This window comes from Ambystoma mexicanum, chromosome 3p (assembly GCF_040938575.1).
Source record: "Ambystoma mexicanum isolate Mex_15411 chromosome 3p, UKY_AmexF1_1, whole genome shotgun sequence".
NCBI lineage: Eukaryota > Metazoa > Chordata > Amphibia > Caudata > Ambystomatidae > Ambystoma > Ambystoma mexicanum.
Genome location: NC_090925.1, coordinates 58,740,694 through 58,812,782, shown reverse-complemented (window position 1 = coordinate 58,812,782; position 72,089 = coordinate 58,740,694). Strand labels below are relative to the sequence as shown.

The 72,089-nt window shown below is 45.5% G+C and overlaps 1 long non-coding RNA gene across 1 annotated transcript; it reads left to right on the top strand.

Moving 5' to 3' along the window:
* The first annotated feature begins 32,116 nt into the window (after positions 1 to 32,116).
* LOC138580120 (uncharacterized) lies at positions 32,117 to 63,598 on the top strand. The gene is made up of 2 exons (XR_011304178.1): positions 32,117 to 32,223; positions 61,325 to 63,598. It is a non-coding gene; the product is annotated as an uncharacterized lncRNA (long non-coding RNA).
* The last annotated feature ends 8,491 nt before the right edge of the window (positions 63,599 to 72,089 follow it).

Below are 72,089 nucleotides of genomic sequence, written 5' to 3'. Positions count from 1 at the left end.
AATAAGATTGGATAACCACTATTGACGCGGTAAGAATTTATAAGCAGTTCTCTCAGCTTGTCGTTCTTGAGAAACCATTAAATATGCCACAAGATCAGTTAAATAAAATCCCCAGTGTTTTTGGCGTGCTCAATTCTCGAACCAATTTCCATGCAATACGGGTATGTTTTACTTTTGTTTGATAAAACCCTTTAAATTTATTCTGGTGTCATCTGTTGTGTGTTCTCTTGACCATTGGACACTTGACCGTTGTAAAGAGGAGTCGCACAAGTAACTAGAATGCAAAACAGTGCCACTTGGGCCCAACTGTGGGTGCACATTTTGAATGGCTGAAATCAATGCGGAAGAGACCTCAAACTGAATGTAAACTTGGTATTATTATCATGGAATCTGGCGGGATTGGGACAGTATGGTTGAAGATAATTATTGCCATGAGTTTATTGCACAGGAACACATAATATATTTTGAAGAAATGTGGTCTCTGCAAATGCCATATGTACTGGTAACAGGAAAGAAGGTTATATTGAGATGGCACACATAAAGTAGAGTTCAAATAAGGTATTAAGCAGAAAACATTACATCTCTACCTATACCCACCGCTCGTTGCTTGTGCCCTTAAATCAACTAAATAGTATTGAGCTTTATCTTAACAACCTATGGTCATAACACAAGAAAAGCAATAGGTGGAGATGTTTTTTGGCAAATTACAGAAGGTTTGCGCTCTGCTGTGCTAAGCTATGCTGGGTTGTCATCAATGTCGCTCCAACAGTGAAGCTCATGCACAGAAATGTTCAATGCTAGGTGCAGAACAAACCCTCTGTAACAAAGCCTTGGCTTATTTTACTAATTACCCATTAACGAGTACTTATGAGTTCTGTCGTCCTAAGCCTAGTTTCTTTCTTTCTGCCACACTCTGCATTACCAGAGGATCCTGGGCACCATCTGAAGGTCCACCCTGGAAAATGAAGCTACCTGGGCTGGCAAAACCCAGGAACCTGCCTCCTGGCTGCAAGTCTGGAAACCACTCCCTGTTTCTGCTTATTAGGGCTGGGATGGGCCTATGGCTAGAGCTCCTGCTTATGCCAGGACTTTGCCTGACTGCTACTTCCATACGCAAGAATCTTTCGACACAGAGAGTCTCCATTTCAAGTGGAGCCGCTGTTACCTTAAAAAACAAAGGAACATTATGCACCCTTTGTTTACTATCTTCACCTGCCTAGTTCTTCTACCACCATCATGCGTTTTGTCTTTGTTCGAGTCCGGCTCCATAACTTGGTCCAACTTCTACCTCACTGTCCTCTCTCCCCATTTCCATCCTCTCCCCTGCACCTCACCCCTCACACTCAATGCATCCATTCCCCCAGGATATTTCTCTTCATCTACCCCCCACTCACTTTAAAACACCTGCTCCTCTCCCCCACCTCCTATCATTCTTTAACTTGGCCTCTAAAATGCACTCTACCCCAGGAACAAGTCATCCTATACCACTGACTACTTCAAAATGCTATCACCCTCCTTTATCTCCCCTCATGTCTCTGCTACCTTCTCCCTCTCTCCCCAACCTGATGGAAGAATGATGGAGATTAATAAAAGCCCCACTATTGCCCCCCAGCCTCCTTTTAACATCACATCTTCCTCTTTTGAAAATGCAACAATTCAACTTCCCCCTCATGCCCCTCTCACTGAATTGGGTCTCTATTGACTACCTGGACCTCTCCACTCTTTCTTGCCTGACCTCAACCTTCTCCTTGAGTTACTTCCCATCCCCATTCCCCTTGTCCTGTTGGGGGGCGTTAACCTTCCCAACCCCACTGAAACCACCGGCCTTGATCTTAACTCCCTCCCATCGGAGCACTCCCTCTTCTCTGGTGAGAACTCTCCTGACTTGGTCTTTTTCTCTACCTTTCCCCCTCCTCTGACCTCTCTATCGACACTTCACACTCTGATCACTCCATTGTTCACTTTAAAATCTCAGTCCCTCAGCCGTCTTCCTCTCCCGTCTTCAATGAACAGGAGGAAAAATAAATCAGCACTCTTACCCCTTCCCCTGATGATGTGAAATCCTCTCTCCTGACCCTCTCCCCTATTCATGCCTCTTCCATTCTCCATGCTTTCTCTGACTGTCACTAGGCCTCTCTGAAATGTGTGTCCCTCAGAACCCTCCTCTCCCTCCCCACTCGCCTTCTGTCCCCCAACTCTCCCGTACCCCTACCACTCTCACCCATTTCTCCCCATCCTCTCCTCCGATTTAGCTCCCATCCTTTGCAGAGCAAATCCATTGAGTGATCTCATTGATCCGCTTGCTCCTCAAACTACCAAAGCCTTCATCTCAATAATCTCCCTTTATCTTTTACCCTCGCTCTCCCATGAAGTCTTCCCTGTCTCCTTCAAATCTGCAATCCCCCTCAAACTACCTAAGCCTTCATCTCAATAATCTCCCTTTATCTTTTACCCTCGCTCTCCCATGAAGTCCTCCCTGTCTCCTTCAAATCTGCAATCCCCCTCAAACTACCTAAGCCTTCATCTCAATAATCTCCCTTTATCTTTTACCCTCGCTCTCCCATGAAGTCTTCCCTGTCTCCTTCAAATCTGCAATCCCCCTCAAACTACCTAAGCCTTCATCTCAATAATCTCCCTTTATCTTTTACCCTCGCTCTCCAATGAAGTCCTCCCTGTCTCCTTCAAATCTGCAATCCCCCTCAAACTACCTAAGCCTTCATCTCAATAATCTCCCTTTATCTTTTACCCTCGCTCTCCCATGAAGTCTTCCCTGACTCCTTCAAATCTGCAATCCCCCTCAAACTACCTAAGCCTTCATCTCAATAATCTCCCTTTATCTTTTACCCTCGCTCTCCCATGAAGTCTTCCCTGTCTCCTTCAAATCTGCAATCCCCCTCAAACTACCTAAGCCTTCATCTCAATAATCTCCCTTTATCTTTTACCCTCGCTCTCCCATGAAGTCCTCCCTGTCTCCTTCAAATCTGCAATCCCCCTCAAACTACCTAAGCCTTCATCTCAATAATCTCCATTTATCTTTACCCTCTCTCTCCCATGAAGTCTTCCCTGTCTCTTTCAAATCTGCAGTCCCTGTGCATTTGTTTTCTCCCTGGTCGGTGGTGCACTTTCTTTGCACCCTCAAACATTGCTTCTCCTCTTGTTCCTATCTCTGTGCCACTGTACAGGCACCCTTCCGGGGAATGCCGCTGCCACCTGGAAATATGTTACTGTCATTAATGTCTGTTCAAAATTATCATTCCTAGTCTTCAAATACATACAAATGCAAATAAAAGCAAGCATAAGCACATACAAGTACTCTGCAAAAAGTGTCAATTTTAAGCATTAAAAGAAACACTGTCTGTACCTGGCATATCTAACACCAATTTAGCTACTGCTCTCTGTGCCTTTCCCTTTCTCTCTCTTTCTCTCTTTTTCTCTCTCTCTCTGATTCTATCTCTCTTTCACTCTCTCTCTATGTCTCTCTCTCACTTTCTCTCTCTGTTTCTCTCTCTGTTTCTCTCTCTGTTCCTCTCCTTCTCTCTCTCTCTTTCTCTCTCTCTGTCTCTCTTTCTCTCACTCTCTCTCTCTCTCTGTTTTACTTTATGCCTCTCTGTCGGTGAGAGTTGAATTGTCAGACGCACGTGTGCTGGAGCCACCGCAGCCATTACTAGGATCAGCGAGACCAGTGAAACAGCACAGGCACCTTGACATGGAAGCTGTGCTTCCAGAGCATCCTCTGAGCTGGGGACAGCCCTGGTATCTCTGGACAGACATTCCCATCACGTGTGACTTACAGGAATCTGGTCATGATGCTGAGGGTGCATTTTACATATTGGGGAACCAGAGGGGGGCAGGTATAGGATCTGCAGTGGGTGCTGGTGTTACAAAATTATACTAACATTGTAAACTTGTTTTTAAATGTTACAATGTTTATTTCTAATGATCACTTCCAGTATGCATTGCCATAAACAAGATTTTTAAACTTGTTTTACTGAGAAATGTACATTATCAAAACCCAGACTAGCCATGTCCTCTGTTTTCTAACAAAGGCTATCATTCCAAGATGGGCAATGGTACCGTCCTATTGCACGCCTTAGAAATACCCATGTGAGAAAGGGGACAGGAACAAATAGCACACATTAAGGATCCAGGCTTTTTTGAATAATGTGGATTAAGCAGGTTTCAGGCGTTTTTTTTAAATGTTGCATTTGGGGGGGGGGTATTCAGGAGCCATTGATTGCATAAACAGATACCAACACTTGGAACCTGTTCCCTCCTTCCATTGTTACTTCCCTTGGGCAAAATGTTGATGGCTTTGTTTGTTTTGCTACTTCGGCAAAGATCATGATTTCAGATGTTTCTTGTTTATGGTCCTTTACATTCATTGCATCAGATTATAAATAGTTTATATATCGATTTCACATCAAAGTCTTCATTACAAGTTGCGTCTAATACTCTTTCACTCTTCATGCTCTGTCACAGAAGCTGCTGTGAAGGATAGACAAACACTAATCCTGGACAAGATGGTTCCTTCACAACTGCAACTTCCAGAATTGCTATGGGTTTTCCCATAGGCTCAATATAATAGGTTAAACTGGGTTTTGCATTGTGATTATAAAAAGGCAAGAAAGAAGAAACTCAGGCAGTTGGTGGTTGGGGTTTGAAGAGGCATATCAGGTAAGGGAAGCATAGGTAGGCTAGTGTAGGTTAGGGTACAATGAAATTGATAATAGGGGCTAGGACGTGTTAGGGAATTAGATTTAAATTATTTCTTGGATGGGATTTGGGGGGGACATGATTTATTGGTGGGTGTCAGATGGAATTGTGGGTTCAGGGGAATCCCAGCCCATGTATCTTTTGAAGGGGTTGGGCAAGGTCAAAGCACTGAGAAGCCGATGTGCATTTAGTAGGTTGTGGAGAAGGGCAAATCATTGAGAACCCCGTGCTCTTTTAGTATTTGTAGGAAGAGATAAAAGCAACGAGAACCACACATGCATTTAATAGGTTGGGGAGAATTCCAAAGTGCAGAGAAACCCCACATGCATTTAGTAGAATGACAAAGCACTGGAAAGCCTGCATGCATTTAGTACCGAGAAGGCAAAAACCATTGAGGACCCACATGCATTTATTAGATTGCGGCATAGGCGTTGCTAGGGTTGCCCGAGGGATCTATAGCCCTGGGTCTTTGGTTGTAGCCTCGGAGAGAAGCTCAGGGGCTAACAACAAAAGGCTACGTAGTCCGAGTCCCGACAGTCCCGATATTAGCATAGCCCAGGACCTATTGCAGACCTAGCAACACCCCTGGGTGGTGGAGAAAGACAAAGCACTCAGAACTAGACATGCATTTAATAGATGGAGTGAAGGCCAAAGCAGTTAGAACCACAAGTGCATTTAGTAGTCAGAGGAGAAGGCTAAAGCAGTAAGAACCCAGATGCATTTAAAGGCAGAGGAGAATGGCAAAGCACTGACTATACCACATATATATAGTAGAAGAAGGCTAAAGTAAATATAATCCCTCATGTATTTGGTGGACAGAGAAGAAAGCCAAAGCACAGAGAACCTCATGTGTGTTTAGCAGACATGGGAGGAGACAGGCAGAGGAGAAGATGGAAAGACTGAGACACCTGCATGCATTTAGTACAAAGAGTAGAAGACAGTGAGAACCCCATATGCATTTAGAAAGTAGAGATTGTTTTGTATTTGAGATCCGCGAAGCAAGTGGATACGACCTTGGAATCTGAGTTATCTTCTTTAAACGATTTACGTCTTCTTCTTCTTAAAGGGCGAGATTTCGGCAATTCATCAAGGACAGCATATTTTGTTTTGATGGGCAACCCGGATTCCCAATTTGAACTGCAGTCCACTCTGCCAGATATATAATGTAATGTAAAGAAGGGGATGCCCTAATCCCACTCACCAGTGATCCAATGCACAAGGTTTGGCTACAGTCTTAAAGAACATGACAGAGTAGAGAGTGATACACCGATATAATCAACTACTATCTTCTACCTCTACTGCGAGATGTGACACTACCAGGTTGGTTAGCGCGGTTCGATGTAGTCACGCAAATTGAAAGCGACCATGGCCCCTTGGTAAGTAATCAATTGTCTCCTGGTAGACAATCATGGCCCTTAAGATAGAGAGCAGCGTATTATTGCAAGCAATGTACTAACCCTTTAATAGGTGCGTAGCAGGCTGGCTTAGCGTTTATAACCAGGCAACTATCTGTCTGTTAAACCGGGACATATTACCGCTGTTGTCAACTACAGATATAGAGCTTCCCACTGATTTCATCTATGATAGACTATTACAGCTGGTGGGCCCACATGTCTCTAGGCCTAGTAAGGTGGTCAGACAATACATGAAAGGAGAGGAAGAGTGATTTACTGGAAGCCATTAGAGATCCTGGCACCATGCTCGGTTTCACTTGGAGTAACCTGAGAAAAAAGTATGAAGAATACGTTAAAAGACTGATTATAAGTTGTACTATCAATTGCATGTGTTTTCTATGACCATATTTGGAAACAAGTGTACACTAAATTGCAGGGAATGTCTCAAGCCTTCTTAATGTCCACTGTTATAGCACTTGACAATTTCAAGGTTTCTACAATGCCTGCACCTTCTTGTTCTGTGGATCAGGGGATGGAGTATAATCCTTGTCAAGGACTTTATTGACCTCTGTTTCGATGACATCAGAGGATGGGAATTTTCAGCAGTCACCTCTTGCACCTGGCACATGGAGTGCTCAATTACTACTGTGGCGATGTCATTTCTTCTCCCCTTTGTGCCTCAGAGGGTAGATACTCAACTTCTTCCTTCGTTTCATCCCGAACAACATCCACTAATGCCTGAAGCAAGTGCAAAGGCTTTTCATGCACAATTACATTTCCTCCCAATGCACCAGACTCACATGATGCCAAATGCACCTGATATTTGCAGAGGAACAGATTTGTGGCTATAAATTGATGTACCAATGCAGATACCCACGTACCCTCTGGACATCTCCTACAGAAACGGGAACTGCTGTGGCAGGTGGAAAACACTCAACAGCTACATTCTGTCTCTGGCTCTTACCCTATCCCAACCAAATGTGGTTCCTCTACCAGATTAAGAGATGACAATTTCATTCACCTGTTTCCTTTAATAAGCAGTGCCTAACAGTGCTTTGTCTTTCGACTAAGTTTAGAAAATCCACATGACATTCTCACTGCTTTGGCTTTCTCCTACCCCCCTAATAAATGTATGTTGTATTCTCATTGCGTTGGCCGTCGTGTGGCTCTTAGTGATTTGGCTTTCTCATATACCTAACCATTCTATGCATGTCTGCAGTGCTTTGAACTACTTTTCTCCCTTCTAGGTGAACATGGGATGGTCACTTCATTGGCCTTTTCCTCCTCCTACCAAATGCATGTGGTGCTTTCAGTGCTTTGTAATATGATATGATATGATAAATCATTTATAACGCACCTGTACACAAGTGTTTCTAGGTGCGACAAGACAAGGAAGGGGTGACAGAGGGAGGAGAAAGCAAAGATCTTACCCGGCCTTGTGTCATTCAGATCATGCAAGTGCCGGGGGAGGGAAGAGGAGAAGTGCCAAGGGTGAAGGTGGGGGCAGAGTGCAGTGGCAGGACGCGGTAAGTGCTGCCAGGGTGGTGGCTCAAGTAAGTGCAGAGAGGCAGGGGCCTGTAAGGTTGCAGATACAGTCTTTAAGTGGGTAGGAGACCCGTAGGCAGTGCAAGGGGCTACTGGTCCTGAAGGAGCTTGTTGTCTGTGAGGTTCAGTGGGTGGCCAGGTAACCAGTATGCGCAGCAGACAGGAGCATCATGCGGAGAGAGAGAGAAAGCAGAAGTGAAAAAAGGAAGGTCTTGAGTTGCTTCTGGAACATTAGATGGTCCTGCTCAAGTTTGAGAGAGGCAGGGAGGCTGTTCCAGAGGGAGGCCCCAGCTGAGGACAAGGATCTACCCCGCACTCTCTGCCCAGAGAAGCATCTGACTATCAGAGAGTTGGAGGGGGATGATCAGAGGGCTCGAGGAGGAAGATGCTTAGGAAGAGAGAGTTGGATGTAGTGTGCTCCCCGGCCCCAGAAAGCCTTGTGGACGATGCAAAGGGTCTTGAATTTGATCCTTGAAGCCACTGGGAGCCAGTGGAGATATTTCAGGGCTGGAGAGATACGATCCCTGGGCTTCAGGTCAAGGACAAGCCTCGTAGTCCTGTTTTGGATTAGTTGCAAAGGGCGAAGAGTAGAGGCAGGCAGATTTAGAAAGGGAGAACCAGGGCTCTGGAGACAATGAGCTTCAGGGGGAAAGTGAGACAAGGAAGAATACCTTTGAGGAGGTGCAGCTGGTAGTGTGACTTCTTAGAGATGTCAGAGATGTGAGGAGAGAAGCAGAGGGTGGAGTCGAAGATGACTCCAAGGTTCTTTGCCTCACAGGAAGGTGAGAGTGGAGGGCCCAGGGTGGGCGGCCAGAGAGCAAAAGGGAAAGAAGGAGCATGGGTCCCAATGAGAAGGAACTCACTTTTACTTGCATTAAGGCAGAGATCGTTGGAGGCACACCATTCCTGAATCACGGATGGACAGTCAGGAATGAGGGAGAGATCAGAGGAGGCTGAAGGGAGCCTGAAGGAGAGCTGAGTGTCGTCTGCATAACATTGAAAGTTAGACCAGAAAGTAGAGATGAGGTGGGCCAGAGGAGCCAAGTAATGGTTGAAGAGCCAGGGGGAGAGGTTAGAACCCTGGGGAATACCACATGTAGAGAGAAAGGTGGGAGAGAAAAATGACCCAAGTTGGACCTCGGAGGGTTGATCAGATAGAAAGGAGGTCAACCATCCGAGGGCTTGACCCATGATACCCGGGTTGTCAAGGAGACGATTGATCAGGATGGCGTGGTTGACCGTATTGAAAGTAGAAGATAGATCAAGAAGAATGAAGACAGAAGGAAGGTTAGAGAGCAGGTCTTCATGGGTGTTCAGGAGAGCAGTTTCTGTGCTAAAGCCAGACTGGTGGTCATGGAGACAGCCAATAGATTCAGTATGGGGAGTAGGCTGGGAGATGGCCAGCTTTTGCGGGTGTTTGTCCAGAAAAGGAGTGATAGAGATTGTGTGGTAGTTTGCCAGAGAGGAGGGATTGGCAGAGGGCCTCTTGAGGAGGGGGTGCACAAGGGAGTGCTTTGGGGGGCAGGGGGAAGGTTCCAGTGGCGAAAGAGCGATTGCAGAAACTGGCCAAGGCTGGAGCGAGGGTGTCAATGTGGTCATTGATGGTTCTGGAGGCGCATGGCAGCCCCTGCTTTGATGAGACTTTCATAGATCGGACTTATCTAGAAACATCATCAGGAATGGTCATGGGGAAGGAGGAGAACGATGGAGGAGAGACGGCTGGAGAGGGGCCGGGAGTGGTAGAGGCACGGGAGAGAGTGGACAGGATGATCTGAGTTTTAGTGATGAAGTGAGAAGCCAGTGTCGTGCAAAGAGCCTGGGAGGGAACAGGAGAGGAGGAGACTGCAGTAGGATTGGCCAGCTCCTTGCAGATTTTGAAGAGTTTGTCTGATTTGTTAGAGGCCGCAGAGACACAGGATTGAATTTAGGCTCTCTTCTTGGACAGGACACAGAGTCTATATTGCCTTTGGAGCAGGTGGCAGGCCAGATTGTCGGAGGATGAACTTGATGCCCTCCACTTCCTCTCAGCCACCCTACACTTTTGTTTAAGGGTGACTAGGTTGGAATTATACCAAGAATTGCACTTGTATCTGGGCTTCAGACAGATCCTCATGAGAGGAGCAAGGACATCAAGAGAATAAGAGATTGAGAGATGAAGGTTGGAAAAGGCTTTGTCAGAGTGTGAGTCAGCCGCAGGTGAAGGAGGAGGAGTAGCGGCAAAGGCCTCCACTGACACATGCTTCATGGGCCAGATAATCGAGAAGGTGGGTGGCAGTGCTGGGGTCGGCTTTGCCTGGGGGACAGAGAGCGACAAGTGAGAGGAGAGAAGAAAGTTGTTAGTCCAAGAGAGAGGAGTGTTAGAGTTGGAGAGGGGGATGTCTGGCGAGATAAGAACATCCACGGTGTGCCCGGCAGAGTGTGTTGTGCCAGAGGGCAGAATAGAGAGAGAGAGAGAGAGAGTTGCAGAGATTGTGAAAGAGCCTAGAGGATGGTCTAGAGGCATCCAAGTGGATGTTGAGGTCTCCGAGGAGAAGTTGAGAGGCAGAGGCAAGAAGGGAGAAGGAGAGGTTGGCCCACTCAGAGAGGAAGAGGGCGACCTGGCCAGGAGGCCTGTAGATGGTGGCCACAGCAAGATAGAGGCCAGGCGAGATAGAGAGCTTGCAGACCAGGCATTCAAAGGAGGAGTAGGCCTGCCTGGGAATGACAGAAGCAGGGATCCACTCTGGGAAGATCGGGGCTACTCCACCTCCTGGACGGTTGGTTCTGGGTTCCGAGAGGATTCTGTAGCTATCAGGGCGGAGAGTGTTGAAATGTGTGACAGAGCTGGCTGTGAACATTGTCTTGGTGAGACCAAGGGCATGCACATCAAGTTCTTCGAGCAGTCGGCAGATGTCAGTGGAGTATTTAACAGCAGAGTGAGAGTTGATTGTTGCGATGTGGAGCAGATTGCCACATTTGAAAGACTTCTGTGGAGGGGTACAGGCATGAGGTGCCTTTGAATCCGGGGTGCATTTAGTAGTTGGAGGAGAAGATCAAAGCACTGAGAACAGAGGGTGCATTTAGAAGGCAGATGAGAAGGTTTTAGCACTCAGAACCCCATGCACAACTTGTAGAAGTAGGAGAAGGAGAAAGCAGTAAGAACCGCATGTGCAAATATTGGAATAGTAGCCTGAGGGAACACATGTCTATCTCCTCCTTTTTGATTGATGTTTCCCATGTCTTAACAACTTCCTTCCTTATCCGGCTACTCCTACCTATACCTCACTGGCTCCACCGCCACATCTCCGGGACCCTCCTCTGCTTCTCTGGCTGCTGTGCCTCTCCCTTCCTCCGCCACCCCTCTGGCACCCTCTTCTTCCTCTCTGACTACTCTGCCATCTCCTTCTTCCTCCTTTGCCCACTCTCGGGCACCTCTCACACCTCTGCAAGGTGTACCTTTTTAGACCCATACTACAAGGTAAATTCAGTGGGATCTCCGTAGTTTGAGTCTTCAAATCTACAGATGCCAAACATAGCAGGCCCCCACCGGGGCTTCCTGACAGAGATTTCTGTGCCGGTATAACATACACTTTGTAACCTGTTTTATATGGCATTTGCAGAGACCACCTTTCTTCAAAATATATTTTATGTTCCTGTTCAATATACTCATGGCAACAACTATCTTCAAAATGCAGAAAAGGTGGGCACCTCCAAGAATGAATAAAGAAAATTCACTTGAATATCATAAAGATATAGGGCCTCATTACGACCCTGGCGGTAGGGGGTTAAGGGGCTGGTAGAGCTGCTGACCCCGTTAACCCCCTACCACCTCATTACGAGGTCTCCTTGCGAGACCCGCCAAAGACACCTGGTAAAACCAGTCGTCCTTAGCGGGTCCCGCGAGCAGACCAGGATGCAAACAACGGGCCCGTCATTAACGGTCCCGTTGTTTGCATCCTCCAAATTTACATTGAGCCCTATGTTGGCTCAAATGGGAATGGGGATGTACCGGATCCGGAGTTCCCTGAATGGGGAAATACCGGGCCCTCCAAGGTCGGAATGGCCTGGTATTTCCCCATTCAGGGAACCCAGACCCGGTACCCGGTATGGGGGTAGCCATGCCGCAAATAGCGGCATGGCTACCTCCATGGTCGTAATGAGGCCCATAGTGTGATCTTAAAGGAGCAGACAGTATGAAGGCCAGAGACACCTGAGCTAATTATAATGAACGGGAAAAGAAACCAGGTGCTGACACCCAGCTAGGCAGTTGCTCACAAAAAGTACCTAATCCAAGGTTGCTTTAATAATGTTCCATAATATTCGCTATACGTCTTGAACTGTTGGTTCCAAATCAATTTGTAACTATGAAGTAATCAAAAATGTAACAATCTTCGGTACATTGTCAACATTTTTAAAGAAATGGAAGAATGGGCCAGTTAGGCTAAGTCTGTGCGATCGAGAGATTTTATTTGCCAATGCATTTCGGAGCCTTAGCGCTCCTTCGTCAGGGCTGTACTCTCTGTATTACCATTAATCCAAAGTTAATCAAATACATTAAAGTGTTTGGCATATCAGTAATAAGTATATCAGATAACATCAAACATTAACATAATGTGAATCGTAATTTTGACAAATATATACATACCATGATTCAATGCAGTATAATGAGAAAAAGAAAATGAAAAAGAAAGAGAAAAAGAAAACATCCCAAAATTAAACTATTTTCTTGGAAGTTTACCATTACTCATTGCAAAAGGCATGCATGTAAAAGTACCGTATGTATGTGGTCCACAATGTGGAATCTTAAAAACACGTGTCAGTTCATGGAATTGTCCTGGAGAATAATATATGCTGTATTAGTCCCCTACATGGAAGAGAAAGAAAGAGAAACTGGTAGCCAATGCTAAAAAATGGTAAAAAAAACTCACCTATTCACTTGTGCGTGTGGCTCCCTCGTGCTTAGTAACTGCCACTGTTACACTGGTCGGGTTGTTAATGGTGAAATCCTGAAAATATAAACCAGTTTAAAGCGATGAGTGTGTCGCCATTTGCTATCTCTATAATGTCTTGATACAGAATGCATTACTGGAGCTCTGGACTTACTGTGTGCTTCCTTCAGAGACTGCATAACAGTGTAGAGAGCGCATGCAGCGCTCTAACAGCTGTTTTTGTCTGGTTACCATGGCGTCCGCTAGAGACGCCTGGATTAGACCTGCCCTAGGGCGTGTCAGAGGTTCAGCTGTCTCAAGTCCCAACTTTGTTGGTTAAGCAAAAGTCGGGACGTGCGAAACGCAATGAATAATATTGCCTGTTTCACCTTGCCAGTATGTTACCGTGTACTCCAACTATATTTAGGAGTATGTTTATTTATTCTTATTTGTGGAGCGCACAGCAGCCCGGAGGCATCATGGCACTGGTTACAGTACATTTTTCTTAGTTAAAGTTCATTTTTCTTATTTACAGTTACGTTGACATATGCATATTTGTACTATTCAGAGCCAGAGATGGGAAGAAGCGAAAGATAGGGATTAGGTGAAGATGGTGGTTTTTAGTTTTTTCCGGAAAGCGAGGAGGGTGTTTTCAGCTCTGATGTCAGCAGGTAGAGAGTTCCATAGTTTGGATGCTATGTGGGGGAAGCTTAACCCTCCAGCTCTAGCTTTGTTTATGTAGGGCTGTGTAGTTTGTTACCGTAGCGAGTCGTGACTGGTCGTGTGGAGGTTGATTTGGTTATGGTCTCGGATAAGTATGAGGGTGCGGTGCGGGAGCAGCATTTGTGTGTGAGAGGGAGGATTTTGAATGTGATGCGCTCTTTAACTGGGATCCAGTGCGCTTCTTGTCTGGCATGGGTAATGTGGTCTCTTTTTACGATGCAGAGTGCATTGTTCTGCGTGATTTGGAGTCGGTTGATGTTCTTAGCAGACGTACCTGCTAGGAGGGCATTACAGTAGTCCAATACAGCACCGATGGTTGCTCTGGCTATAGATAGACAGTTGGGTTTGGAGAGGTATGGCTTTATTGCATTTATAAGTTTGGTGGTGTGAGCTGAGGCGGAGGAAATGGTGCTGACCTGATTTGTCATGGATAAGGTAGAGTCTATGTCAACTCCTAGTGTCTTCACGGAGGTAGACACAGGGATGATGGTTTTATCAATGGTGAAGTTGGCATATAATTTGTTGAGTTTGGCTAGAGTTGTTTTTAGACCTAGTATGTTGATTTCGGTCTTCTCCAAATTGAGGCAGAGGCCGTTGGCTGCCATCCAAGCCTGGATGGTGTAATAGATTATGTTGAATGCTTCGGCGTCTTTGTGGTATACTCCAGAGAGTGGTAGGAGTACCTAGGTATCATCAGCATAGTTGGTGAATGCGATACCCAGGGCATCAAGTTCGTCGAAGAGAGGCTTCGTAAACAGGTTGTATAGAGTGGGCGCTGTGCAAAAGCCCTGTGTGACTCCACCGTGGATGGTGGTGGGGGCTGCGTTGGCAATGTCGGAGAAGACCTTAATGGCCCTGCCCTCCAGGAAGGAGGAGACCCAGAGCGCTGCTTCTTTGGAGAAGTTTGCTGATTGGGTGAGGTGAGATGTGAGAGTCTTGTGGTCCACCAGATCGAATGCAGCCAAGAGGTCTAGGAGTAGCAGGAGGGCTGGTTTTCCTTTGTCCATGATTTGTGTGATCTGGTTTTTTTAATCAACTAGGGCAGTTTCCGTACTGTGTCCTTTGCGGAAGCCGGATTGTCTAGTACTGAGGCTGGAGTGGGATTCAAGGAATTGTTGGATTTGGCAGTGGCCAGTTTTATCCAGGATCTAGAGGAGAAAGGGCACAGGGGTTATTGGGCGGTAGTTGTTTGTTTGGGTGGGGTCCAGTGTGGACTTTTTGAGAAGGGGCGGACCCATGCCTCTTTGAGGCTAGCGGGAATGATGCTGGTTCTGGAGGAGGCATTGATGAAGGCTGTCAGTAGGGGAGCAAGGCTGTTGGCACAGTCCCTGATGAACTTCGGAGGGCAAATGTCCCCTTTACATGTTGAGGGTTTTATGTTTTTGAGGATGTTATTGACTTCAAGTTCCGAAATGTCTCTAAAGGAGAAAAGAGTCTTGTTGGGAGGAGGAGTGGATTGTGACTGATTGACCCTTGTATTATGGGGTAGTGCATTGTAGTGGTCCTGAATTTTTTTTTGCAGAAGATTAATTTTATTAAGAATGGCAGCTTGAATACTGGTGCACCAGGCTTCATCTTTGATGATCTCATCGCGGGAGTTAGGGGGAGAATTAAGTTCCTTAAATATGGTAATGATTTCCTTTGATTCTGAGCTTGCATTAGTGATTCGAATGTTAAAGGCGTTTGCTTTAGCTTTGGTGATGGCATCTTTGTATTGGTGGGAGATTAGGTAGAAGCAGTTCTTGGTAATACCGCATGGGTTGATTTGCCAATTTTTTAATGCCTCTCTCTTGCAAGAGCGCATGGTTTATAGTTCTTCCGTGAACCAGGAGTTTGAGTGAAGAGTCTTTTTTCCTTTTTTGTTTTCTAGCGGCGCTATGGCATTGATCGCATTGGAGAGAGTATCTTTGTGAATATCCGCTAGGGTGTTGGGGTCATCCGAGAAGGGATGGGCAAGTGCTGGGATGTTAAGGTACAGGCGTAGATTGTTTGCGATGAGTTTTTTAGAGTTTCTAGCTTGAGAGGGATGAGCGGGTGAGGGTTTTTTAGAGCTCGATGTGATAGGCAAGGTGAATTCAATATAGTTGTGGTCGGTCCATGGTAGTGCTGTGTTAGAAGTGATAGTGGTGAGGCAGTTATGGTCTGCGACCCAGTCGAGGGTGCGGCCTTTGTTGTGTGTAGGGGTGGTGATTCTTTGAGCGAATCCTAGGTCGTTGAGTTATTTGGCAAGGGTGGCAGCAGCTTTGTCCTTGGGGTCGTTAAGACCTAGGTTCAGGTCTCCAAGAAGGAGAGTCTTGATAGATCCTTTGATGTTGTTGCTAAGTAAGTGGGTGAGGTGTCCCTGGAAGTCTAATGGGAGGCCAGGGGGGTGATATAGCGTGTGTATATTGATGGTGCTATTTGGGGACAGTGAAAGCTCTACAGAGAGCATAACAGAGTTGCTCTGCCATGGGTGGCTAATGGATCTGAGGGAGAGAGTTTCTTTGAATATGAGGGCTACTCCTCCTCCAAAGCGAGTTGGTCTGTCTTGTCTGAGAATGGTGTAGCCTTCTGGGAGTGCAAGAGCGATGGCAGGGCCGGATGCCTCATGCAGCCATGTTTCTGTGGTGGCTAGTAGGTCAATGTTGTTGTTGGCTAAGAGATCATTTATTTCTAGGGTGTGCGCGGTGAGTGATCTAACATTGAGGAATGCACAATTGAGGTGAGGAGGCGGTGTGGTTGTGATTTTGGTGGTAGTGTGGAGGCTGGATGTGTGGGAAGTGTTGGGTGTGTTGGTGAGGCGGTGTGTTTGGATGGGCCTGGATGTATGAGTGGGAATGAGAGGGTATTTGAGGTGCAGAGTGTATTTGTGTGTGAATCAGGAACCCAGGTGGAGATTTCGAAAGGTGAAGGATGGGGGATGGCATTCTGGTTCTGTTGTAAGAGTATGGAGCGCCTGCTGGTGGAGGAGGTGGAGTTCTGCATAGTAAATGCGCTGGTTGCATGTGAGCTGCGGGGCTCTTGGATGGTGGTGTAGGTGGGTGGTGTGGTATATTTGGGAGGAGTATGGGGGGTGTAGTGCAGTGAGGCTACACAGGTGTGGATGGAGTGGGTTGCAGTAGGATACAGTATGGTGTGAGAGAGTGCGAGGGCCAAGGCTATGGTGGCAGTAAGAAACTTGTAGAGGAGCCTTCTAGTGAGCTGCACGGTGCAAGCAGTCATAGGAACAATCAATGGGTGGGCGGCACGGTGCAAGCAGTCATAGGAACAATCAATGGGTGGGCTGCACGGTGCAAGCAATCATAAGAGCAAATGCAGTGCAGCAATCAATGGGTGAGCGGCACGGTGCAAGCAATTATAGGAGCAAATGCAGTGCAGCAATCAATGGGCGGGCGGTACGGTGCAAGTAATCATAGGAGCAAATGCAGTGCAGCAATCAATGGGTGAGTGGCACGGTGCAAGCAATCATAGGAGCAAATGCAAATCTGTAGTCTTTGGGCGGCTACCACATCTGGGTTTCATCGTGGATGTGAAGGTATGGGAGTACTAGTGAGGTGCAATCATTGACCAGTGGACATACCTCATGATGTTCGTTGCAAGGAGGGTGGGCCACGGCACACGTCCCAGCGCGTCACCGCCCTTGTTGCAAAGTCCAGTCGGTATAGTGTGTGGGTTGTAGCATTTCTGGCCCAACGGCCCCGTACGGCCCCGACAGGCTCAGGACAGGAGCCTTTTGCAGTGCCTTCTGCGCGGGCCGGCTGCGCCTGCCGTTTCGTAGCGATTGAATAAAAAGGCGCTAGGAAGCAACCAATCATCTGGGAAGGCTGATGCTGATCAGTAAGTAGCAGCCTGGTGTGAAAAGGCGGCGGCCATCTTAGAGTTGTATTTTTGAATCCTTGCGGTTTGATTGAATAAGCAGAAGTGGTCACTGATGTTGGCAGGGGTTCACTTCGGCGATCACAACTCAATCAAGAAATATAATTCTGCTGGCAATTTAGGAGGATAAGGGTGAGGTGTATGAGACAGCTTTAGGGTATACCTAACCCACAGCTTACCTTGATGTGTGATCATAACCGTGCTAAATCTGGTTACAAGCCCAATGTGTTAACAACATTGCCACGTTGCTACACATTACCATGGCAACGCGTGGCTTAGTCACTGATGCAAATTGGAATATACTGAATTAAAAAAACAGAGAGGCAATTCAGTACTGATAAATAATTCTCAAATTTGGTTTGATGACAAACAATGTTACATGCGGTTTTGGCGATGTAATACTGGTACTGTTACAGGTTTGTCCACGCGATATATCAAACGCTTGCTTTTCCTGGGTTTGTAGTGCATCCAAAATAATGAGACTGTACTAAACCTGGATGTAAACTATATAATAAAGGACTAGCCACTTGGCCACGTATGGCTACGGCAACGTGGCGGCACGCACTGTTTGAACAATAGAATTAGCTGCCTTGATAATAATTAAAAAAAAGACAGAATTCAAAGTACAGAGAGGCATTTCTGTAACAGTAATACATTCCCTAAATGAACAAGGTGACAGACATTATTACATGAGGATCTGGCAGTATTATTAACAGGACTGAGTCAATCAATGTTGTGGACTACCAAAGAAAAAAGTACAAAATAGACAAGTAGTAATAAATCTGATAAATGTAAGTGCAACCACTCCTGATAATAAGATAAACGCAAGAGAGTATTTACCTGGATAATTTGTTCAAGGACTAATACCTACAAACTTAGGGGTTGACAACCAATATAGAAGATGAACATAAACAACACTGTATCAAATAAGATTCAAAGCTTGAGTGCCACTTTCGTAATGAAAAACATTCATATTAAACTAAACTATTAGTCTATGGAGGTACTGCAAGAATAACCTACAGTTATCTGGTTGGTAATAGAGTGTTATACATATTGACAACTAATGTGTAACACCATATCAAGGGAAGGAAACAGATATGATAAACTCAAACAGTGTTCAATTATAAAATTAATAGTTAATCTCTTCATTGATGCTCGATGGTGACAGGCATCCCAAACAATCAATCCAAAAAGTTTCCCTTATGTCAAGTCTTAAATTCTTATCCTCATGCGGTTTTGATGATCTTACAACTTCAAGAATCTATAATCTAATCTGAGATAGATTGTTACTTTTTTACGGACCAATGTCTCCCCACTGCTGAGTTCATGTTGGCATTGCGTATACAAGATCGATGCTCATTCCATCGCATCTTTGCCATTCTTTTAGATTTCCCTACATAGTGCAGGCCACATGGGCATTTGATCAAGTAAATAATGTTGGTACTGTCACATGTAGCATAGTCTTTAAGTTTAATCTTTTGTCCAGTACGTGAGTGGCTGACAGTATATCCTTTGATAAAAAAAACTGCAATTAGCGCAATGTAGGCATGGAAAAGTTCCAATTTTAGCAGTGGCCGAACTTTTAATTGGTGGTCTAGTTGACACAAGTTCATCACGTAATTTTCTGCTTCTTAGGTACGCAAATGTAGGTGGTTCCTTAAAAAGGTGTTGTACCCTCATATCACAAGTAAGTATAGACCAATTATGTTGAATGATTTTCTGATCTGTTGGCTATGCAATGAAAATTTGGAGACATATACAAAATTTTGAGTTTCTTTCTGTCCTGCTTCCCCGATGGAAGTTATGGCATTCCTGGAGACTCCATTGAAAGTGCCTTCACGTTACACTACGTTCTCCTGTGAGCGATCTAGTGTTTTTCAAGATGGCTGCCCGTTGTTTATACTGGAGGAATTGCTGGCGTTCGGATGCGTTGCACCTTCGGTCTTTTCACCGTCCTGCCAACACTAGTAACTTTCACTCTCAGAGCTAACGCTCCATTGTTATCTTTTCTGTCTTTCTCTCCCGCGATCGTCCCTTCGATCGTTGCCTACTGTTCTGCCCGCTCGCCTCTTCGAGCGTACTTACTTCTGTTTTCTTTTTGTTCTTACCTTCGTTTCCTGTTCCGTTGCTTTCCGTGTTTTGTCCTCCTCGCATCAGGCACATTCTGCAGCTCCGGCTTCTCCGCTCTCCATTACCTCGTCTCCCTCCGCCCTGCTGTTCCGTATTCCTTACCTGTTTTCTTTTCTTTCTCCATTGCATCTCCCAGCTACTCCGTCTCTCTTTCACACTCTCATCCTCCTCGTGTGGACTACGTACCTTGAACGGAGCCATTCTTGTGAAACATCCGTAAGGATCCAATACAGGGTTTTTTCAGCCAGGAGGCTTTTTCCCTGTTGGAGGACGGTCTCCCGGGGAGCCCCACGGTTGGGGGTTTACCTCCCGACGGCGTGGCTTCCAGCAGAGACCGACCTTATTTACACGATAAGAAGAAAACCAAGGAAATACGCAGAGGAAGAAAGACAGCACCACAAGAAGACGACCTAGACGATAAAGGTGAGGAGGAAGGAAGGGAGGTTTATTGCAAATCTGACAGCGTGCAACGCCAGGAAGCAAGAATGGCTTCACTCGAACAGTATCAACAACTTGTAGGGGCCATACAAGGGCTAACTGTGGAAGTCCAAACCCTCCGAAATGAGAACCAGACATTACGCCAGCAAGTTAATACTCGTGATGAGAACAGGGAAAATAGGGGTGATCTACCTCCTCTCCCGTTGCAATTTGGCAAGTATGATGGGAACCCACGATCGCTAAGGGAGTTTTTAGACTCCTGTTTGATCTATTACACATTTCGTCCAAGAGCATTTGATTCCGATAGGGCGAAGGTGGGATTCCTAGTTTCGAACCTGGCCGGCAATGCACTAGCATGGGCAACCCCTCTTATAACCCAGTCTGACCCTGCTACAAATGACTATGCAGCATTCACACAAATGTTCAAAGCACGATTTGAACGTCCGGAGGTCCAATTCTCTTTGTATGAACAAATAATAGACCTCAAACAAGGTAATCTAGACGTGCAAACGTATATTTCTTCCTTCATGAGACTTGCTACCAATTCTGATTGGCCGGATTCTGCCCAACAAACATTGTTTCGTAGGGGTCTCAATGAGGAGATCAAAGATGAGTTAGCCAGGACTGCTAGACCACATTCCTTTTAGGATTTAGTCTCTCTTGCTCTCCAGATTGAATTCCGTTTAGGAGAGAGAAGGCAAGAACGGAGAAGGAATCCTACGACGCCCATCCTCCATACGCCGGGTCAGGGAAATCGTACGGTCCCTCATCAAGGAGAAGAACCAATGCAAAATGGTGCGACAAGAGGCCCGCTAACCTCAGAAGAAAGAAGGAGAAGACGTGATCTCGGTCTCTGTATGTACTGTGGGTCCCAGAAGCATCTCTTGCGAAATTGTCCAGAGGTACCCCCTCGGCGACAGGGAAACGCTACCCCCCGAACCTGAACAGGGGAAGGTCCGGGGACAGTAGTCCGACTCCCTGTATCAACCACTTACCTGTACCCTCTAGTGACGATACACGTTTGATGGTTTTTCCTGTCCGACTCACAAGCGGCAAATCTGACCCATGGGATGTGATAGCAATCCTGGATTGTGGTGCGGCTGGAAATTTTATCGACATACAGTGGGCAGAGAAGAACAGCCTGCCTCTCCGCAAGAAACTACAGCCGGTCCCAGTGGAAGGGTTTGATGGTACTCCTTTGTCATCCGGTCCCATCAGGTATGAAACAGAACCTGTTAACGTCAAACTGCTCCAACATCAGGGGATGGTGGTATTTGATCTCATCCGTGCTGCTCATTTCCCCGTAATACTGGGGATGCCCTGGTTACGCCGCCATAATCATACCATCGATTGGACGGCTAATATCATTCATTTCAAGTCTTCGTTTTGCTCTGAAGGGTGTTTGCAGCCTATCTCCCCTCATCCACGAACCAACTCCGAAGGATCCTTGTCAGCTGCTTCAATACATTTGATACCTTCCCAATACTTGGATTTCATGGAAGTTTTCTTGGATCATCAACTTCATATCCTTCCTCCTCACAGAAACGAAGATTGTGCCATCGAAACAGTGCCAGGAGCTTCAATACCCTTCGGACGGATGTTTCCCCTATCTTTACCTGAACTTCAAGCTCTCAAGGAATACCTGGACTGCAACCTTCATCATGGACTCATTCAGGAATCCAAGTCCCCTGCCGGAGCCTCTTTGTTTTTTATCCCGAAGAAGGGATCCTCCGAACTTAGGCCATGTATAGACTACAGAGGACTCAATCAAGTAACAATCAAAGACTGGTATCCTATGCCTCTAATTAAGGAGGTCTTGGAGGCAGTACAAGGAGCCAGCATCTTCACTAAACTTGACCTACGGGGTGCATACCATTTGCTCAGGATCCGAGCTGGTGACGAGTGGAAGACTGCATTCCGGACACCTCTAGGTCATTTCAAATACAAAGTAATGCCATTTGGTTTGGTAAATGCTCCAGACATATTTCAGCGATTCATCGACAAACTGTTTTCGGACCTCCTGTTTACCACAGTAGTAGTATACCTGGACGATATTTTGGTGTTCTTGAACTCATCCAAAGAACATCATCATCATGTTAGGGAAGTGCTCCAGAGACTCCTGCAAAACCAACTTTACGTCAAGCCGGAAAAGTGTGTCTTTGACTCTTCTTCTGTGTCCTATCTGGGATTTGTTTTGTCGGGAGAAGGGATTCACATGGATCCAGGGAAGATAAAGGCCATCCTGCAATGGCCCAAACCCAAGAACGTCAAGGATATTCAGCAGTTTTTGGGGTTGGCCAACTTCTACAGACATTTCATTTCTGGATTTTCTAATCTGGTACTCCCCATCACAGCCCTCCTAAAGACGGGGGTGACATTCAATTGGTCATCAGAAGCTGATCAAGCTTTTCTTATATTAAAACAAGCGTTTACCACAGCTCCCATATTGATTCAACCTAACCAAGCACTTCCCTTTATAATAGAAGCCGACGCTACAAACGGAGCGATAGGAGCAGCATTGTTACAAAGACATACAGATGACAAGGAACACCCAGTAGCCTACCTATCACGCACCCTCACCTCCAGTGAGCGGAACTATTTGGTGATAGAACGGGAACTATTGGCTATCAAACTAGCCTGTGAAGAGTGGCGTCACCTATTACAAGGAGCTATACATCGCTTTACCGTTCGGACAGACCACAGGAATTTGAAGATACTTCAACAGATGGAATGCAGAAACGCCAGACATGCCAGATGGGCGTACTTCTTCTCTCAATTTGATTTTGATATTTCGTACATCCCAGGAAAGGAGAACTTTCTTGCGGACGCACTATCCCGCAGCCAGGGTACGAATATCGAATCTCCTGGAAAACCCGAAAGATTACTGTCTAACAAGACTTTTTGGATCATTGGCAATACCTTCCTAAAGGATACCAGAGACAGCCTCATTCTCAACAGGCCATCTCAGGCGTTAAGGACCAGACTAAATGAAAGATCAGGACATTATTTCCGAGATGATGCCCTATATTTACGCAGTAAAGAGCAACAGACCTTGGTTATGTCATGGTGTCATGACACTCCGTTGGCTGGTCACAAGGGCCAGAAAGCTACCTTAGATCTGGTGTTAAGGTATTTCTGGTGGCCAGATTGCGCTAAAGACGTCAAGACTTATGTAGCCACTTGTCCCACCTGTGCCAAGAACAAACACCAGACGTCTCGACCTCTCGGTCTGCTTCAACAAGAACCCATATCTTCTCAACCTTGGACTCATATATCGATCGATTTTGTGGTAGATCTCCCATTCTCTCAAGGTATGACTGCCATCATGGTCACGGTAGACTCCCTAAGCAAATTGGCTCATTTCATACCCTTACAAGGGGTACCTTCAGCTCCTGAAACAGCCAGAGTCTTTCTCAAAGACATAGTAAGGTTACATGGTCTCCCTCATACAGTAGTATCTGATAGGGGCTCCCAGTTTACCTCAATATTTTGGACCTCTCTGTGTAAACAACTAGGTATTCAGCGAGCTCTTTCATCAGGTTTCCATCCCCAGAGCAACGGGCATACCGAGAGATTGAACCAAACTATGGAAAAATATCTACGTTGTTTTTGTAGTCAGCGACAAGAAGACTGGAATCTGTATCTTCCATCAGCAGAATTCGCTTATAATAATACCTTCCACACGGCCATCCGGATGAGTCTGTTCTACTGCACCTATGGGTATCACCCTTGCCATATGTTGGTGGGATCACCGGAACCTTCAAAGCTGCCTACTATCAAACTTCTTATCCAATCTCTGAAAGAGACCCATCAGCTAGCCAGTGACACCTTAATGGCTAGTCGCAAAGATTATAAGAGATGGGCCGATAAGAAAAGGCTCCCCAATCCTCCCTGGAGGGAAGGATCCCGGGTATGGCTGGCTACCAAGTTCTTACCTACGTGGGTTCACACCGGAAAATTTGCCCAAAGGTAAATCGGTCCTTTCAAAGTCAAGAAAAAGATCAACCCAGTGGCTTTCCAGCTAGACCTTCCTCCTCAATTGAGTCGAGTACATCCGGTATTCCATTCTTCGTTACTCAAGGAATACCGTCCAGACCATTATCGAAGAAAGATCACCCGACCCACATACAACAAACCAAGCGATCCTGAGGAGTATGAGGTCTCATATTTGGTAGATTCCAGTTACTATCAAGGAGGGCTCCAATACTTGGTACATTGGAAGGGTTACACCCCCGAGGAATGCAATTGGGAGCCCCACCATCATATACATCCTCCATTACTCATTCGGAGGTTCCATCGCCTCCATCCAGGAAAGCCAGGGGGTCCCCCGGTGAAGAGGAGGCATACTGTCATGCTTCCCCGATGGAAGTTATGGCATTCCTGGAGACTCCATTGAAAGTGCCTTCACGTTACACTACGTTCTCCTGTGAGCGGTCTAGTGTTTTTCAAGATGGCTGCCCGTTGTTTATACTGGAGGAATTGCTGGTGTTCGGATGCGTTGCACCTTCGGTCTTTTCACCGTCCTGCCAACGCTAGTAACTTTCACTCTCAGAGCTAACGCTCCATTGTTATCTTTTCTGTCTTTTTCTCCCGCTATCGTCCCTTCGATCGTTGCCTACTGTTCTGCCCGCTCGCCTCTTCGAGCGTACTTACTTCTGTTTTCTTTTTGTTCTTACCTTCGTTTCCCGTTCCGTTGCTTTCCGTGTTGTGTCCTCCTCGCATCAGGCACATTCTGCAGCTCCGGCTTCTCCGCTCTCCATTACCTCGTCTCCCTCCGCCCTGCTGTTCCGTATTCCTTACCTGTTTTCTTTTCTTTCTCCATTGCATCTCCCAGCTACTCTGTCTCTCTTTCACACTCTCATCCTCCTTGTGTGGACTACGTACCTTGAACGAAGCCATTCTTGTGAAACATCCGTAATGATCCAATACAGGGTTTTTTCGGCCAGCAGGCTTTTTCCCTGTTGGAGGACGGTCTCCCGGGGAGCCCCACGGTTGGGGGTTTACCTCCCGACGGCGTGGCTTCCAGCAGAGACCGACCTTATTTACACGATAAGAAGAAAACCAAGGAAATACGCAGACGAAGAAAGACAGCACCACAAGAAGACGACCTAGACGATAAAGGTGAGGAGGAAGGAAGGGAGGTTTATTGCAAATCTGACACTTTCGTCTTTTTAGTTGGAGATAAGTGTGTTTCATGTTTCAAAAGATTGATTCTTGTTGTGGCTTAGTCAATGTCACTATCCGTGTATCAGCGCGCCAAACATTTCTTGCACATTTCTGTGTATTCTCTTTGGTAATCAGCTGGATCACTCACTATTCTTTTAATTCGTAGTAGTTGACTGCACGGAAGGTTTTGAATCAGACTTGGCTGATGGAAGCTTAATCGATGTAATAAATTATTCCTATCAGTTTCTTTACGATATAGAGTCGTGTTGAATCCATTCTCATCCATCTTTATTTGTACATCAAGAAAATGAATCTGGATTGAGGAAAATTCATGGGTAAACTGATTTCGTGGATCAATGGTGTTAAGATAAGGAAAGAATTCAAGGAGTTCATTGGTTGTTCCAGTCCAGATACCAAAAATGTTGTGTATGTATCTTTTCCATAAACATATCTTATTATTCCAATGCGCATGTGTTAAAACGTGGTCAGTTTTAAACTTGAACATGAAGCAATTGGCATATGTTGGAGGGATGGTTGCTCCCATGGCAGTTCATGAAACTTGAAGGAAAAAATAGTCTTTAAATTGAAAATAAGAATTTTCTGCAATAAATTGAAGAGGAGTGAGAATACATTCTTTAGGTGCTAGAATATCTGGTGATGTGAGAAGAATCCATTCAATCGCCTGCTGTCCAAGGTCATGTGGAATCGAAGTGTATAGACTTTGATATCAATGGTGAAAAATATGAAGACCTTGTCAAAAGAAATGTTTTCGAGTATTTGAAGAAAATGAGTGGTATCCTTGAGATAAGAATGCGTCTGCTAAATTAGTGGCTGTAGAAAAAAGTCTATATATTTAACCAATGGTTGAAGAATTCTGTTCATACCTGCCACTATGTGTCTTCCAGGCGGCGTGAAGCATCTTTGTGAATCTTCAGATTCGTGTAGAAATTAGGAATCCGAGGGTGTTGGTTAAATAGAAATAGAATATAAATGTGTTGTGATTGATCCAATTTAGATCCATAGCCTTAAGGAGAAGTTCTTCTAAATTGTGCTTGATTTCAACCATAGGGTCTCTGTCTAGAACAGCATAGACATTTGTATCTCGAAGCTGTCTCCAACACTCTGTTTCATAATCACTTGTATTCAGGATAACTAATGCTCCGTCCTTGTCTGCTGGGCGGATAGTGATTTCCTTAGTGCAATACAGGTTCTTGATAAGCTTAACCTCATGTGGTTTTGTGAGTAGGTGTTTATAATTCAACCATTCTAAATCTTTGGTTACCTTCCTTTGGAAAATGTCAACTGATGGAACTTCTATTGGTGGGATAAAATGACTTTTAGGCTTGAACTCCTGGTAGTCACATTCTTCATCCATGTATGAGTGTCCAGTTCGTCAATGAATACTTTAAGTTTAAGCTTCCTTATGAACCTAAAGCATTAAATTTTGCTGTTAAATAGTGTTGTTCCATATGTAGGCACAAAACTAAGGCCTCTTTGTAAAGTTGTTCCTTCAATGGATGTTATTTCTCTGTCTGAGGTATTAATCACTAAGTTTTCTTCTGTGGTAACCTCGTGAGGAGACCTTCTTTTTGACTTCCTTTTCCCCTGTCGCGTTCTTTTTGACGTGTTGCTAAAAAAACTTCAAGTGGGGCATTAGTTTGATCTACGGTTGTCGTAACACTAGTGATGGTTGATATCCCTACTTTATTGATGGTTTCCCTTAACAAGTCGGTATCCGAGCTGGAAGTGTTATCAGAATGGTTGGGATGTAGTTTAGTAGTAGGTCGTGGTCCATACGTTTCCATCCACGTGTAAACTTCTTCATTGAGATAATCATATGTATCTCTTTTGAATGTATGGATCTTCTTCTGCTCAAGTTCCCTTTTGTAGTTCTCAAGTTTATTGTTAATCTCTGTCAAAATTCCATCATAATCCTCTTTCCTAAAGTTTTCTACTAATTATATTTCTATCTCTGCTATTTCTGTATTCATTGAGGTAAGATTCTTAAATAATTCTTGAATCGTAAGAAGAATTAAGTCCAATGAATACTTGTTGAGAATTGCTTCCCATTTTCTGATGAATTCCTTACTCTCTTTACAAAGTGTTCGATGAAGTTGTATCCTTAAACCCCTTGGAATTCTTTGATTTTTGTAATTCCTGCCGAGAGTGACAGCATCTAATTTGCGGTTTATCTCTTTTCTGATGAGATATTCCAACTGTTTTATGCGTTTGGCTGGGTCTTTTGGTTAACTACTTGATTGGTTAATGGATGTGTCACTGATTATCTGATATACTTATTACTGATATGCCACACACGTTAATGTATTTGATTAACGTTGGATTAATGGGAAAACAAAGAGTACAGCCCTGACGAAGGAGCACTAAGGCTCCGAAATGCATTGGCAATAAAAATGTCTCGATCGCACAGACTTAGCCTAACTGGCCCATTCTTCCGTTTCTTTAAAAAAGTTGACAATTTAACGAAGATTTAACTATCTTCAACCATATTGTCCCAACCCTGCCAGATTCCATGATAATAATACCAAATTTCCATTCAGTGTAGCGTCTCCTCCTGAATGATTTCAGCCATTCAAAATGTGCACCTGCGGTTCAGGCCAAGTGGCACTGTTTTGCATTGCAGAACCTAGCCATTCAACATTCTAATGTTGATGATTTAAGAAAAAACGGAGTCGAGAAATAACCTCCAAAATTGCACTAAGCAAGAGTGACATCTGTGGATTGAATGACAAAAACCAAAAATCGATTTGTGGATTGGTGCAACAACAAAGTTGTTTCCCAACTAAGTGGTAGATCTCCCAGACTGCATTGTATACGGTGATCAAACACAAATTAGCAATCACCATTAATGTCAGGTTATTTTCACAGATGTTATTCCAGACTTGACCTTGGTTAGTCTTCCTGTCTCTAACACTGTCACATCAGGTTCATCCAGGTCCACTTCCCATAGGTCTTTTCTGCCTGCAGCAGTGTAACGCTGTTGACTTTGGCTGCAATTAAGGACATCAGGCGACTTGTGATTTTGACTTGACTGGCCTTGCTTCACCATCAAATGGTTTTAGAGGATTTTGATGATACAGCAGGATTCCATGCCTCATCTTCAGTCTGGGTTCTCTTCCATGCAAGGACAACTAACTAAACCAGAGCATTGTATGATCGAGGACGATCGAGGACATTGTGAGAGGGCCACATTCAGTGGTGGTCACCACTTCCATTCTTTGCAGTATTCTTCCAGGGCAAAGTTTTCTGATTGCGGATTCACTCAGATCTTCAGACAGAACTTTTCAAAACTCGCCCGGCTTCTACTTATGTCAGCCACACTGGCCATATTCATGTCAAATTGCCAAGAACAGAGAGAAGGTATTATTCACTTCTAACTGCCCCTCTGGTCCAACTTTGGGTCAGTTGGGTCACTTTTGATCACCTTTGCTCATAAAATGCTTATCCTTTTATGAATATTGTTCTTTTTAATTGCCTATCGGAATGGGCTGACCTGGCCTCCTCTCTACTCTCCTCCTCCTCTCAAATCCTCCTGCTGGGTGATCTCAACATCCATCTGGACTCTCCTGACTCCTCAGGACCTTTCCTCAACCTATGCAATTCTCGCTCCCTTTCTATCTTACCCTCTGGCTCCGCGCACACAGCGGGCCACACTTTGGATGCTTTCATCTCTACCAATATCCCTCTCTCTATCCCTCTCACTTCCTCTCTCTCTTGCATTGGCACACCTGGCATGGCCACTATTTATCAAAGTCACCAGACCCATGAAAAGAGTGACTGCAGCTGCCTTTGCCTCCACCTATTTTCTGCCTCCTACTCCTACGGCTGCCTCCCACCCTGACACAGCCTTTGCTAACTTCAATCTCTCTATCTCTAACACCATTGATACTCTTGCCCCTGTCATGAGTGTCCGACTGAAGCCTTCCAAAAAGTGCAACTCTTGGTACGACTCCGATCTGGCTGCCCTTAAATGCAAGTGCAGTGTAGCTGAGCAGAAATGGAATTCATCGGGCAGACCCTCTGACAAACTGGCCTGCCCCCTCCTTCAAAGGCAATATCGAATTTGCATCCACACCAAGAAAAGAGTCTTTATTCAAGCCTGCATCTCCGCCGCATCAAACAACCCGGCAAAACTTTTCAAAGTCTGTAAGGAACTGGCCAATCCTGCAGCAGCCTCCTCTTCAGTCACACCCACCCAGACCTTTGCTCGGCCCTGGCTGCACACTGCACTGCAAAAACCCAAGACATCCTTTCCTCTCTCTTCTCCACACCACCTCATTCACCAACACCTCTGGATCCTCCCTTTGCCCCTCCACCACTTCTCCTCTCTTCTCTAACTCCTGTCACACAAGATGAGGTCACCAAACAAGTCCGGTGTATGAAGGTGTCATCCAAACAGGTGGACCCCTGACCCTCCAAAACCATTAAAGACATCATTGACTCACTCGCTCCAGCCTTGGCTGATCTCTGCAATCTCTCTTTGGCCACTGGAGTTTTCCCAACTTCTCTTAAGCACTCCCTTGTGCACTCTCTACTTAAGAAACCCTATGTTGACCCCTCCATTCTGACAAACTACCACCCAATCTCTATCATCCCTTTCCTGGGCAAACTCCTGAAGAAGCTGGCTATCTCTCAGCTCACTCTCCACACTGAAGCTGCTGGTTGCTTCCACAACCATCAGTCTGGCTTTAGAGCATCAAGAGGCACGGAAACTGCTCTTCTGAACACCTGTGAAGACCTGCTCTCAAATCCCGAAACTAACACTCCCTCTGTTCTCATTCTTCTTGACCTCTCCTCTGCCTTTGACACTGTAAACCACAACATCATGATCGCACGTCGACATGACACCCTGGGAATCACAGGTCAGGCTCTGGCGTGGTTAACCGCCATCCTTTCCGACTGCCCATCCCAGCTTGAACTTGGGTCCTTTCTCTCTACTATCACTCTTTCAACCCGTGGCGTTCCCCAGTGTTCTAACCTATCCCCCTGGTTCTTCAATGTCTACATAGCTGCCCTTGCATGTGTGATTGCCACTTTCATCTCTAACTTCCAGTGTTATGCAAATGACATGCAGCTCTCCTTCAGGCTTCCCTCCGCCACCTCCTCCTCCTCGCTCATACCTGACTGTCTATCCGCCGTTCAGTCGTGGTGCGCTGCAAACCACCTCTGCCTCAACGCCAGTAAGACTGAGATCGTTTACATTGGGACCCCTGCTCCCTCTCCTTCACCTGTCTGCACACTTGCACTATCTGAATGCACCATGCCTTGAAAATTGTCTATCTGTTTTTCCCTTGTCTCCCCTCCCTGCATGGTGGCGCCTCAATGCACTTGGAAAAACTGCAGAATTGTCGTCAGACCTATTTGTGTTATCTACACCGTTAATTGTATTATATGTTCTTGTTCCATGCACCCACTCTGCCCGTGCAGACCTGTATCGTTCAGAAATTCAAGGGCTCTGAATGACTGTTGTTTTTTCCCCTTGTTTCCTCCCTCCTTGAGCGCTTTGAAACACTTGCTTTGTGTATAGGCGCTTTACAAATAAACAATACCATACCATACCTTTCTCCCCCGCTTTATTACCCAGGTTGTTGCATCTTTCTATCTTTGCATATTCCTTGTTCTTTCATCAGGGGTGTTTTTTTTGGTATTTTTCTGTTTAGTTATTATTGCAGATGATGTATATATTTATTTTGGACTGTTGTACTTTCCTCTGTGGGTTGCAACTGGATCACATTCACACCCCTCTTAAGTTTATAGCCTCCCCTCGGCCCACGCTACCACATAAGGCAAAGGAGGTGTATCTCTTAACTGTGCCTGTTTTACTATTGTGTTTGTGATCACTCGTGTTTTGTTGAAGTGTGAGGGCTGAGTAGGTGTTTCTTTCACTACTCACACCTACACTGCTACAGGGCAGAAGTCATTGTGTCACAGGCATAGAGTTTGTAGGGGCGGGAAGCAGTATTCAGCAGTGTCGCCGGTGAGAGAAGGCACAGCATGGTGCCCTGATGTGGCACAAGCGATTGAAAGCATTTATATGTGAAATCAACAAGTGTTCAGAGGATCAGAGATGTAATAAGAGAGGATGACTCCTATCTGCATGACATGCCCCTTCTGATGCCACTGCAGATGACGTGTCTCGCGAGACCAAGCATTAGGGGGTCATATCCCTGATATATTGTACCCCTTAGGTTAGTGTTTAAAGATGCTGACTCTTATCTACAAAGCCAACTTGTAGATGTTGCTAAATAACCTGGACATAAATGTACAGGAAAATACTGGATTGGAGAAAAGGGACATTTGGGTGAGAGTGGGATGAGGGGACATGAGAACAGGCCAAATAGAAAGACGGGCAAGTGAAGAGAATGAAGAAGAAAAATGGGGAGAAAGAAAGGGAGAGGAAAAGAAAGAAAGAAAGAAAGAAAGAAAGAGAGAAAGAAAGAAAGAAAGAAAGAAAGAAAGAAAGAAAGAAAGAAAGAAAGAAAGAAAGAAAGAAAGAAAGAAAGAAAGAAAGAAAGAAAGAAAGAAAGAAAGAAAAAAAACAGGGAGAGAAAAAGAAAGAAAGAAAGAAAGAAAGAAAGAAAGAAAGAAAGAAAGAAAGAAAGAAAGAAAGAAAGAAAGAAAGAAATGGAGAAAGAAATGGAGAAAGAAAGAAAGGGAGTGAGAAAGAAAGAAAGGGAGAAAGAAAGAAAGAAAGAAAGAAAGAAAGAAAGAAAGAAAGAAAGAAAGAAAGAAAGAAAGAAAGAAAGAAAGAAAAAAAGAAAGAAAGAAAGAAAGAAAGAAAGAAAGGGAGAGAGGAAGAAATGGAGAGAGAAAGAAAGAAAGAAAGAAAGAAAGAAAGAAAGAAAGAAAGAAAGAAAGAAAGAAAGAAAGAAAGAAAGAATGAATTAGAAAACCTGGATAATCTGATTTACTTTTGACAATAGTTATACATATCTACAACAGGAAATGTTCTCTCCCTTCTAGCTTACGGCTTTGAATAATTGGGCAATATACCACGTGATATTTCCGGGAACAACCAGAGGCGTAGACAGGGTCGTGCCTGAGAGGTCAAAGCCCACACAAAATGCATAAATGCCAACTCAGCAGCGCTGTGTGGGTGTTTACAGATGATGTCACTGCGGTGGGCCGAACAGCATTATTGCGAGGCCCTTATTAGACAATCCTAGATACGCCTCTGGGAACAGCAGGAAGGGTAGCCTATAAAAGAGCAGAAACATATAATTTCATATTCCACTGCAAAATCCTACGTCGTGGGTGGGCCAGAACAAGCCGAAATAAGGATCAGAAAATCGGAGACACATCTTGTACAGAGTCACAGAGAACTTTCCAAAGTGGTGAGCATACTTGGACATAGTGAGCGCGATCTGCAGAATCTTGTTAAGCTTGCACGTGCGTTTGCACGTGCACATTACACCCAGGCCCCTGAGTCACACAAAGTAAGGGCCTCATTACCATTTGGCAGTATTCCTGCTTATAATACCAGCTATAATACCGCCAAACTCATTTACATTTACTCCACATGGGAAGCATGCAGTAACAGGAAGGGTCTTTAGTTATTCCACTATTGGACTCCATTCAACTGCAAGCAGGATTGCTCCTTGGGGTAATATAACATATGGTGCTAGTTTTGTGTGGGGGAAATTTCCTCCACATAAAAGCAGGTCGTCTTATGTATTTATTGTGTGCTTGTTAGGCGCTTATACAATAGGAATATACTGTTTTAAATCGCGCACAGGGAGGGAGGGTCAGAAGTACATTACAACATGATATTAAGAGCAGAGGGGGAAGAGGGAGAGGGACGAACCTACTATGCCTTGTGAGTATTCAGAATGTGCAAGTGCAGAAAGGAAGAGGGGTAAGTGCTGGGGAGTCCGAGCTCGTAGATGAGCCATGGACAAAGTGCTAGGGATGTTGAGTGCTACACGGCCTGGGCCGCGGGAGGTGTAAGTGCAAGTCTCCAGAGCTGAGGGTGTGCAGATGGAAGTGCTGCGGATAGACAGGAGCTGGGAAGAATTGGTGTAAGAGGTCAAGGCCCCTAAAATGCATAAGGGCCAAGGACACCGATTCAGCAACTGTGGGATTAGCGGAGGAGAGAAGGAGGGAAGAATGAGAAAAACAGGAAGGTCTTAAGGAGCTCCCGGAAATTGAGACGATCCTGCTCAAGGCGCAGCGGGTGGGGGAGGCTATTCCTAAGGAGGGAGCCCACAGAGGAAAGTGAGCGACCTCCTTCCCTCTGTTTCGCAAAACGCTTTACACACAAAGAGTTGGTGCCAGAGGAGTGAAGTGGTCTAGAGGGAGAGTATTTAGTGAGATAAAGTTGAAGATAGTGCAGTCCCCGGGCCCAGACAGCCTTGTGGATGATACAGCGGGATTTGAATTTAATCTGTGCAGCAACCAGGAGCCAGTGAAGACATTTTAGTGCAGGAGAGATGCAGTCCCTGGGCTTAAGGCCAAGGATAAGTCTTGCGGCCCTATTATGGATAAAATGAAGGGGTCGCAGAGTGGAAGAAGGCAGATTCAGGAGGAGGCTGTTACAGTAGTCAAGTCTAGAGGGACTGATGGTCGTGGAGGCCACCAACAAGTTCAGTGTGAGAGATAAATTGGGGCAAGGCCATCTTCTCAAGTAGCTTCCCCAGGAAGGGGGTGATGGAGATAGGGTGATAGCTAGCAGGTGGGGTCAGAGGAAGGTTTTTTCAGGAGTGGGCACACAAGGGAGTGCTTAAGGGGGAGGGGAAGATCCAGTGATAAATGAGTAATTGCAGAAATCAGCGAGAGCAGGGCCAAGAGAGCCAATGTTATCCTTCATGGTCCTGGATGAGCAAGGGGAGAACTGTTTAGAAGAGACCTTCATGGAGCGGACAACTCTGGTAACTTCCCAAGGTGTGACAGGAGAGACGGAGAAAAAGGAGGAAGGCGGGAGGATGGGGGTATGAGTTTCGGTCCTGAAACTTGGAATTTTGTGGAGTGGTAAAAATCGGGTATTCTGAAGGTGCAGTGAAAAAAAAGAAACTCACAACAAGGATGTGTCTTGTTGAAAGAAATATTGCTGGTCAACTGTATTACTTTTTCTTGAATTTTGAAAAATTATTTCTCCTGTTCCCCCAACTGCTTCTAAAATGAGAATTATTGGAATGCAGCCAGGAGCTAAGCAATATTGCTCAGAGCTACAGGCAATACGGATTTGTATGAGCCTGCAAACCTGACTGCAAGCCTGCGAACCTGAGTGAAACGAAATCACATAGGGAGGGCTGCAGGCTCCAAAGAACCCATATTGACCAGCATATTGGAATATTGGAGCAAGGTTACTATTAGCACCCAGCTGCCGGGTGCTAGGGATCGATGTGTGAAGCCCACTGCCCATCCATGTTATTCCCCAGCCCCCCCCCAAAGCACTGCCTACATGTCATGGAAAGGAAGAACGGACTTCACTCCTTTAGACCACTAAGCAGCAGATGCATGGCAGTTAAGGAGGTGAAGTACTTTCTTCCTTTTAACGGGTTTGGTGGCGCAGTGGCAGAGCCATATGGTAGCTGGGGTGAAGGCAGAGGGGGCAGCGGCAGTGAGAGAGGAAGGAGCAGCTGGTTAGCAATGACAGGGGTGCATGTGCCGAAGGCCTGGTTGAAGGTGACTGGCTGAGGAGAGGATAATTGATCCCTCTAGGCCACGTGTGACTTTTCCATAGCAGTGATAAGTGCCAGGATACCCTCTTTCCTGATTGGCAGAAAGGAATCCAACGTCACACTGCGGGTGCAAATATTAGTCGTTGACGGTATTGTTAGCCGTCTGTCTACCCGTTCATTGGTTGTCAGTGGTATCATATGTAAACAGAGGTGCCCATGTATATACATGTTCGACCCTTTCCTGTCTCTGATTTTTGTTCATGGTATTCCTATCCATGGCTTGTCCATGAATTGTGCTCATCATGTTCATGGTTTCTGTTCATGTAACAGGGATATACAAGGACAGGCAACCAGTGTTGTCCATTGAGGTATGTGGTGATCCTTGATTATGTTCTATGTAATTTGGCCATGCTTTATTCCTGATCCATGGGAAAGCATCTTTGACTTTGCTCATCTCTTAATTTTGGAGATAATTGTTACGCTTGGAGATGTTAATGTTTGGAAGGAAAATATGTATTTCTGGTAACAAACAGTTACTATTGATCAGAAACGCTTCAAAGGAGCCCTAACTCGAATATCCCCACCCTTCTAAAATTCAGACCACCCTTAATGAGTCACCTTTCCACCTGCCACCCCCCAAAAAATCGAGTTAATGTAAATCTGTATTTAGCACAATCAGAGTGAAATGGCTGGGAGGACAGCTCAGGGGCAAGATGCTTATCATGGAAGCGTGACAAGGCGTGGGTTCAATCCACGGACCCGCACTCCACTCAATTAGATTTTTTTTTTTTTTAAATGTGAGCAGGTTGCATTTATATTATGAAATGTAGGGCATAACAGGGATCTTTACTATCAGGACATTGTGGACATCAAGACTGAGCCTATTTGCATACCCACGTGTATGCACAAATGTAGCTATGTTTTCATTCCTATATCAATTATTGCATCCCTTAAATAGTTAATAGTGTACACATATATGTCTCTTTTCTTCTAGCAGTGTTAAGCTTTGTTCACTATACAGTGATTGCAGGTCACCCTGATATTGTTAGTGCTCCCCAATGGTCTGGAGCTGTTCTAAGCAGCCCCTTGATATTTCACAGGAAATCCTGATCCGCCAGGAAACATCATTGCTTTGCACATTGCCTGCATTCCGAGTGTTATTTTGGTTGAAAGGAGAGCTCTGCTACTGGTTCAATGGCAATGGCTGTTTTTGCTATACAATAGCTCCTGGAATCAGCACAACTAACCATGTCCATCCAGCGCTATATATGTCTTCATTTTAAACAACACGCTGTTAACAATCCACTGGTAAAATAGTTATGGAATAAGCAAACAAACCAGACCATCTCAATGATTGTGTCTAGACGTGACTATTCCTGGCAGAATTCTTCATAATCTGGAGCCGCCCGGTATTAATTTAATTTAAATGTTTTTTTATAAGGTGTTTAATACCTGAACTCGGTTTCTAAGTACAGATCTGGGATTCAAACCTCTGTTTCTCTGCGTGGTCTTGCGTTGCCCCTGTGCTATCCTCTGTTCATGTAGGTATGTAAACAGTGCAATGCAGATCGTTAGACAATGGTCATCCAAAATCTGTTCATGAGACATTTATCATCTGTGATTTCCAATGGTTAACATATTAAAGCTGCAGATCTCAGACATCGTAGTCATGTGACCTGTCAAATACAGACCCCAATCCTTTCTAAAATGGCCCTCCGCTTTCCAAAGTTAGGTTCCTGTTGAGATAACAGATACAAATTTTGTTTAACTTTGTGTAAACTAGCACTTCCACCCATTTTTAATAAATAATTGTTTGTAAAATCTAAAGAGACCCTCCAATATATTCTGAGTGCAGCACTGTATTCATGAGTACTATTATTTGCTAGCAAGACTCTCCAGAATGGAATAGAGCTTTTTGGCATTCTCTTCTCGTTATGACCCTAATTGCGCACACCTGTCAGGATTCTTCTGGTAGCCTTACATGACACCTGACACACAGATTCGACCAGGGTGCTCTAGGCGTGGGGAACTGGCTAAGATTCCAGAACGCCATCATCACTGTTTACTCATAGATGTACACAGCTCACTCCCTCCTGGCTTTAGGGAGTGTTAAAGTCAGACATTGCAATGCCACCACCAGTCGAATGGCCACCCACCCAAATGACCAATAGTGTTTCACTAACCCACTGGCGGTTGATGTAAGACATAACCTTGGCATACATCAGACTGCATGTCAATAAATACTCTTTTTTGCAAAAGTCAACCAATGTGATGTACATAATATCAAACTTATAGAGCATATTAGGATTGGCAGTCTGGGGCAACCAGATGGGCTCGAACAATGTCATGTTTGCAATGCGTTTGTAAACTCTTTGCAAACCCTCTATTCTAGGAAAATCTAAGGTTATGCAATCGTTCACACATTTGGAAAAATTGGCAAACTGTGGTTTTCATGCAGTGTAGATTAGTAGTTCCAAGTGAAAGTGTCCAGAGTCCGGCGGTAGCCCCGGCGGTAAAACCGCCTGGTTACCGCCGGACTCGTATTACCATTCCGCCTCCGTGATTCCCGGAATTACCGGGGCATTACAACCCCCATTTTCCGGGAATCACGGAGGCGGAATGGTGTAAATCCCCATTCCCATTGAGTCCTATGGGACTCAATGGGAATCGGGATCATGGAAACACCGGCAGCATCTCGTAATGCTGCCGGTGTTTCCTCGTCCGCCTGCATGCGGGAGGTGTTAAACCCGCCAGGTCAGACCTGGTGGGAATATCACCTCCCGCCTGCAGGGGTCGGGATCAGGCGGTCCGGAAACAACGGTGGCGGCGGGTTTACCGCCACCGTTATTTCCGGACCGCCAGGGTCGTAATGAGGCCCCATGTCTTCAGATTAATCTCACACATTGTTTGGTGCATCTGTGATTCTTCAGTGATGTTTATACTTTGGCAAATTAAGTCATGTTTAAAATAACAATGTTATAAGATTATAAAACTTCACCTTCATGGAGAAAGCTACCAGTCTAGAATGAAGTGGGACTTTGTCCCTCTCTTTCCCCACTATCACTTTTATTGATTCTGGCATATTCTTTGCAAAGTCTTAGAATTTGCAAATATTGTAAGCAAAATGTTAACTTTAATATGACATGTTAAATATACAGTATGTTTGCAAAAGTTTTTAAACTATTATTTTTTTTTAACATATTGCGTATTATTGAAAGAAAGAAATGTAAGCATTAATTTGTAAATGTTCACAAAAAACAATGTTTTGTGAAACACATGTTTTTATTGGATTGTGTCATTGTAGTATCCCGGCGATCTGTCAAGTAGTGAGACACCTAATGTTCACACTTCTGGAATATGAGATCAAATGCACTTGCAAAACTACATTCTTTGTGCATGTAGTAACCACATCAAAATAGACAGAGTACAATAATGTGAAACACTTGATTCTGGAATTTAAGATTAAAATGGATTTACATAACTATATGATTTTTGCCTCTCCTAACCAAATCTAAATAGACACTTTACAATAATGTTTAGTAAAGAAAATATATAACAAACACTCCTGTGAAGTGCTAAATACTAAAGTTAGTGGGCTTTGGGATGATTAAAAAGAGGGAATGGGGGCAGGTGGAGGGTAGAAAAGAAACAAAGAGGTTGAAGAAACCCAGCAGAGCGTTGCTCATCCGCAAGACATGCAGTTAGTGAAGTAACATAGGGTCGATCAGAGATCGTGCAAAGGACATGACATGGATCTCTGGAAAGGTTATCGTTCTTGCATTGTAATAAATGAGACAGATTGTCGAGGGGCTCAAGGAGATCAAAAACATGTTGATTCTAAGACATGAGACTGCTTTGCTCCTACATATGGGGCAAAATTACAGAAACTTTGCCCCAGTGCAAAAATCATTGGGGCCATACTAAAAACATGTGCACTGTGACAAGAGCAATGTTGCATGGTACAAACAGGAGAGCAAACGTTTCCCTAGGCAAAAAGCATGCACTTTAAATGCATTTTTGCACAACGGCAACGTTTTCCCTAGTGCTAATACTATTCCTTATTAGCACTAGGGCCTAGTGCCTATACCAGGTCAGGCGCAGATCTCAGAAAAAGTTATTAAACCTGCTGACCTTTCCAGATGAGTACCTCTGCCTCATTTACCCTATCACCCTCCTGTGTAGATAGCACCCCCTGGTGCACTTTTCTTGCAGCACATTCTTGGTGCCCTCCTGTCCTTTACAATGGGCCTTCAGACCTCTGTTCCCCTTTTGCTCTATCCGTTAACCCTTAACTCAATCCCCTTCCCTTACCTTGCATGCACCCACTTCCCATCCTTGCTCAGCCACCAATTCCTTGCCAATTACCCCAATTGATTGCCCCTCACCACATTCTGCAGCCCTGACACACATGTAATTATCAGATCACCATGATTAGCCAGTCAGCCCCTGCCAGACACGACAAGAAGCCGTGTTCAGGGACTTGCTGGTAACAAGTATTGGTGTTCAGCTGCTTCCTGGGCAAGCTGTTCATCTCTAATGAGCTCCAGAGAGAGCAGAGCACATGCCAGGAGTGGCTTATGCCTTGTTGCAGGTTGGTCTGGTAGGATTTGATAAAATCTGTGATACTGTTCATGGCATGTTAAATGTCTCTGTGCTTTACTAATCCAAGGCTCAAAGATGTGTCCATAAAGCAGGCGTATGAGCAAGCGAAACAAGGCGCCCTTACTGGTAAAGTCTACCCACGGAAGCACCTAAGCTATTGGAAAAATCAGCTGCCAAGAAAGCAGGCATGTTATGAGGATTGAAATGGCAGATTATTGGCTGGTGGCTAAGATTACTAGGGTGCATGCAGCCTGAGGGCATACTATCTGTGGGGGCACTTCTCCCAATCGCCATCTGTGCCTGTGTTCCTTGTGCTGCACAACTCTGGGTGCCACCTTGAGTCGCATATGTAGCTTCTGTAACGGTTTTATAACACGGCACACTCCAGCCAGGGAAATCTTCCACTGACAATGAATGCGGCGCACAATAAAAAGGCTTTTTATCTTTAGCTAACCACGGGTCCTTTATTTGAGAGTCCCCCAACCCGTCTCACACCCACCTTAACAAACACCCTGTGTCGCAATTGAGTATAAACCAGGCGGGTCTGTGACAATATGATATTTATTACTTTTATAGTTCAATGAAAAATAAAGCAAAATCAAACAATTGGGCAGCAGTCACCAAGGTGGTTTCAATACAAATGCAAAGATTCCCACAATACAGTTAATTCAAACTCCTAACACAATATACAGAAACCTTTAATAGCAAACAGAAAATACATCGTTTTTAAAAGCAACAGATAGCATTCAAGTAAAGCACTCTCCCTGCGACACTCACCCCTAAACCTCTGCTAACTAACTTATTTGTGGATGGAAGGCAGTGGTAAGGAGTCAGAATGAAGAGGGAAAAATCAGATTTAGGACTCAGCCTACCACCCCAAGATGCGAGGCGAGAACAGAAAATGAAAACCTTATTTGTGAGCAAAACAGCATAATCAGATGTCACTTGTTACTCGCACAGCAGCTTATAAACGTGGCGGGATGGCTAGGGAGGAAATTCATGTTGCTACACGGAAGAGATGAGGAAGCTCATAGACTACTAAGCAGGGCACCAAGGCAACATGAACACAATGTAAGAAAGTCGACTTTGGGGAAAGAAAAGAAATGCAAAAGAAAACACACGCGGCAGAATGGCAATTCGTTTCTATAAGGGACTTGGGGTGACAGGCAGCCACGGAAAAGGCTTGACTGTCAAAATCGAAAATTGGTTTTCAGGACAAGAAAAAGAGGCACATAACATTTAGGATTCAGACAGAAATTGGTTACTCTCAATGGGACTATGGTTTGGGTTTCTCTATGGGATAAATGTACAGTAGAAATTCGTAGGAATGCACAATACACCGGCAAATTGGTTTTTAATAGTCAAAGACTAACTCTGGTGAGGCTATATTTTAATGGCTATGATCATTAAAGAAAGGCACTTGACATGAGGGGGTTATTTTCGAATGTCAACCAACTCACAGTGGATCTCTTTATAGGGGAATTAATTGATTTGCTGCAAAATAATGCTAAGGATTTATACAGACTATAGAAAGATTTGTAACAGGAATGCACTAACATACACAGGTTAATATAGATTTGTCTATGGAAAGGTAAACGGATTATCGGATTATACTGGCAAATTGGGACTTGAATGGGAATTTATGGGGGGCAAGAGTCAAAAGAGCAGGATATGCAGTTTGGGAACTGGGATATGTGCTACTTACAATGTAAGCTTTCGTTTGGGACTCTGGAAAGCCAGCAAGCTCTCTGGACAGCCAGGCTAGGGATCTGGTCACTCTGGACAGCTGGGCCAAGGGATCTGGTCACTGGGCTCTCCGGGGTGCAATGCTGGACAGCTAGGCAAGGTCTGGTCACTTCACCCTCCTAGAATGGGATCAGCTGGGCAGGGCCTGGTCACTTTGCCTTTCTAGAATTGGATCAGCTAGGCAAGGGATCTGGTCACTGGGCTTTCCTGAATGGAATGCTAGACAGCTAGGCAAGGTCTGGTCACTTCGCTCTCCTAGAATGGGATCAGCAAGGCAAGGGATCTTGTCACTGGGCTCTCCTGGAATAGGTCAGCTGCCTCCTCTCCTTTCTCCCTGGATATTTGTGTGTGCCTGGATCTGGATGGATGGATGGATCTGACTGGATTGTCTGGATATGGTTTTGAGTCTACGTCCCTTGTGTTTCTCTCTCTCCACCTTATATAGCCAAAAATGACATCATCAAATTTACAATCTGGGGGGGAGTACCCTAGAATTAGTCTTCTCCTGGGAAAGGACAGCCTACCAGCCCTCTCTCCTCCCCCTGGGCCGATTGTTTCAGGGGAACTGACATCGTTTATGTGTTTGCATTTATGACCTTTCTTTGTCTCTCAAGTCTACTTTTTACCAAAAATGAGTTATAGAGCAAAACTTAAAATGTATACTAGCCACTGACATAAGAAGCAGATATGTGAATTCCATAGGTCACACGTAATTGGACAATCCGATCGCCGACTCTGTGCTATGTTGCATCGCCCTTTGGCACATTTTTGCCCTTTTCATGAAATGCATAATATTTAAAATTCTGGCAATGACTAAAAATATTCCCAATAACAATGTGAATCTTTTTACCTAGTTTCATATCTGTTCCATTTATAATTCGTTCATGGCCATTTCAGTTCACCAAGTGCTAGACACATGTAATTGGTCTCTTTATATTCATCTAAAAATCACATGGAAAACTGGCATAGTACAAATGTACTACTTATTCAGGGTGCTGGGAAAAATGTCTTAAAATACAGAAGTCCTATAATGTCAATGTGAAAGATTGGTCACATGTGTGGGCGGTGCTGCAGACCCCCACAGCAAACTGTCTTGCATGCCCTTTGAAGTTCCGACAGTTCCTCGTCCGGAGTGGATACTGGAGGAAATCGCACCCTACTCTCTGTCATTCACCAGCCCTACTGGCTTCCTTTGTTCCTCCTTCCAGGGCTGCCTGCTAGTCTATCATGGCAGTGAACCCTCACACTTTTGACACCTCACGTGTCATTGTGGGCCGTCTCGCTTATGGATGCGACTTTTCAGTGGGAGGCAGGGCTTGTAATTGAATTCATCGCCTGTGCCAAAAGCCCAGTTGGCTGGTTTCTGAGTCCTTTCCAAGGGAACCAAATCTTGTTGGGATAAATATAATGTACATTTATGTAGCCAAACCCACACCCACATATTCAATAACGTTTCTGTGCGAGCAAAAGCTGTCATTTGACATTTACTTTTAAACAACACTTTTGTTTATTTTCAAAAAGAGCAGATTCACACGTGTGCAGGCCTTTTCTTTCAAGTTGCAAATGCAGTTCTGCAGATCACGGGACTGTTTTTCAAATAATCTTTTGGGGGGTTTTGCCTGTACTGTTTGTTCATAGACACAGAGGGATCCTGCACAGAATTTCTTTAATATTGACATGGAAAAAGAGAAAAAGCCATGCTATTTCTTTCATCTACTGTAATTTGAGCGTGATAGTTCACTTCAAAGGGAAACAAAAACCGTGTTCGGTGAAAGGCCAAACTCTTTGCCCCTCATGTGATTTATCAGCAGACAATGCTGTTCTTGGGAGGTATTGCCTGACTTTTTGGCAATCAGATGAAATAAAGCATGCAGGGGTGTATTTCAATGGAATACATAACTTTGTGGTATTATAGATGAATAAAAGAACAATTGCAGGGCCATCTTCAATGTTGTGCGCAACTTTAGGATTACCATGACAGAACAGCAAATGTAAAGCCGTTCTGAATGCAGGTTATTTTCTTATGATTCAACTTGAACGTAAAACAATTTGTAGAGCCATTCTTTGGGTGGCAGTGTTCAATGCTCGCCACACATGCTCCAGGAAGTCAAAAACACAGCCGTTTTTGTGGCACTGTTTCAATGCGGTTTTTGGTTGAAGGGGATTTCTGTAAGGGCCTTAAATGTACCCCAAATATCCCCCCTCTACTCTTCCGTGACTTTTTGTTGAGGAAGAGTAGGGCATAGTGGGGTTCATTCGGCAGAATTCTCCTTCATCAGGGAGCGGCATGCCAGGATCCCCTTCCGTTTTTAGGTTGGAGGGAATGGGGCGGCACCCTCTTTCCTTCCTTCCCTTCTAGGTCCCCGGGGTGATCCTCGCCAGGATAGAAGGTAATGATGTTAATTATCTAATAGAAGATAGATAAAAAACAAGTTTTAGTGCTTTTTACTGACATAATTCCCGGAAGATTTACAACAGTGGAAGCATGATTACAGTTTACAATTTTTTAGGATATGGATCTCTCCCATTTTTTACAATCACACCAAGTAAATTACTCAACAGGACAAGGACAACAGCTTGACTTTTATAATATGTTTTTCACATTTTTACAATTACACCAAGTAAAATACTCCCTGTTATCTAATCAGCCACAAGTCCTGCTCTCTTAATGTTTATGGGGATGGTGAACTGTCGGGCCAGGCCTGGGATGGGGACCTCTTCTCCACTTTTGAACTTCAACTGCCTATGGTTGCATTGGGGCTGACCAGAAGGCTCTTTTCAGGATTGCCAAGGCCCTTCGGGTTAACCTCCAGTTGGGAACGGGCTTGGCAATTAATGAAATCCAAATTTATTGCGTATTGGTTGAGAATGTTACTGCCTAGGTAGAAGGGAGAGGGAACACCTTGCACGACCCAACAATTATGCTCTATGCTTTTACCAGAAATAGAAATTTCTAGCATACAACTGCTAAGCAGAAGATGTTTTGAATAGGGAATTTCCCGGCCCCATACCCGATGATAAACCAACTCAACAGTGGGACTGGTCTAGTCTTTTGGGAGTTTCCTGAATAACGCTTCGCTGATAAAGCTTTCTTCACTATTCAGGCCCACTCTGGCGAGAACAGGCTCCCTGCCCTTATTTAACTGAATGGGGAGGAACAGCTGTACACCCTTTTCCTGAATATCGGCCAAGCATTGAGCTGGTTTTTCATCACTTTTTAACTCGATTTGGTTGGTTCATTTTTCAACCATGTGGCATGTGCCATTTAGACTGAAATATTTGGTGCTCTGTTTTAATTTTATTGGTCGGTTAGCCTGAGTCCGGAGGACCTTGTTCATACAGTCTATTAGTGGAGACAACCTCTGGAGGAGGTCATTCCCTAATAGACAGGAAGTCCCCTCTGGAGTCACAAATATAACCGGGTGTTTCACCTTGTGTCGCCCAATTTTAATCTCCAGATCTGCTGTCCCCTCGACAGCAATTTCATTCCCATCGAAGTTCTGGAGTTGTCCAGGAAGAGGGGTGAGGGGATTTTGGTGGCTCTCCCCCCCCCCTTCCTGAATTAAGCTGCTCAAAGGCTCTTTTGGACAGAAGAGTGGCTTGGGATCCAGTGTCTACCAGTGCTAAAATTGCACATTGCCCTTGCACCCGGACGGAGGCATAAAACCTACTTTCTTTCTCCTCCAAGGGGCAAAGGAAATGGGCATTTTGGGCAAGCTGGGCACTTAGTTCCTTTATTTTGGACTCTGACACTGTGTGTTCTTGGGCAGTTTTCTGTGTGGGAGTTCGGGAATCTGTAAATAAAATTTGGCATCCTGAGATTGGTGGGTTTTTGGAATCCCCTTTTACCCTTGATTCTGTGCTGTCCCCCTTTCCCTGGAGACAGTCACTCAAATCATCAGTTTGTGGAGAGGATCCCTCAGTCATTGCTAGGTTCTTAGGATGACATTTCTGGGGTTCAGGGATGGGCGGTTCTGAGTCTGTCCCCATACCTACCCAGTCTGGGTTATGGTCTTTTGGGACCCATTTTTCTTTGGGAGGAATCCCCCATCCTTGAAAGAGAAGACTTTCTTCTTAGAATCCTCCAAGGGTTCTTCCCCTTCAAACTGGAGGACACAGACTTCCTCCACAACATGGGTCTTTTTTGTCTCTTTGTTTCTCCTACCCACCCTCTGTTCCCTAGGTTGCAGATTTTCGGGGGTAGGAGACTTAAGTTTCGGTTCCAGGGTGTCTATGGGCTTTTCACGAGTGAGGAAGGAAGCTTCCTCTAGGGCTTTCCATCTCCTTTCCTCCCATGCCTCCTCCTCTGGAACCGGTTGGTTGTCGGGGTTCTCTCCTTGTTCTTGTTCCGGGGTGCCAGACCCTTGGTCCGAGCTGTTCTGAGCCGCCATGTTCATCTGAGGGTTCTGCTGAGCCCTCAACATGCGACACAGGTCTTGGGTTAGGTTCTGGACCTGGCGCTCCAGCTGTGACACCCTCTCTGGCTGATACGGGGGTCTTCTGTCAAATCTGGGTTGCTCTTGGGAAGGGTAACTGTCCCTTCTCCCGGAGTAACCTGGGGACTGAGGGTTTCCCTGGTAGACCTCCACCCTTGGTAGTTTAGACTTTTGAAAGCAAGGAGAGTTAGGAGGGTTGTCCTGAATGTTGCAGTTTTAAGGGTACCTGAGGAAGAAACTTAAACTAGGATTTGGAAGATTACTCCCCTCCTGAGGGAAGTTTGGAGGGAAGTTTCCTGGGTCCGTACTCACCTGATTAGATCCCCCCATGGACCATGGGAGTCCACACGTACCACAAGATGGGTCTGTTTCCCCTGTACCTAGGGCTGATGGAATTGGCAGAGTTAGGGGGCACATTTGTGGCGTACCCTACCTGACTGCCACCTGTTTGTGATTGGTCAGAGGGTCTTCTCTGCCTGTGATTTGGCTGCTTTGGGGAAGGTGTATTTTTAGGCCCCTCCATTTCTAGGTCCAAAATGGGGGCAGCCCTCACCTCTGCCACCTTGTCAGCAGTGGGGGTGTTGATTTGTTTGGGGTTTTTCGGTTGGATTCTTGTTTTCTATAGGCTTTCAGACCTCATTTCTTGTCCCTGCATATTTATGGCCTGGGTGGTCTCTTCTAGATCACCTTCTACTTGTCTCATGTGCCCCATTAAATTTCCATACTCTGTTTTTAGGTCAGTCCGTTCCTGAAGGTCTGACTCTCTTTTCTCCAGGTCTGCCTTTCATTTGCACAATTTCTTGCATAAGGCATCTTTTTCCTGGTACAGGTTACCAATCTGTTCAGTCAGGTCATCCCTCTGTTGTTTTATAGCTCCTAAATTGTGGCACTCCTGGTCAAATTCTGTTTGGGAATGAACTTATTTAATGATTAACTTATTATTCTCCTCGTCCAATTCCTCAATCTGTTTTTGTAGAGCACCAAATTCCTCTAAACAGGTTTTATAGTCTGTTACTTGTTGGTTTCATTTTAGTTGACTCTCTTTCATGGAATCAACCTTTTCTTGGCACACTTCTTTTAGTGCCAATAATTGGGCCTCCTGTTCTGAATTAGTTTGTTACTGTACTGCCAACTCCTCCTTGAGCCACTTGATGTGGTTTCCAAATTCCACCTCGGAATTTTGCCTTTCTCGCATTTTTTCTTCTACCTGCTTTAATTCACCCTCGGTTTGATTTAAAAGGTCAGACTGGTATTGTGCAGAGTTTATACTTTCTTGGTATTTGTCTTCCATAACTACCAGGTGAAATGAAAAATAAAGCAAAAATAAAGCAAAATCAAATAATTGGGCAGCAGTCACCAAGGTGGTGTCAATACAAATGCAAAGATTTCCACAATACAGTTAATTCAAACTTCTAACACAATATACAGAAACCTTTAATAGCAAACAGAAAATACATCGTTTTAAAAGCAACAGATAGCATTCAAGTTAAGCACTCCCCCTGCAACACTCACCCCCAAACCTCTGCTAACTAACTTCTTTGTGGATGGAAGGCAGTGGCAAGTAGTCAGAATGAAAAGGGAACATTTAGGATTCAGCCCACCACCCCAAGATGAGAGGCCAGAACAGAAAATGAAAACCTTATTTGTGAGCAAAACAGCATAATCAGATGTCACTTGTTACTCGCACAGCAGCTTCCAATCGCGGCTGGATGGCTAATGAGGAAATTTGTGTTGCTACACTGAAGAAATGAGGAAGCTCACTTACTACTAAGCAGGGCAGCAAGACAACATGAACACAAGGTAAGAAAGTCGATTTTGGAGAAAGAAAAGAAATGCAAAAGAAAACACATGCGGCAGAATGGCAATTTGTTTCTACACAGGACTTGAGGTGACAGGCAGCCATGGAAAAGGCTTGGCTGTCAAAATCGAAAATCGGTTTTCAGGACAAGGAACAGAGGCACTTAACAGATAGGATTCAAACAAAAATGGGTTACTCTCAATGAGACTATGGTTTGGGTTTCTCTATGGGATAAATGCACAGTAGAAATTCGTAGGAATGCACAATACACCGGCAAATTGGTTTTTACTAGACAAAGACTAACTCTGTTAAGGCTATATTTTAATGGCTATGATCATTAAATAAAGGCACTTGACATGAGGGGGTTATTTTAGAATGTCAATCAACTCACAGTGGATCTCTTTATAGGGGAATTAATTGATTTGCTGCAAAATAATGCTAAGGATTTATACAGACTATAGAAAGATTTGTAACAGGAATGCACTAACATACACAGGTTAATACAGATTTGTCTATGGAAAGGTGAACGGGTTATACTGGCAAATTGGGACTTGAATGGGATTTTACAGGGTGCAAGAGTCAAAATAGCGGGATATGCAGTTTGGGAACTGGGTTATGTGCTACTTACAATGTAAGCTTGAGTTTTGGACTCTGTAAAGCCAGTGAGGTCCCTGAACAGCCAGGCCAAGGGATCTGGTCACTGGGCTCTCCTGGATGAAATGCTGGACCGCTAGGCAAGGTCTGGTTATTTTGCTCTCCTATAATTGGATCAGCCAAGCAAGGTCTGGTCACTTCGCTCAACTAGAATGGGATCAGCAAGGCAAGGGATCTGGTCACTGGGATCTTCTGGATGGAATGCTGGAAGAGCTAGGCAAGGTCTGGTCACTTCACTCTCCTAGAATGGGATCAGCTAGGCAAGGTATCTGGTCACTGGGCTCTCCTGGATGGGGTCAGCTATCTCCTATCCTTTCTCCCTGGATTTTTGTGTGTGCCTGGATATGGATGTATGGATGGATCTGCCTATATTGTTAATGTCAATGTTAATTTATTTTATTTATTTTTATTTATTTATATTTGTAGAGCGCACTAGTAGCCTGCAGGCATTGAGGCGCTGTATCAGAGCTAAAGCAGGCTTACTTAAGGGTTACACTTGTTCATAATACAGGGTTGCATGTTTTTTTTTGAGCGTACAAGATTACAACACAAGATACATCATCATACAAAGAGGTTTGTTTTGACTGCTTTGCGAAACGCTGAGTGAGAGTCAATGAGCCTGAGGTGTGGCGGGAGGGCATTCCATAGAGTGGGTGCGACTGAAGGGAAGCTAGAGCCGCCTGCACGGGCTTTGCGAGTTCTAGGGACGGATAGCAGGTTAGTGTATTGAGATCTGGATGGTTTGGAGGTGGAGGCTTTGATCATTCTCTGAGCTAGATAGGGAGGAGCAAGGTTATGGAGACACTTGTGAGTCAGAGCTAGGGCTTTGAAGATAATCCTTTGCTTAACCGGAAGCCAGTGGACCTGTCTCCTCAGTTCTGAGATGTGTTCTTGACGCGAGAGACCCGTGGCGGCTCTGAGCGCGTTGTTTTGGACAATTCGGAGTTTGCCCACATTCTTGGCAGAAGTGCCTATGAATAGGGCATTGCAGTAGTCTAGCCTTGATCCAATGATGGCCCTGGTGATGGTTATGCATGCAATTTTGTTGGGATAGGAAAGGTCTGACTGCCGTGATGAGCTTGGAGTGGTAGGCTGACGTAGAGGCTATGGCATTAACCTGTCTGTTCATGGTCACGTCAGGTTCTAAGAAGTCACCCAGGGTTTTGATGGAAGGTGAGATGGATATAGGAATGTTGTCAATGGTGAAGGAGGAATATTGAGTGCCTAGTTTACTCAGGGTGGAGGGTGAACCCACCAGCAGAAGCTCAGTCTTCTCACTGTTGAGACAAAGCCAGTTTTCTGCCATCCAGGATTGGATTGTTGAGTAAACTGAGTCCAGGGTACTCTGGTCGGCAAGGTAGTCACCCGATAGGGGGATCAGTACCTGGGTGTCATCTGCATAGTTCGTGTATGAGAGGCCCAACGAGTCCAGGATTTGAAACAGGGGCCTCGTGAAGAGGTTGTAAAGGGTAGGGGCTGTGCAAGAGCCTTGCGGAACTCCGCATTTATTGGTACTCGGGTCAGCACAGGAGGAGTCAGAGAAGACTTTCATAACTCTCTCTTTTAGAAATGAGTCTATCCATTTACAGGCCTTGTCAGAAAAGTTAGCCACAGAGGATAGGTGTTTGCATAGGGTTTTGTGTTCGACCAAGTCAAAGGCGGCTGACAGGTCGAGGAGCAGGAGGAGCGCTGAATTGCCAGCGTCTCTGAGGTCATCGATTTGGTTTTTTAGGTCAAGGAGAGCCATTTCGGTCCCATGACGTGGCCTGAACCCTGATTGTCTGAGTCCAAGGATGTGGTTGTCCTCTAGGAATTTCTGAATTTGCAGGTAGGCTGCTTTATCCAGTATTTTCAGTAGAAAGGGTACAGTAGTAATGGGCCTGTAGTTGCCTGGGCAGGCAGGGTCCAAGGAGGGCTTCTTGAGAAGCGGACAAACCCACGCTTCCTTAAGTCCCAGTGGGACGGAGCCGGTGTGAAAAGAGGCATTCCTTGATGACTTGTGCTGGACAGTTGGAGGGTTTGATGGTTTGGAGGAGTGAGAGGACCTCTGATTCGGTCATGTCTTTGAAGTTGAATTGAGGGGAGGAATTGGAGAGGGTGGTGCGGACATGGGAGCTTTCAGAACTGGTGATCATTTTGATAATCTCCTTTTGATGGGAAAGGATTTTGGCCTGTAAGAACTCTAGTTTTTTTAGCATGGCAGATTGAATGGAATTTTACCAGGATTCATCCTTCACAATTGATAAGGGTGGGACAGAAGGGGTCTCTAGTTCTCTGAAAATGGCAAAGATTTTGCGGCTTTCAGATTTAGCATTGGTAATCCTGGTATTATAAGATTTGGCTTTGCCGTTGGTGATGGCGGTTTTGTAGAGCTTATAAATTGTTTTTAAGGTGGTTTTGGTGACTTCAGTCGGGTTCTTGACCCAAGTGGTGAGAGCAGTTCTTTTTTGAGCGCGCATCTGTAAGAGGTCTTGGGTGAACCACGGGTTACAGTACTTGTTTTTTTTTCTTTTTTGAGGGAGAGAGGTGCTTCCAGGTCGAGGGCCTGGGATACAGTCTTTTTGAAGTCGTCGACAAGTACTTCAGGGTTGTTAGAGAAGGGAGGTAGTAGGGCTGGTACCTTGAGATGTTGAGCTAGGTTGTTGTGGGTGAGGAGTTTCAGACTGCGTGAGAGTGCTGCTGGGAGGGTGATAGAGGGAGGTGGCGGGTCCTTGGAGTGATAATGTTGAAGGTGATGCAGTGGTGGTCAGACCAGGGTATTGGCGAGATAACCGGGTGGCTGAATGTGCAGTTGTGGTGTGCAACCCAGTCCAGGGTGCGGCCCTTTGTGTGGGTAGGGCTTGAGATGGTTTGGGAGAACCCAAGGGTGGCCAGGGCCTTGTTGAAGGCTGAGGCATGTGTGTCTTTGGGGTCATCAAGTCCCAGGTTGAAGTCCCCAAGGAGCAGGATTTTAGAGGATCTTTTGAGGTTATCAGAGAGAGAGAGTGTGTGAGAGCTTTTTTGAAGTCGCTGGAGGGGCCAGGAGGTCGATAGATGAGGTGAGTGGCGATGGTGCAGTTGTGGTAGAGCTTAAGTTTAAGAAGAAGGTAGTCAGAGTTTTGATCGAGGTCCTTCTGGATAGTTCGAATTGAGAGAGAGTCTCTGGCAATGACGGCTACCCCACCCCCTCTGTGTGAGGATCGGTCACTTCTATATATAATGGATCCATCGGGGATGGCTAAGGCAAGGGCAGGACCAGAAGCATCAGTCAACCAAGTTACACTAAGGAATAGGAGGTCGAGATTGTTGTTGCTGATTAGGTCGTGCACATCCATGGCGTGCGCTGGCAGAGACCTGGAGTTGATGAGGGCACATTTCAGGTGGGCATGGGGTGGGGTGGAGGGGGTAGATGAGGGGACGTGGCAAGGTAGGACTGGTGACTGTGCTGTGGTGTGAGCGAGAGCTGAGGGCTTGTGGGGGTGAGGTTTGGATGAGGTCCCATTTGCAGTGGTGCAGGGTAACATGACATTAGGTAGCATGGGCACAGTGGCGCTAGGCAACATCACATTAGGTAGCATGGGCACAGTGACACTAGGCAACATCACATTAGGTAGCATGGGCACAATGGCGCTAGGCAACATCACATTAGGTAGCATGGGCACAGTGGCGCTAGGCAACATCGCATTAGGTAGCATGGGCACAGTGGTGCTGGGCAACAACACATCAGGTAGCGTGGGCACTGTGGTGCTGGGCAACAACACATTAGGTAGCATGGGCACAGTGGCGCTAGGCAGCATCACATTAGGAGGCATATTGGGTAGCAGGTTAATGTTAAAGGATATTTGTACCGCGCACTATCACCACCGGAGTGGTCCCCTGGCGCTCTGGCGGCTCTGAAAAAGGGAGAGGGGGGTGGTGAGTTAGTGGGAATGAGCTGGATAAGTGCAAGATAGCAGTGATGTGCTGTTGGCAGCCTCAGCCCGGTGGGTCCATTGGCTGGGCTTGGGGTGTTTTACGGTCGGTAGTCATCGTGTGCTGTTTTGCAAGTCTATGTGCAGTTTATTTTGTTGTTGCAGTGTAGTGAAGTTTGTGCGGTTTGCTGCGTTAAGGCTTGTTTGGTTCGAACTTTGAGAGGTGTAGGCAGAGGAGTGAAGTTGTAAGTGGGTTGGTTATTGATTCATGATTGCACGCTAGGTCCAGGCTAAGCAGGAGAGTCATATATCAGGCATTGAATTGCTTTTCTATCTAGATGTGGTGCATGGTAGGCTAAAGAATTCCCTCTATGTGTGCACATGATAACATTTTTCTTTTTTTTTTTAATTGTAACATTAGTTTAATTCAAAAGAAAGAACCATTTTTTTGTTACATTTCCAATTCCAATTCCAAAATTCTTCCTTCATTAAATGAGTTCAAAAAATGTCACTCCATGTTGTTTAACTTCAGGGCGTCCATAAAGTTTATAATTGCACAAGTCAACTGAGTGTTGGATCCTGCAATTAGGTAACACCACCATGCATCCATGTTTCCCGACAAGGGTGCGAAGCGTGCTAGATGTAGACTACGCTGTGCTGAGATTGCTTTGCAATCCAGAATTAGATGCTTCACATATTCTGACCCATGCTTGCAAAACCGACACCGATAAATCTGTACAAGCGGATCGCGCCTCAGCAGCTGTATTTCCCTTTTTTTATATAGATTGAGTCGGAGACGCAGGAACATGTTCCGATGATAGCATGATGGAAATTTCTCCAAGTATTTTGGAATTGCGTCAAGTTTGTTTAAAGCGCTTCCAAAGTCCAAAGAGGATGCCAGTTTGTTTCGGCGTTCTTCATTTCTTATCCAATTTTGTAGTCAGATTTTCTTTTTTGCAACTTGAGGTCGTAATAGTACTGTCTCAAAAGAGACGTCGGCATTGTCTAATAAGAGACATAGTTTTTTCTCCCACTCCTTCAATAAAATGGCAGATGGGTGCTCTGGTGCAGTTTGTAAGATTTCGTATGGTTTTACAACTGTCTCCAGCCGCATTTTCCTTAAGATGGAAATTGATTTCCAAAGCACAGATCTGTAGAGGCACTCAATACATAACTCATAGCGCACCTCTGCTATTGGAGAGCTATTTGGTAATCTCAACACTTTGCGCCAGAATTTCCCTTCGAGCTTGTCCCACAGATCTTGTGGGATGTTCCAGCTAGTTTCGCATCCAAAGGTTATCGCAGGAACTACTTTTTGAAGGTAGAATGTCAGGACTGGCTTCAAGGTACATTTTCCATATGCTGCATGCAGTTTTGCCCCTTGCAGTGCAAACATTTGCATACGGGCCACCAAGTCTTGTGACCAGTCCCACTCTCGTATTGAGGTATTAAACATAACACCTAAGTATCTGATACTCTCTGTTGTCTCGAGAAGTTCATCGTTTATCTTCCAGGCAAATTTGCTTGATCTCTTTAGTTTGCTTTGACCAACCACGACAATTTTTGACTTTTTGCTATTGAGTCGTAGGTCATTTTGCATACAGTAATGTTGTAGCGCATTCAGCAGTCGCTGTAATCCAATTGGTGTGGAGTCCATAAGAACAATATCATCGGCATAGATAGCCCAGCTTATCTTTTGCCCATTTACTAACGGGGGGAAGACCCTTAGATTGTTTAATGATAGTGGCAGGTCGGATAGGAAAAGATTAAATAATTGGGCTGCCAAGGGGCAACCTTGCTTCACTCCTCGTTTTGTAGGAATCTCATCAGATAATTCGCCTTGCTCATTTAGCCGAACTCTGATGGATGTCTTAGAGTGTAAAGCAATCAGTGGTGACAGCAACTCGCTTGGACACTTCCAACCATGAAGTTTCTTCCACAGGAGATTACGGTTGATACTGTCGAATGCCTGACTCAGTTCAATAAATGCGATGTACAGTTTTCTTTTCCGCCTAAGCGTATCCAGTTTTAGGCAATTCAGAAGGAATAGGTTAAGCTCAACCCCCACTCCTTTTGTAAAACCGGTTTGTCGTTGGTCAATCGCTGAGACCTCTTCGGCCCAACGTGCAAGTCGCTTCTGGAGAAACAAACCAAATACCTTTCCGATAGTATCCAAAAGGGCAATCGGGCGATAGTTGTTGGGATCATCCCGATTACCCTTTTTAAATATCGGTACGACTACTGCCTTAGACCAGGATTCAGGCAGTTTTCTTTCCAGTGCAATTCTTTCAAAAAGGATACTCATTAGGTTGGCCCATTTCGAGCTGTGAGTTTTCAACATGACATTTGATATACCATCGGGGCCGGCTGCCCTTGAGGACTTTAACTTCTGAATCGCTTGTTCAATGTCTTCAGCTGCGTCTGCCACATTCCATCTTCCATCAGTTAGAGATAAAGGAGAGACCTCAATGCAGTTGAAGTCGTCAAATATATTCGTAAAATGCTCCACCCAGCTTTCCCCGTTTACTCCATTTGACATTGAGTAAGTGTGTTTGACGCTACCAGTATTGATGATCTCCCATATATGTCTGCTGTCTTTTTGCAGAATTAGTTTAAGCATATGTTCGGCTTGGTCTTGTACCCGACTCAAATTAAAGGATTTCATCCAATTTCGGTATCGCTGTCTTCGTTTTTGGATTTGCTTGCTGTCACTACGGGAGCTATCTTTTTTTTGGAGCCTTATATCGTCCCGAAGTTTTTGCTTTTCTCGTCTTATTATTGGATTAAAAATGTGTTTTGCTTCAACATTGTTCCCTGTTTTGGTTTTGCTCCTTACTATGAATTGATGTAGTAACAGTGTATAGTTTATCCTCGAGGTATTTGAGTTTGCATTGGCGAAGCTAGTTTTCAACGTAGCCATTTGAGGTGCATTCATGCGTAATCTGTTTGCTCCGTTGTTTATGGTGATCCTCTCTGAGTATTTTAGCGAAGCTTTTTTGGGAGTTTTCAGCCAGTACAACATCAGGGCATCGTGGTCGCTCTTTTCTGTTTTTGTAACTTTGAGGGCAGTTACTTGAGGTAAGAAGTTCCTGGATACCCAGATGGAGTCGAGTGTCTTCATGGAATCGCCTCGCTTCCAGGTAAAACCTGGGGGGATATCTCCACGTGTACAACCATTCAGCATTGGGCAATCTCTAAGGACCATCTCCTTGTCCCAACGTACGCCACGGTCCTGTATCTCAACATTGGTCCTTAAGCCGGATGTTATGCTTTTTATCGCTGGCCTGTTCACCCAGGCATAGTTGAAGTCCCCACATATTAAAATTATAGGATCATTATATGCTAGTAAGCATTTGTCAACTGCAGACACAACCACTGCAATGAATGTTGATTGTGAAATCATTGCAGGGTTCCAATAAATGTTGACTATCAGTATCACATGGCAACAAGGATTTGTGGTCCTAGAATTTTGAATTGTTGTGACTTGCACAAACATGTTTGGATTCTTGGTTCGATGGGATCATCCATTCATCGCTGTTTTTTATCATTGTTATCAGACCAGAGAAGGGGCGGCCAAATACATTCTTTCCAGCCGGGTTGAGAAGAACTGTATAGCCATCACACACCGGACATTCACGCAGCCAAGTTTCTTGTAAACATATTATAGAAATTTGGTCCGCTATTTTCCATTTTCCATCAAAAAGGTGGGAAAAGCCTCGGGTGTTCCATGATAATAACTGATTATTGCCATCCGAGTGATCTACGCTGAGCTATTGACCAGGGTGACTGTCAGCCTTTAGGAATGGAGAGCGCTTTATCCTAATCTGAGCCCACAGATCTTCTCTCCGTTTTTCATTCTCCGTTTGTTCTACAAATGGGGAGGATGTACATTCTTCGTCGTGGTCATCAGCACTCAGTACTTCAAAACCGAAGAACAAAAAGTCGTCAGCAGCATCCTTTACAGCTAACCTTAGCTTTCTGGATTTAAGATGTAAGTTATCCAGGTGGTCCTCGGACATGTACTCGACTACCGCTATATCATCTGATTTGGTAGCTCGCAGTGTTGGGATGCACTGTAAAAGTTTTAATACGTTCTGTCGGTTCAGATTTACCTCTTTTTGCTCTGGCAAAGCATTTTTGGTTTGTATTTTCCATGGTCCTTTGTCAGTTTAGGCAATTGATTTTATGGTCTTCATTTTGATATCTCTGTCCTGTTTTTTGGCTTGCGCTCTTGTTAATTTCGGATTTAATTTGCCACACATGGCATTTGGCTGAGCAGAATCAACTGGCGCTTTACTAATCAGGTCATTTTTTTCCTTGTCTGTGGGCAGAGGTAGGAGCATCTTTAATTTTTTTTTGTTTTTTTTTATTGCTATATCGCTTTCTTGTGATGGAATCACTCTTGGAACATCCAACCGGGGCTGAGAGTCATTAGCCTTTCCCAAGACACCTGATAGAAGTTCCTCCGTGGAAACATCAACTGCATTTGCCTCTTCATCATCAATCGAGTATGTTGAGAATTCACATAAGTTGATGGATGGCTCAGATGTTTCGTCGTCGTCACACTCTGAACTTGCCCTTGCTCTCTTTAGGCAGTGATGAGGTACCGTCAATGTTTCAGCTTTGTGTTGGAATTATTTGTAGCCTCCGTTGACTTTACAGAACGGGGAAACATAGATGGGTGAGGTGGCGTTGAAAGATTCCGTATGAATTTTTTGCTGCCCGTTATCCGAGCACGTTTGGCTACTTGCCTCTGGTTCGAGCATGTTGCTGATTTTTTTTTTTTCACCGCTCTTTTTTTTCAGGGTTTGGTTTTCACTCACTTTCTCAGTCATTGTGGGCTTGTTGAGTATCCCAAACGAAAGTATCTCTGTTAGATTGCCTGAGACAACTTTCGCCACCCCTTGCACTAGTGGCCGACCCCCAAGTGTTTGCTCCGTCTCCAGCGTTGCTGCCGGCTCAGTGCCATTGCTGGTATGGTCGGGTGCTTCCTGCTGGAGCAAGGAGGTGTTCTGATCACTAGGCATTTGGCTCTTGTTTGCTTCACTTGCCTTTGTGCCCTTGTCCTGTGCTACAAAGACATTCTTTACGGTTTCCGTTTGTCCATCAACTGGACATACTAGGACCATACTACGGCCACTCGCTCCTGTAGGCACAAGGGAGGATTTTGGGACAGGGTCAGGCTTTCCAGTTGCTACTTCTGGCCCTGGTATTTTCCTGGGCAGATCATCAAACCCTCCGCTTCCCGTTCGTATTTTTGTTGGAATATTATGACGCATCCATTTTGTGCACTCAATTACTGCGTCAGTTAGGGACGATTTATCTCCATTTGCCTGCCGAGCAAGATCGCATGATCTGCTTTGCCATTTTTGGGATGTCTCGGCTTCGCTATCGAGTCTATGAACAATAGCTTGCGAAAATGATTCAAGCGTTGAGATCTTTGCGTTTACAGCAGCCAAAAGAGACATCTGGTCACGCACGGCATCATGCAGAGATTCATACAGTTTCATAAATGCCAGTAAGGCAATCGATGTTGCAGCCAAAACATTATTATGTATTTGAATTCTGGCTGCCGTGGATAGGGAGCTTTTAGAAGGCTGTTGAAGTCTTTCTTCTTCTACAGCCACCTGTTTCACTCTGGTGGGGGCACTCTTTTCCTTTGGCAAGCCGGACAACTTCGAATTACTCATTACGGCCCTCGTCTCTACGTCCTTGGTGCCTGAAGACTCCAAATTTCCATAAGATCTTTGATGTGTGGAGTTGTTCAAGACTGACATCGATCCCTCAGATCTATTTGATAAATTACAAGGTAAGTTCCCTAATAAGTTGAGATCGGCAACTTCCTTTCTGTTTGTGTGTGCCGTTTGATTGTGCCAAAAACTGTCATTTAGACGTTCATAGGTTGTCAAAAAGTCGGCCTTTAACCTTGCAGCCAACCTCGCTTCCCGCCCTGACAGTTCGGTAGAGGCATTATCAATCGATGTCATACTTTTGGAAGTGTCCTGCAACCTTTGGGGCAGCAGGGTATATAACATTTGTTGCATCTGTTTCAGGTAGAGCCATGAGGCTCGAGTCTTTTTCTTCAACTGAAGTCTTTTTAACAGCACTTAGAGTCGGCAATGAATTCGTGCCCTTCCCCCCCCAGATTTTGTTTCGTTAAGCGATTTAAGACTGCCAGCCTTCTTTGTGCTATCCGCTGATAGTGGCACCATCGTGGTTTTTTTTTGCATTAGAAGGCATTGGAGAAGAGGATGCAGGCTGCACTCCAAGGCATCGGTTTTCAACCGGGGGGGAAGCAACAGCACTTTGGAATGTTGATTGCCAAGAGGTCGGAATCAGTTAATTCAAAGGGGGAAATTAAGGCGACCTCACTGGCATCAATGTACACCGAAGGTGAAAATACAGTATCAAGGTCAACCGGGTCAACTGGGCGACTTTCAGAGCTTCCTGAACACACATGTTGATGAATTAAACTGCAAACCTTTCCAGTGTGTATATCCCTCATGAAAGGGGGACCCAAGGCTGTCTAAGACAAGGAGGCTAGCAAAGGCACTATGCCTCTCAACAGACGACTAGCAGCCTCCAAGTTACCCGTACTGTCTGTTTTGTCAATAAAAACAACTGAGTCATTTGGAACAGACAAGTCGACCAGGCTTACCTCCTTAGATCGGAGGCAACTTCCTTTGGGATAACAATGATCTATGCCGAGTCTGCGGGCCCTCCTTCGTAGTCACAGTCACCATTTTGCGCAGCTTAGCAACAGCAACTCAGGCTGTTAGCGGAGGCACCCTGGCGTGCAGGCGTGCAGTCGGCGCTGGCGGACGTGCGGCGGACTGCGGGAGACTGAACTTGTCTCCGAACTCTGCGCCGCGCTCCGCGCTTGCACTTAGTTTTTGTAGGCTGGTCCAGGGAGTTAAAGGCACAGTAGCAGCAGCTCCTCACAGGGGTCCAAACACAGAGAGTTCTGCGGGAGACTGAACTTGTCTCCGAACTCTGATAACATTTACAATTCTATCCAGATGCGACGTAGGCTAGGTTGAGGATTCCAACTAAGTGAGGCACATGCTAACATTCACAATTCCATCTAGATGTGGCGCATGCTAGGCAAAATTGTCTGGATATGTTTTTGAGACGACGTCCCTTGTGTTTCTCTGTCTCCCCCTTATATAGCCAAAATGACATCATCGAATTTACAATCTGGGGGGGAGAACTGTGTATTTAGTCCTCTCCTGGGATAGGACAGCCTACCAGTCCTCTCTCCTCCCCCTGGGTCGATTGGTTCAGGGGAACTGACATAATTTATGTGTTTGCATTTATAACCTTTCTTTGTCTCTCAAGTCTACTTTTGACCAAAAATGAGTTATAGAGCAAAACTTCAAATTTATACTAGCCACCGCCATAAGAAGCAGATCTGCGAATTTCATAGGTTACAGGGAATTGGACAATCCGATTGCCAACTCACATTGCCCTTTGGCACATTTTTGCCCTTTTTATGAAATGCATAATATTCAAAATGCTGACAATGATTACACATATTCCCAATAACATTTTGCATCTTTTCACCTAGTTTCATATTTGTTCCATTTATAATTCACCCGAAATGTGACTTTCATGGCCATTTCAATTCACCAAGTGATAGACACATGTACTTGGTCTCTTTACATTTGTCTAAGAAATCACATGGAAAACTGGCATAATACAAAAATGTACTACTTATTCAGGGTGCTGGGAAAAATGTCTTAAAATACAGGAGTCCGTTAATGTCAATGGGAAAGATTGGTCACATGTGTGGGCGGTGCTGCAGACCCCCACAGCAAACTTTCTCTACCAGGCTCGGCATGCAACAAAGGACTTGTATGATGCCCTTTGAAATTCTGGCAGTTCTTCGTCCGGTGTGGATGCTGGAGGAAATCGCACCTCTCGGTCATGCACCAGCCCTACTGGCTTCCTTTGTTCATCCTTCCAGGGCTGCCTGTTTGTCTAGCAGACCAGTGAATCCTCACACTTTTGGCCACCTCACGTGTCATTGTGGGCCATTTGGCTTATGGATGCGACTTTTCAGTGGGAGGCAGGGCTTGTCATTGAATTCAGGGCCTGGGCCAAAAACCCAGTTTGACTGGTTTCTGAGTCTTTTCCAAGGGAGCCAAATCTTGTGGGGATAAATATAATGTACATTTATGTAGACAAACCCCCACCCACATATGCAATATTGTTTCTGTGCACGCAAAACCTCTCATTTGACATTTACTTTTAAACAACACTTTTGCTTATATTCAAAAGAGCAGATTCACACATGTGCAGGGCTTTTCTTTCAAGTTGCAAATGCGGTTCTGCAGATCATGGGACTGTTTTTCAATTAATTTTTTGGGAGGTTGTGTCTGTACTGTTTGTTCATAGACACAGAGGGTTCCTGCGCAGAATTTCTTTGATATTGACATGGAAAAAGAGAAAAAGCCATGCTTTTTTTTTCATCTGCTATAATTTGAGCGTGATGGTTCACTTCAAAAGGAAAAAAAACTGTGCTGGGTGAAAGGCCGAACTCTTTGCCCCTCATATGATTTATCAGCAGACAATGCAGTTCTTGGGAGGTATTGCCTAACTTTTTGGCAATCAGATGAAAGAAAGCACGCAGGGGTGTATTTCAACGAAATACATAACTTTGTGGTGTTATAGATTAATGAAAAACAGTTGCAGGGCTGTCTTGAATGTCGTGCGCAACTTTAGGATTACAGCGACAGAACAGTAAATGCAGAGCTGTTCTGAATGCAGGTTATTTTCTTATGGTGCAACTTGAAAGTAAACCATTCTTTGGGTAGCAGTGTTCAATGCTTGCCACACATGCGCCAGGAAGACAAAACGCAGCCGTTTTTGTGGTACTGTTTCAATGCATTTTTTTGGTTGAAGGGGATTTCTGTAAGGGCCTTAAATGTACCCCACACTTCTCTATCTCTGTCCCTGCTCCCACTTCTCTAGAATTCACATTGCAGCTGCATCTAGCCGCCCTGCTATGCCTGCTACCTCTAAACAATACAACCACTGCTTATCTGTGTAAGTGTTGCACTCACTGTGCACTCTGCTACCCAATGAAGCTGGACCTTACTTTCTTCAACTGGACACCTGCTCCTAAGTGCTGTGAGATCCATGCATATGAAAAGGTCTTCGCAGCCCCCCTTTGCTAGTCACAGGTGACACATTTGACTCTGTCTCTTTACCCGACAACCCGCTCAACCTGTAATGCTTTCTTGAATTATTATTTGTTGTATGTCCTCGGGTGTGTTGCCCAAACGGGTGCATCTCTGGCAATAGCTCGAAATATGTACATTCCTTTCTAATCACTTCACATCGATCTATATGTAATACATTTGTATGATATGATATGATAGGTTACTTATGATGCGCTTAATACCCAGAGGTTTCTAATCGCGAACCCGGGGCTCGAACCTGTGTTGCTCCAGCCCTTTTGCTTCAAAGGCGAGCATGTTGTTCCTGGGCTCCAGAGACTATAGTAATGTAATGTCCTGAGTAATAATGTAATGTCTTTCAATTAAATATACACATAACGTGATCCTGTTGAATAAATGTATTAAGAGTTGCCAAACCTACAACATGAAGGTAAAAAGGGAAGTGTCCATGATGTGTTTATAGCTGCTGTCTAATGTCCCTATTCTCTTTGTGTGGTTTTCCTCCAGTTGATTGGCCCGGAAGATGACCATAGGAACAGCACTGTCGGTGTTCCTCCTGCTGGGGGCGTTCTCTGTCACTTCCGCCTATAGACACTGCAGACCCCCTCCTGAAGAGACACCTCGTCAGATGTTCCTGCGGCAGCATTTCGACAACCCACAGTCAAACCACGGCAACGATTACTGCGGCGCCATGATGCACCTAAAGTGTATGACGAACCGGGACCGCGATGATCAGACAAGGTGCAAAGAGATCAACTCCTTCATCCACGCCCCCCACAACACCATCAACGCGGTGTGCGGCGCTGGAGGCAGGCCTTTCCCAGGAGGCCTGAGAGAAAGTCTCCAGCCTTTCAGTGTCACCACCTGCAAGTGCCATGGCAACGCAGACGTCCACCCCTGTGAGTACCGGGGCAGCCGCACCACCAGGCACATCGTCATCCGGTGCAACGCCAACGGCATCCCTGTGCACTTCGAGGAAGGAATCGTTGCGCCACAGTAACTGCTCCTTCTATGCGTTCCTCTCCTAAACAGATGGGGGTGGCTGGTGTCATTGTAGGGTAGCGCAGTAAACCTCTTGCACGGCTTAGACTTGCCTCAGTGCAGAAGTGCAGCACATGGCAATCGTGTGTGTTCTGGTAAATGGTTGACGTTACACTGCAGTGTGTCTTTACTTCTTTAGATGGACCAATTCATGACAACCTACAACACACATCGCTCAACAATCTCTGCTTGTTTGTGGGATGGCTGCTGTAGCCATACAAAGCTTTTGCAGTTTATAGAAAACAGGACCATCTTTGGGGACAATTTGCCTTCTGACATTGTAATTCCTTTCTCGGTAATTGCATGTTTTCCTCCCTGTCGGGTGATGCCAAGGCTACCTAGGTGAGCTTGCCACTTCTATGAACACTAGCTGGCATGTTCCACAGTGAGGTGCACAGGGACAGCTAAACGCCTATGGTGACCTATGTAATGCAGACATAGCTCTACCCTAAAATTCATCCTCACACCACCAACAGGGTCATTTTTAGTGTGTGCTGCTAGGTGGCACTTGCACCACCTATAAGCCGAAACTATTGCATTAGCGTACAGATAGGGAGCAATGGCATGTGAGGAGGGACACAGCTCGTAGGTTTTCTTTGGCTATTTGCCCACCCATTGACTGCCCATGGCCATGCTAATCACTATGGCCATTCCCACCCAACTCCTGCTCCTTCCCCCAGTTTCTGCGACTCTCCACCCAAAACACCTCCCCATGGGACGTCTTTGAGCTCGCTTTAATCAAGCTGTGCCATCAAACTTTGCACTCAAAGGGTCTGCCAGTGTTTTCTAAAAAGCATTCTTCTGAGAGCTAATGACTCAATTGGGGCTGTAAACACGCTACTTGTGTAATAACCATGTCTCAACCAGGCCTGCCTTCAGCCACTCGATCTATAAGCACTATGCGTGTCCTTCACGGAAGCCCTGTTAAAAAACAAGCATTGGCAAAGCCAACCGTTTTGTCATGTGTATAAGTATTAGGTATTTGCCAGGCACTGCTATTTGTTGCCCAGGTACTCACATCATTTTGCACCTCCTACCATCAACGCCCAGTTAATACCACTATGGCAACTGTTGGCATTGCCAATGCTTGTTATTATCAGACTGATCAGGATCAGGGACCAGAATGATGCTTCTCCTGTCCTGCTTGGGTTCACCTGTTTGATAACACACAGTCTGCACTCTACGCAGGTTGACTCCAAGATGGCGCTGTGTGGTATTGTCATCTGTGGCACTTGAAGAAGCAAGAATAAAGGAAGGGCACGTGCCACCAGTCACCACATTCAACTGGAGTTAAATTAAAAGGGAACTCTCTTTTTATTCTTCGATGCCCTTCTTTTTTTTTAGGATTTTTGACTACACACGCATTACATCAGAGACAGCTGTTACCCGTAAATGTGTCATCCGGGCTTCGAGGACATAACGACAACATCTGGGCCTTGGGCATGTCATTGCTCTGCCTCCCTTATTATCAGTGAATTCCAGCTGTGCACTTGGTACATCCCCCTCCGCTGTGCTCACAAATGACGCCCCCCACCGCGAGTTTCAGAGAGGGCACCCCGAGTATGGAGTGTGAGTGATGTGAGCAAGCGTCCACGCTTACGACTTTGCCAATGTTTCTGTGAACCCCCAGGCTTTCTAAAGTGCAACATGTGTGAATCGCGAAACAATAAGATGAATTAACACTCTTAACTGATTTCATTCTGTGATTTTGAAGCAATAAAATTAACTTGCAAGACGGTATTGAGTTTTAATTCAATATTTTTCTCTAAAAGCCTCACGTTGCTCGATTGAACCCCGAGGTTCCACTCCTATGAACCCTATTTTGATGTGATCTGGCCCAGCTTTGCTAAACTGGAGTTGAGGCCTGTACATGATAAAGTACAACAGTCCATTAGCACCTCAGTAACGAAAGTGTAATTCAAATATCACAATACAAAGTGCAGCCAACATATGCTAAAGTGGAATTAAAAAAGAGCACCTTATTGTGATGTCCAGATATTAATTTAGAAGAAAAGACAGCTATCAACTGGCAATGTGATTTGCATGAACCAAACACAGAGGCAGGAGGCAGGGAAAGAGGGGCCAATCGCCTCTCTCTGGGAGTGTTACCTCTGAAAGCACTGGCAGGCAGCCTCAAGGGGGCGTTCCCACTCGTGCAGACGGGGGTGTTCAGTGCATACATGAAGCTATGGAAGTCAGGCATCCCCAAGCATCCCAGCATGCACAGCGCCAATCTGCAGCTGCAGGGGCAGTGGTGTGTAGCTGGAGCTTCTTTACCCAGAGGCGCATGGCGTCGCTAATATCCAAGCCGACCGCAGTGCCCCCCAGCAATGCCCGGGGGTTGCACATGCAGCCCGTGACTTGCCACGCTGAGCAGCCTGCCCTGCTGCTTGCCCCCCTTCTCTCAGATCCTTCATAATGGGTGGTAGGGCGCTACCCCAACGCCCATTATGGAGGAGGCGCCACTGAAGATCAGGCGTTATAATGGGCGTGGGTGCTGGTAGGTGGTGTCTATGTGTTGGGGCGAAGGGGAGGCTTGGATGTACACCAGTGCTGGACAAACCCACTTTCTGATGCAAATCCCTGCAGCTGTGCACTCCCGCTATGGGAGCAATCACTGAGCTGACCTCAGGATGTGCAGCCCTCTTCCTGTCCACCGCCATCGTTGCTTCACATTACTAACCACAAGAGGAAGAGTTGGACAAGGCAACCATATGGGTCGGTGGATAATGATGACTGTGGTGGTCCTGTTCCCAGAAACCTTGCCGTCTCCCCCCCACCGATAGCTTTTACTTTACCCTGAGAATGCATCAGGCCCTAGGCTTCACTTGTTGCCCAGTTTTGTTGACCGATTCCTAAGTGTAAAGGTTACTGCCGTCATGGGGCCCAAACTCTGCCGCATGCCAGAGTGACCCACTTGCTACCGATTAAATCCCTTGATCCTGCTCACGTCTAAGAGTCTGATAAAAAGATCTTAAGATCTGTCTTCTGCCACTAGACTCATCGGTCTTAGAAAAAAATAGGTCTCCTTATATGTAATTTCATATGGGATGATGGGGTTGTTTTTTATCCCGCTCCCTTTAATTTTTACTCCAAATCTTTTACCACTAGATAATGGAAATATTTGGAATTCCTTCGGAATCTCACTTGTCAGCTTCCCCGGAATTTACATGCGCTCTCCCTTCGCTACTTCCACGGTACTGGCTGTTTTCTGGATCTCCTGGAACCTACATGCTCTCTCCCTTCACTGCTTCCATGGTCCTGGCTGTTTTCTGGATCTCCTGGAACTTCCATGCTCTCTCCCTTTGCTGCTTCCATGGTCCTGGCTGTTTTCTGGATCTCCTGGAACTTACATGCTCTCTCCCTTTGCTGTTTCTATGGTCCTTGCTGTTTTCTGGATCTCCTGGAACTTACATGCTCTCTCCCTTCACTGCTTCCATGGTCCTGGCTGTTTTCTGGATCTCCTGGAACCTACATGCTCTCTCCCTTCACTGCTTCCATGGTCCTGGCTGTTTTCTGGATCTCCTGGAACCTACATGCTCTCTCCCTTCACTGCTTCCATGGTCCTTGCTGCTTTCCGGATCTCCTGGAACTTACATGATCTCTCCCTTCACTACTTCCATGGTCCTGGCTTTTTTCTGGATCTCCTGGAACCTACATGCTCTCTCCCTTCACTGCTTCGATGGTCCTGGCTGTTTTCTGGATCTCCGGGATCTTACATGCTCTCTCTCTTTGTTGTTTCTATGGTCTGTTCATGTGTGTACATTGTCAAAACAGGCAAGCAGTAATGAGACAGGCTGAGACCCGGAAGCACATGGCAATTTGAATTTACCAAAAAAAACATTGGCGTGGGGGCACTTGGGTAGGGGGTAAGCAAGAAGAACTATTAACTCATGCTAAAGCACCAGATTGCATTTGGCACCACAGGTTGGACCACTTTCTCTTACACTCCCACATTGCTCCAGTCTGATATCTCAGCACCTTAAGTCCCCGGGCAGAGGCCCATCCCATGCAAATCTAACAGAGAGTAAGATGGCGAAGGGAGGAAAAGAGAAAGAGACTGCTAAAGGGTGCATCTATTTCCAAGACAGAGAGACAGACATAAGACAGACAGAAGTCTATATAGGGAACATAAAAGAAGTATAAACAAAGACAAACAAAGCCTGAGGGAAAGGCAATGCAAGAGAGGCAAAGGGGTCGCAGCTAGAACAGGAGAGGAAAGAGAGATATCGATGGGATGAGGGAAGGAAAGAGAGATATCGATGGGATGAGGGAAGGAAGGAAGGAAGGAAGGAAGGAAGGAAGGAAGGAAGGAAGGAAGGAAGGAAGGAAGGAAGGAAGGAAGGAAGGAAGGAAGGAAGGAAGGAAGGAAGGAAGGAAGGAAGGAAGGAAGGAAGGAAGGAAGGAAGGAAGGAAGGAAGGAAGGAGAGAGAAAGAGAACAAGTTTTACAAATAAATGGGAGGAAAGAAAGAGAGAAAGAAAGAAAGAAAGAAAGAAAGAAAGAAAGAAAGAAAGAAAGAAAGAAGGAAGGAAAGAAAGAAAGAAAGAAAGAAAGAAAGAAAGAAAGAAAGAAAGAAAGAAAGAAAGAAAGAAAGAAAGAAAGAAAGAAAGAAAGAAAGAAAGAAAGAGATTAGACTGAAGAGAAAAAAGCAATGCAACCTGTGGAGAGAATGGAAAAACAAGAAGAAAAACATTTTAAAAAACAGGTATATGAGCAGAGAGGGTAGCAAGGAAGAGAGTGAGCAAGAGAGTGAGAGGAAGGTGGGAGAGGGAAGGAAAAGGCAGGGCTGGGAGAAGAGCAGAGAGTGCACGATAGACAGCGTAACACAAGAGTGATGATACAAAGGTGATGTCCACAAACAAGACTGTCAGATGATGAAAGGCTATGGTTTGTGACAGAGCAAGAATAGAAGGGACGGCCACTTGCAGCTTAGAGCGGATGGAGGATTGCCAAATGGGAGAAAGTGCAAGGGAGAGGCGGCAAGTGTGTTAGAAGAGGACAGATGAGCGTTAGCAGTGACGGATGGCAAGAGGGAGAGACAGCGAATGTGCGTTAGCAGTGACGGATGGCAAGAGGGAGAGGCAGCGAATGTGTTAGAAGAGGAAAGATGAGCGTGAGCAGTGACGGATGGCAAGAGGAAGAGACATCGAGTGTGTTAGAAGAGGACAGACGAGCGTGAGCAGTAACGGATGGCAAGAGGGAGAGACGGCGAGTGTGTTAGAAGAGGACAGACGAGTGTGAGCAGTGATGGATGGCAAGAGGGAGAGGCAGCGAGTGTTTTAGAAGAGGACAGACGAGTGTGAGCAGTGATGGATGGCAAGAGGAAGAGACGGCGAGTGTGTTAGAAGAGGACAGACGAGTGTGAGCAGTGATGGATGGCAAGAGGGATAGACGGCGAGTCTGTTAGAAGAGGACAGACGAGCGTGAGCAGTGATGGATGACAAGAGGAAGAGACGGCGAGTGTGTTAAAAGAGGACAGACGAGTGTGAGCAGTGATGGATGCCAAGAGGGAGAGACTGCGAGTGTGTTAGAAGAGGACAGACGAGTGTGAGCAGTGATGGATGGCAAGAGGGAGAGACGGCGAGTGTGCTAGAAGAGGAAACATGAGTGTGAGCAGTGATGGATGGCAAGAGGAAGAGACGGCGAGTGTGTTAGAAGAGGACAGACGAGTGTGAGCAGTGATGGATGGCAAGAGGGAGAGACGGCGAGTGTGTTGGAGGACACATGAGTGTGAGCGGTGATGGATGGCAAGAGGAAGAGACGGCTAGTGTGTTAGAAGAGGACAGACGAGTGTGAGCGGTGATGGATGGCAAGAGGGAGAGGCGGCGAGTGTGTTAGAGGAGGACACATGAGTGTGAGCGGTGATGGATGGCAAGAGGGAGAGACGGCGAGTGTGTTAGAAGAGGACACATGAGTGTGAGCAGTGATGGATGGCAAGAGGGAGAGACGGCGAGTGTGTTAGAGGAGGACACCTGAGTGTGAGCAGTGATGGATGGCAAGAGGGAGAGGCGGCGAGTGTGTTAGAGGAGGACACCTGAGTGTGAGCAGTGATGGATGGCAAGAGGGAGAGGCGGCGAGTGTGTTAGAGGAGGACACATGAGTGTGAGCAGTGATGGATGGCAAGAGGGAGAGGCGGCGAGTGTGTTAGAAGAGGACAGATGAGTGTGAGCAGTGATGGATGGCAAGAGGGAGAGACGGCGAGTGTGTTAGAAGAGGACAGATGAGTGTGAGCAGTGATGGATGGCAAGAGGGAGAGACGGCGAGTGTGTTAGAAGAGGACACATGATTGTGAGCAGTGATGGATGGCAGGAGGGAGAGACGGCGAGTGTGTTAGAAGAGGACACATGATTGTGAGCAGTGATGGATGGCAAGAGGGAGAGACGGCGAGTGTGTTAGAAGAGGACACATGATTGTGAGCAGTGATGGATGGCAGGAGGGAGAGACGGCGAGTGTGTTAGAAGAGGACAGACGAGTGTGAGCAGTGATGGATGGCAGGAGGAAGAGACGGCGAGTGTGTTAGAAGAGGACACATGAGTGTGAGCAGTGATGGATGGCAGGAGGAAGAGACGGCGAGTGTGTTAGAAGAGGACAGACGAGTGTGAGCAGTGATGGATGGCAGGAGAAAGAGACGGCGAGTGTGTTAGAAGAGGACAGACGAGTGTGAGCAGTGATGGATGGCAGGAGGAAGAGACGGCGAGTGTGTTAGAAGAGGACAGGAAGAGACGGCGAGTGTGTTAGAAGAGGACAGACGAGTGTGAGCAGTGATGGATGGCAAGAGGAAGAGACGGCGAGTGTGTTAGAAGAGGACAGACGAGTGTGAGCAGTGATGGATGGCAAGAGGAAGAGACACGAGTGTGTTAGAAGAGGACACATGAGTGTGAGCAGTGATGGATAAAACACAAATGTCAGGAAGCTGAACTCGAAACTGAGAGCCAGTGACATAAGATGTTGAGGGGAAAGATGGAAACCCGGGAGGAACAGCAGAGTAAACAAATTGTGGAGGTGTGTTGAAGACTGGGAGAGAGAGAAGAGAGCAGCGGCTCGAGAGGGGCTTAAGAGTGAGACCTATGCATGGAAGACTGCACTGGACATATATTGGGGGCACCTGGGAATATTAGGCTCTGTCTTTTGCTTGGTGGCTCTACCTGAAGTTTGAAGCCACACCTGCAAAGACTCGGGGGACACGCAGCCTTGAGCACATGATCCTGTACTTTGCATATGATGGGTCACCTGGTCATGTGGTGTCTGCATCTGCACGTGGCACTCAAGGCTTTAGAGGTGGCAGCGCCTTGGCAAAAGCGTTGTGAGGACAATATCTGGGCATATGAGGTGGCATAATGTCTGTTAATGTCAGGCTTTATTTAGAATGTGATGATATATATCTATATAATCCCTCTATGGGCTCTGCTTGCCACCCTCAGCCAAGACAGAACTTCAAAACATACTGCCACCTGGAAAGTACCATACAGAAGTAAAGCCCCACCACGTGACTTTGCCTACCTTCTTCAAACAAAACAGTACAACAAAGATGCTGTTTTCTGGGGCCTTGCTTTAGCACTCAAACCCTGTTCTGTTCGAAATGGACCATCACACTGAAGCCCGAACAGGGTGCATACACTCCCCGGAACCATCTAAGACTTTAAATCAATGGCCAACATAGTTTGGGCTTTTGCTCCTAGTTACTCAAGATTTCCCTTAAGCATTTTCCGTGATCCCTTAGAAATGCGACATCGGATCACCTTATGATGCATTAGTCCCCCCCCATTGGCCGACTCCCACCCAGCAACTATAATATTATAGACGAAAACAGGCTGCCTACTGGCTCGTTGGGGATTCCGTTTTTCCTGCACCTGCTTGGAGGATCAAAGCCAACTCCACCAGACCAGAGTTCAGACCGGGCTGCTTTGGACACCTAATCGCTGCTCTGCCCACTTCCACCCTCAAGCCCCCTATTTCATGGCCCACCAAGGCGTCCACATCGCTGGGTCCTCAGCCATGGACAGACAAATACAAGGGATGTTCCTGTTAGTTCCTGATAGTGCCTAGGAGGACCAAAGGTATAGATCCGCTTCCACAGGGAAGCCACTAAGACATCACTATGTGTCTCCCAAAACAACAAACCACCCCCATGCTTGCTAGGGATTGCTCCCACAAACAACTTCGTCAGCACTTCAGCATCCATCGTGCCAAATCTCATCCAAGTTCCCCTCATAACTACCCTCCACCCTCATATTCAGCTGGTGTACCCAGATGCTTATTAACCCTCACTTTGTCATCTTGCACACAACTGATATTGCCGATCTGATCACCACTCATAAGCCAGACGCCATCTTCATCATCGAAACCTGGCTCTGTCCAACCTCCTGCAATGTCTTTGACATCCTTGTCCCACCCAGCCACATCATCCACCATGCAGATGGGCCGGGGAGGTGTGGCAGTCAGCCATAAGATCGGATGGCCCTGCACGGTGCACGGCTGAACCGCATTAAAATATATGGAGCTCTGTACATGTCAATTCAGCGTCCAGGATTTTCACCTCGTATACCGACCACCTCATAGCTGTGGCAACTTAATGTATGAAATCACCAACCTGCTTTTGTCTGCTCTTGTCTACTTCTGTCCCTCACTCCACCAATATCTTGCTCAGAGACTTTAACCTACCAAGAACGTAGCCTACAAGAATCACTATGAATATTTCATTATATGCAAACCCCAACTCACTTGAGAATAGACATCCTTGACTTAGTGGAGGTATGGCAAATCAGCCCGACCAACCTTCCGGTGACCACCAACATACATTTGCTACTAGAAACCTTCAACAAAACCTGAAAGTTGTTGAACGACACACATGTCACTTTAAACATACAGCACATCAGAGTCAAATCCTCTGCCCAACGATGAACGTAGCCGAGAACAAGCAAACTATTGAGGACATGTAAATTAATGGCATAACATGTGCAAACCTGAATACCTCCTCACCCTTACGGCCTTACGCTCAACACGCCGGACCTGATTATTGGACCCAAATCCTCCTAATGCTCCTCAATTTCAGCAGACTTCAAAAGGAGCAACACCCTATTCAAAACAATGAAACACTGTGAACTCCTTACTAGGCCCAGAAATACCAGAATCCTTAGAAAATTGCAATGTCATCAATGCCATCAATGATTTCTTCCTTAGCAAAATCAACGTAATGAGAGACTACCTTGACGCCTCAAAATCATCAATGGAGCCACTACTGCCTATCCCACCCTGTAATTATTTCATCCCCCTGCCGCCTAAGGATCTCACTGTGGTTACTGTTGGTTACTGTTGTGTTCACTTGGTTCCCCCTTCTAGGTTGATCTCTGTTGTCTCTGCGTTGTGTCATTGTAATGCCCTTGTGGTTGGTCACCAGCCTTGCCTCTTCCTGTTGTGTTCCCTACTGTGTGTCCTTACCCTCTTCTGTGCATCCTGTGTTGTGCAGTGCTAGGCTGTGCTCCTCTCCTTTTTCTCTTCTTCACTTCATCCAACTTTCCTCATTGCACCCTCTATGGTGCTCTCGATTTCTCCCATTTACTTCAACTGCTACTCTATCCCTATCCTATCCTTCTCACCAAGTCTGGAAGGACAATGTTCAAGAGGGACATCCTGATCTCCAACCCAGGCCTTCCTATCGCTGATGCCTACAATAGCGCCTCCTCCAGACAAACACTCACCGACATCCTCTTTGTCGTTCCATCTCCAGACCTATGGACCCATCATATGGCCTCTGTTCTCTCTCCTTTATCCTTCTCTCCCATTAATGGTGACACCCGATGGGAGGTCCTCCAAAGCCATCATCAATGCCTTTCTAAATGGTAACATCATGGTCCAGGGCCCTCAGCCCAATCTATTCCTTCTTGATAATCATCTCCTGTGTCTTATCAACTTCCTCCCTTCTCCTGCTACTCCTTCTACCACCTCTCTGGCCCATTTATTTATTTATTTTATTTAGTTATTTATAGTATTTAATACACACCCAAACCCGGGGGTATCACGGCGTAGGTTACATACGATTACTTGTCTAGAAACAGAGGAGATTACAATGCAAGTAGGGTTAGTTACATCATTTGTTGTGATACAATAAATACAGTTCAGGAGAGAATAATAGAAATCATATTAGCTTAGAACATTTCTGGATGTGGCCATTCTGGTTAGAATTTGTTGAATAGCCAAGGTTTGACAAGACTCTTGAAGCGGTAGTGGGA